This window comes from Melitaea cinxia, chromosome 24, assembly GCF_905220565.1.
Source record: "Melitaea cinxia chromosome 24, ilMelCinx1.1, whole genome shotgun sequence".
NCBI lineage: Eukaryota > Metazoa > Arthropoda > Insecta > Lepidoptera > Nymphalidae > Melitaea > Melitaea cinxia.
In genome coordinates, this window is record NC_059417.1 from 6,504,862 (window position 1) to 6,576,950 (window position 72,089).

Sequence of the window (72,089 nt, forward strand, 5' to 3'; positions counted from 1 at the left end):
ACAGTAACTGTTCTACGTATACGAATAATGTGGCGAACATCAGTTTTTTTTGCAGTCTTTTGTTTTAAGTGCAGAGCTTCTTACCGATTCTTCTCTGCAGAATCTACATTCTGAATTGGTTGTAGTTTAAGATTAACTATTGTATAATTAGACATCTATATGCTTTTTTTTGAATATCATATCAAAAATTGACCGCTCCAGCGGGATTCGAACCCGCGTCTCCGACTGACCGTGTCGGCGCTCTAGCCAATTAAGCTATGGAACGATGTACCCGCTAGAGCGAAATTCTTGATATGATGATTTTATTTTCGGTTTAAGCGAACCGTGGCGCCGTCTATAGTGAGTTCTTTACAGAGACCCGTAACTATTCAAAGTTTCATATTACAATGAAAATCTTTGACAGGAGACGACACCATGCTATTTTTAATATGTACGATTTTATTTTTGTGTACCCACACATTAGAAATTCTAAACATTTTTGAATATCATATCAAAAATTGACCGCTCCTGCGGGATTCGAACCCGCGTCTCCGACTGACCGTGTCGGCGCTCTAGCCAATTAAGCTATGGAACGATGTACCCGCTAGAGCGAAATTCTTGATATGATGATTTTATTTTCGGTTTAAGCGAACCGTGGCGCCGTCTATAGTGAGTTCTTTACAGAGACCCGTAACTATTCAAAGTTTCATATTACAATGAAAATCTTTGACAGGAGACGACACCATGCTATTTTTAATATGTACGATTTTATTTTTGTGTACCCACACATTAGAAATTCTAAACATTTTTGAATATCATATCAAAAATTGACCGCTCCTGCGGGATTCGAACCCGCGTCTCCGACTGACCGTGTCGGCGCTCTAGCCAATTAAGCTATGGAACGATGTACCCGCTAGAGCGAAATTCTTGATATGATGATTTTATTTTCGGTTTAAGCGAACCGTGGCGCCGTCTATAGTGAGTTCTTTACAGAGACCCGTAACTATTTAAAGTTTCATATTACAATGAAAATCTTTGACAGGAGACGACACCATGCTATTTTTAATATGTACGATTTTATTTTTGTGTACCCACACATTAGAAATTCTAAACATTTTTGAATATCATATCAAAAATTGACCGCTCCGCTTAAACCGAAAATAAAATCATCATATCAAGAATTTTGCTCTAGCGGGTACATCGTTCCATAGCTTAATTGGCTAGAGCGCCGACACGGTCAGTCGGAGACGCGGGTTCGAATCCCGCTGGAGCGGTCAATTTTTGATATGATATTCAAAAATGTTTAGAAATTCTAATGTGTGGATACACAAAAATAAAATCGTACATATTAAAAATAGCATGGTGTCGTCTCCTGTCAAAGATTTTCATTGTAATATGAAACTTTGAATAGTTACGGGTCTCTGTAAAGAACTCACTATAGACGGCGCCACGGTTCGCTTAAACCGAAAATAAAATCATCATATCAAGAATTTCGCTCGAGCGGGTACATCGTTCCATAGCTTAATTGGCTAGAGCGCCGACACGGTCAGTCGGAGACGCGGGTTCGAATCCCGCTGGAGCGGTCAATTTTTGATATGATATTCAAAAATGTTTAGAATTTCTAATGTGTGGGTACACAAAAATAAAATCGTACATATCTATACGCTTACTTATTTTACAATTCCTTTTCAGTGGTACTTCCTGTCTTTTCCTATGGCATGGCCATAGGTTGGCTATCGCCAATGGGCCCTCGGCTCATGTCCGCAGTGGACACTCCTGCAGCTGAACCTGTGCAACGTGAAGTCATATCCTGGATGGCATCCGTTGCTTACCTCGTTGGAACACCAGCAGTTTTTCTCTTCGGTTATATTGTAGACAATTATGGTAGGAAGAAAGCGCTTATGCTGACATCACTCTCAATGGCGGTGAGTAATATTTTCTTAACATGATAAACTAATTTTATTTGTTTGACTGTCGATCTACTATTTAATCTATGGCACTTAGTTAAACGATCTGCGGCACTCTCGTTGTGAAATCACAAAAAAAAAAATATACATAAAAAATAAAGCTTAGTCCTTTTTCCTGAGATGTTGTATACAAGTTTATGTAATTAATATAATGTTAACACGATACGTAAGGACTGCTTCCGTCATTCATCATCTCATTTCCTTCTCCTACATTATTTACATATATTTCATATCACGAGTTTGCAACACATTTAAAAATATAGGTTGTACTTGTATCAAAATTTTATACTTCTGCTTCGTTCGAACTATATTGGAATACGCTTGTAGTATATGGGCCCCTGTATACAATGTACACATCGACAGGATTGAATCACTCCAGAAAAAATTTATAAAACTTTTAAATTTCAAAAGTTACAGAACCTGTCCCACCTATGTTGATTCATGTAAACACTACCAAATTGAATCCCTATCCCAACGTCGTAAGCAGTACGATATTATCTTATTGCATGATATCGTGAGTGGGAAAATAGATTGCAGTGAGCTTTTATCCCAGATTGAATTCCGAATACCATCAAGACGCTCTAGACATATTAAATCATTGTTCAATACACCTCGAGTAAGAACTAATTACGCACGTAACTCGGTCCTCTGCCGTATTGTCAATACGTATAATACGCAGTATCCAAACTTAGACCTGTTTTACCTAAGAACGAAGACGGCACTTAAAAAAGAAATCAAAATGATGCATTTTTCGTAGTATCATCAAAAATATTCCTTATATACCTTCGTCTTACATGCACACACCTACACGAACACGCATTCACCTTTTCATGTCTTACACTCACCTCTAACTGCAGTGGAGGGGACGGAACATAGCCGTTTACTTTTTATTACGTTCTGTTATTTTTTAAATATAGTGTCTAGTTATGTATTTTATAAAGAATAATATTTTTATATATCAGTGTGATCCTATTTTGGCCATATTTGTACATTATATTGTAACATACTATTGTAACATAACGCTGTCGGATTGCCTATAAAATAAATAAATACATGGGGAAAAGGCCCAGCAGTGGATATCACAGACTGAAGCGAAGAAGAAGAACTGGTTTTTTTTTCAATTACACTAATCAAATGTATAATTTTTGAAATAAGAGAGAGAAAAAATTCAGCATTTTAATAATAATTAAGGAAGTTAAAGGGGATAAATGCAAAGAGAATTTACATACAAATACAATTACAATGAATGCACTTTAACTTCTAGTTCTGTAAGATCATCTGCATGTTTAATGATTTTTATTAGTAAAGGAAAAAAAATGTCTTATAGGTACTTCGATTAGATTTTTAAATGCTTACACTGCGGGGCCTCTATTCAAATATCATTTAAATATTGCAAAAAATTTACTCGTCTTATTTAATTTTGAACTCATTGGTAATAATTTATTACACATTATCATCGATACATTTACATATTTGTCTAGATACAGACTTTAGACTGTGACGATCTTCATGTAGTTATAAACTAGTTTTACAACATTCAACAACATTTGCTTGATATATATAACAATTATTCTACCTGCAACTATCTATGTGCGGAGAGTTATAAAAACGTAGTAAAAATTTATGAAAATATAGTAAAATACACCCCACGTTTTTTACTCCGAATTGAATTATTCTCTCAATAACTTAAATTTTATTATAATTTTATTTTGAAGTAATTAATTATAATTGATTGTTCGATCTTCTACGACTATAAACTCTTTGTAAGTCTGTTGTTTGTAGTTCGATTAGCTATAAAAGCGTGGTTTTTTAGTTTTTTTTTAACTATAATTTATTTGAAATTTATTCGCAATCCGCCATTTTGACCTTTTGTAGCAGAGACAGTTTCAATTTACATTATAATATAACATAACTAGCTGTGCCCGCGGCTTCGCCCACGTTGAAATCAGTGTGTCACAAAGTTTTCCCGGCAAACTTCCAGTGAAACTCTCATCAAAATCGCCTTAGCCGCTCCGTAAACCTTCCCTTGAATCCCTCTCGCCATTGGTGAAACCGCATGAAAATCCGTTCAGTAGATTTTGTGGGAATCGATCACATACACTTTTGGGGACTTTGTTTTATAATACACTAACTGTTGCCCTCAACTACGTCCGCGTGGTTATAAAGATATGCATTAATTACTATTAAGATGTTTAACGCAAATCATTTTTTTATTTCAGTCACTTGAAATGCGTATAATATATGCGACTCTAAGTAACTTTTTAAAAGGCACAATTTAGTATAATTTAATAGTTATTTTATAAAACCTCTCTATACACCACATTTGCAGTATAAATAACCTATCAGGCGAACTTATAGCTGCTGTATATGTTTAATACAAACTATCAACCCCAATAATTAAACCCCCTTAGCGGTGGAATATTGCAAAATCCGTTCTTAGCGGATGTCTACTTACAATAATCTACCTCCCTGCCAAATTTCATCTTTTTCCATCCTGGATGAATGGACCATCCAGCGGTTTTTGAGTTCTCGTGGTGAGAGAGTCAGTGACTTTTCTCTTATATATATATTACGATGCATTATTTTGACACTTCCTCACCATCGTTAGAGCATACATTTTAAATTTCAAGTCTCTTACTTCAAAAACATAGGACTTTCATACAAACTTCCAACCCCCGTTTTTTCCCCTTAGGGGTCGAATTTCGTAAAATCCGTTCTTAGCGGATGTCTACGCCTTATAAAAAACTTACCTGTCAAATTTCAAGTTTGTAGCTGTTATAGTTTCGGAGATTTCGTAATGAGTGAGTCAACCTACCATCCCCCGTTTTAACCCCAAAAGGGAGTTGATTTCTAAAGACACATTATTTGGACACCTTCCCACCATCTATAGAGCATACATTTTAAATTTCAAGTCTCTTACTTCAAAAATATAGGACTTTCATACAAACTTCCAACCCCCGTTTTCGTAAAATCTGTTCTTAGCGGATGTCTAGGTCCTATAAGAAGCCTACCTGCCAAATTTCAAGTTTGTAGGTGTTATAGTTTCGAAGATTTCGTGATGAGTGACCTTTCGCTTTTATATAATGTATAGATAGATAGATAGATAGATTTTTTTTTTCTAAATTAGTTGAACCATTTCTATGTTAATGTATTATTAACAGTTTATTTATTATATATAAAATTCGTTTGCATATTAATACAATTGAAATACTTATAATATAATTTTATTACACTTTTAAAGTATTCAATCCTAATGAAAAAAAAAATGTAGGTATAATAATAAGTATGAGCCGTATATTTTAATTTCGTTTGATTCACAAAGAACAACGTTTTTTCTTACTAAATACAAGAATTTACAATTAAAAAAAAACTGATTTTATTTATTAATATACAATATGTATTGTATTTGATATGAATATTTATAATTTTTCTAGAACATCATATAAAAATGCAACAAACGTATTTGCAAATATTTTTTTTTACCTCTACCTATTTATTTATCTACAAATAGTGGCTATATAATTATATAAGGTTAAGTAAGTATTTGTGAGATTCATTTTTCAGATACTATAAACAATATATATATATATATACAAACACACACGTACAAACACACACACACACACATGTTAATAGAATCAAGATGTCAGGTTTCTTTGTAGTTTGATGGAACAGAACTTTTTCGATTACACTGACTAACTTTTTGTTACGTGGGGAAATCCTCATGGACACGCGCCGGTGCGGGGGCACTGGAGGTTGTGACAGACCCTTACTGCCTAAAACCATCCACGTGTGAGCAAACCACCCCATTTAAGGGACGCTCAACCGGACCAGTCTACCATCTGCAGAATGGGGACACATGTCCAGGAACGTCCCCCCTCCAAGCCAGGCAGGTCTGACCTCCAACGCCCGGGTACACAGCATTGGGGGTCAGGCCTGCCCGAGCTCCAACGCCAGATCACACCGGGCAACCGAGCAAAGCTCCAGGGAGTCCAGCACGACCCAGCAACTACCCTACAGGTCCGCCGGACTGCACCAACAACCAACCAAAGCTCCAGGGAGCTAGCACAGCTCGGCCCTCACGCATCAGGTCTGCCGGATTGCACCAGCAGCCGTGCAAAGCTCCAGGGAGCCAGTACAAGCCAGCCGGCACACCGTGCTTTAGCTCTACAGGGTGGGCGACCAAACTATCCGCCCCGTCCCTCTGCTGGTTTTTGGCCCACGGGTTTCCGAATCTAGGACCCCTACCACTCGCAAGCAGGGCAAGCAAGTGGCATGCCCCTATCCGCCACCCGGGGGATGCCCCCATTAGGAGATCCAGCAACTTCCCCTGAGTTCACTTACTAATCATCATCAATCACCTGGTATATCTGGTAGAGCCAGCTGGCGTCCTCCAAAGAATCAACTTATATTTCTTTCTATTCCTATATTTCTTTTCAGGCGTGCTGGGGATTAAAGTTATATTCGACAGAAACTTGGGCTTTGATAACAGCCCGTGCTATTATTGGCCTTGGAGTCAGTGGCTCCTATGTAGTAACACCCCTTTATATCAAGGAAATAAGCGAAGACAGCATCCGAGGAATGTTGGGCAGTCTTGTAGTTCTATCACAGAATCTCGGCAACCTCTTGGTGTATATTTTGGGAGAGTATATGTGTTATCATGCCACTTTGTGGGTTTGTTTATCAGTGCCATTGGTACATTTGCTACTCTTCCCGACCATGCCAGAGACACCTTCATATTTACTGAAAAGCGGTAAAGTTGAGGTAAGCTTAGAATATTTATATATATAAATCTTTCTTTGGGAAATTGTGTATTATAAAATATTTGAAATACTGGTCCACTCAGTTTACTACTAAACGAATTAATTGATCTTCAAATGAGTGAATTTGAATCTAAAATTTTCTGTAATAAATAAATTCGCAACTTAGTTGTCTTAAAAATGTGCAATTCAAGTTGTAAATTTACTTACGATTTTTAAATTATTTTAGGAAGCCAGATCAGCACTGGCCTGGTTGCGCTGCCGGCAGCCTGCCGATGCGGTAGTGGATAGCGAACTACAGACATTACTCCTAGAATTGGAACAGACTAGTTCTTGTAAATTCTTCACAACGCTTAAAACATTAGGTAGGTATTTAAAATTGATTTTTGCAGAGTTATTTGTATATTTAGAATTTTAAATTTTTAAATCAAATAGAAGTGTTTTAATAATTAATAATTTACATAAAAATGTTATACTCACTGACTTTTATTAGATTCTCATATTCATATTACTTTTGCTATATGTAATAGCACTACGCAGTACTCCGTTTGTATTTATCATCTTGGAGCTTTTTTTATTTTGTACTAGCTTAGGTGATGTAATTTGGAATAAGGTATTATTAGTTTTCTTTCTTTGCGTATAAGAAGAAAAGTATCTTAACGCAAAAAATATACCGTACCACACAGACAATTCGTTCAAAATTATATTGATGATGATGAATGAATCATTGAAGTAGGGCTCAAAAGTAGGGTAATGCTAAATCCTGCTTAAATATGGAGTAGCCTATCTGAGGATGTAACATACAGAAGATCACAGCTGAATAACACTGTTCTCTAGTAGTGTTGGGTTTTTGTGGCGAGTAAGTGGGCCAGAGCTTCTGGGGGGACTTGGGGGTAGGGTTGGCAACAAGCTCGCGATGCTTCTGGTGTTGCAGACATCTGCTACAGTAACCACTTACCATCATGTGTGTACGCTTAGTTGCCAGCTTAGTTATATAAAAAAGTTAATATTTGTGTTGGTATCTTAGTAGAAGACTTGATGAGTTTTTTTTAAATAATTATTCAAGTTTTAAGTGTGTAATATTGTTCAATATACTGACTAGTGAGTAGAACATAGCGTGCTTAAATGAGAGCTAGCACTAACAAACTATTTGCAACTTATTTGTTTATTAAAACAAAGCAAACTTACCCCGTACCCCTTTTTACGAAAATTACGCGAACGGAGGAGTATAAAATTTCGCACACTTATATTTTATATAGAGAAGGAGTGCAGAATGCTAATATTTTTTTTATTATGTATAAAAAATAGATTAAATTAATTAAAAAAAAAAAAAAAAACATTACAGACACTAACTGCCATGTATTTGACACACACGCATATTAACTTTTTTGTTTATTGTTCAAACTTTCGACCACTGGCCGACCACTAATTCACCTTCATTTCATAGAAAAACCTGAATTTCTCGAAAGGTATAGTGAGACATACAGGAATAAAACACTTGATTTAGTGGTATAAAATATATTATTGAAGTATGCTTTGCGATTTATTCTCACACTAAATATAAACAAAAAATTATAATAATTGTGTTTGCTGGTAAACGAAAAAAACCGACTTCAATTTCATCGATAAGTAATACAACATAGACGACCAAAATTAACAAACGCACTAGTCACCCCTACGATTTTCGAGTTCCCATCGATTTCTCTGGGATGCCATCATCAGATCCTAGTTTTCTTATCATGGTACCACCGTTGGTATATCTCCTTTTCAACAAACAAAGAATCATCAAAATCGGTTCACAAACGATGAATTTATCCGCGAACACACATAAAAAAATAAGAAACCCTTTTTGAAGTCGGCAAAATACGGTTGTTTAAGGATTCCTTAAGATATTTTATTAAGTTCCTTTTACTCAACAGAAACCATTTACATACAATACCTATTAAAACATAGTTGTTAGTCATCTTCAAAATTTGAAAAAAAAAGTATTAAAAACATGAATATATAAGTCATTATAATAAATTAAGACACCATGTTATCATTAAGATAATATAAGGCTTCGTAGACGACGTTTACTCTTGTCTGGCTTATTAACGGTACCGTATTTTGTTAAAAAAATGAGAACTCCAACCTCAGACTGATCAGCATTTATAAAAAAAATGTAAAAAAAATTATAAATTGAAAAATAACATTACTTTTCATTGCCAATTTTTCATCAACTCTATTTTTATTTAACTGTAAGCGCTATAATTAATTGAAAAATGTAATATTACCATAGTAAACCAAAAAAATTGATAGCGCACCTTGTTTACGATCTTAATTTTATTATTCTTGCTTACCATAAGTTAAAGTAGATTTCTCTATATTACCATAAATTAAATACAGTTTTGAATATATAAACAATAAAAAATACATTTTAATAATAATTATTTCGTCCAAGTTGTACATATGAATTTCGCGGGGAGCCTTAACGATAGTAAAAACAGCTGTGAGACTAGTAAGAGAACAAGCTTTACCATTTACATATTATACAATACCTACATTCGTTTCAAAAAAGTTTCTTATTAATCTCCACTTTAAAAGTAATCTTCTTTTGAAGAATTACTTTGAGTGGTTCGAAGATGGTTTAAGGGTGTCCATCTTACCATCTTAAGCTAGGGATTGCAATCCTAGAAAGCGGTATCTTGTAATCTCGCGGGATCATGCACCACTTATTGACCTGCATGAAAACCCAGATACTTCGTCAAAAAAAGTATATGTAATGGTAAGAATCACTGTAGTCTGAGACAACTAGGAGTATGATAGCGTCGTTTTCGAACTACAGCTAGCGGAACATCTGGAACTGACACAGGTACTGATTTCCTGTTAAAGGAAGAATTAGAAAAAGAGAACAATGAGACAATTTTGAAAAATGAAATTGTGTGCTTTATGTCCGATGGAGTTCAAGGAATAAACGCTTACTATGACGTTCCAACTTAAGCGTAGAAGCCGAGAGACTAAAACATAATACAATGTATCGATAAAATAGTCAATTAAATACGCATTATTACTGATAGCTCAAGAACTGCTTGTTAGATCTTAATGAAATTTAAATGTTAACACAAGATATACTTTTATACCAAAAGCAGGTATCAAAATTAGTCTTATTCTAGACAAATTAGGTTTAACCATATTTTAGTTAGTCGTAAGCATTTCCGATTGACAGGTCATTTACCCGATTGGCCTGAAAATTCCAACTACGTGTACTTGATTATGATTTATTAAATTATTATTTGGTTAGGAAACAAATTATGGTTGTTACATTACATATGATACGTTAAATAAAAGTTTATTACATAAAATATGATATGTTACACAAACATCGATGGTTTCAGTTAGATTTTATAATATTATTTTGAGAGTGCGAGATCCCGCGAGATTTATTAAAAAGCAACGCATAACATAACATATACTTACACCTAATTGGTTGATTGTTGCTATTTTTTATTATTTCTATTGGAGGTTATAATTTAATTTTGCCTCTCTCAGAATCGGCAAAAAAAGCAGTAAAAAACTATTGTAAAAGATTATAATGAAACAACTTTTTCGGATTTTATCGCCGTTTATTAAGTTTATGCTCGACGTTTCGGATACTTTACATCACGAAGTGGTAGCTAGCAGTTACTCACCGCGATAAAAACAGAAAAAGTTTTTTTTTATTGTAATTAGTGAAATTCGCCTAAATATTAGTAAACAATATTATACAAGACGACCGCGTAGACGCCGCGTTGGCTCAACGGTCACAGCCATGGATTGTACCTGTTGCGCTGGCGGTTGCGGGTTCGATCCCCGCACATGACAAACATTTGTATTGGCCATACAGGTGTTTCCTGTGGTCTGGGCGTTTGTGCAGTCCTTGTGGGTCTCCCCACCGTGCCTCGGAGAGCACGTTAAGCCGTCGGTCCCGGTTGTTATCATGTACACCTGATAGCGATCGTTACTCATTGTAGGGAATATATCCGCCAACCCGCATTGGAGCAGCGTGGTGGATTAAGCTCTGATCCTTCTCCTACATGAGGAAAGAGGCCTATGACCAGTAGTGGGATATTACAGGCTGAAGCGAAGCGTATTATACAAGATTGTAAACTCCTTAAATAAAGAAAAAAAATCAAACACTTGTCGTCATACGCTTTAAAATTATAACGATGGCAGTTCAAATATTAAACAATAATACACACACTTAAAACTTAAATAATTATTTAAATAATTGTGTTTGCTCGCAAACAAAAAAAATTGACTTCAATTACATCGACGAGTAACTGTCAATACAGCGTAGATCGACGAAAAAATTGTCAAGTAACTACGCGTTATCAAAGATTACTCAAAAATTAGTTATCAGATCTCGATAAAATTTAAATGTGACCACATGATAAGCACCAGCATTCGATAAAATTAAAATTTATCAAAATCAATACACCTAGTACTAAGTTATTGCGGATTTTCGAAAGTTTTCCTCGATTTCTCTGGAATCCTATCATCACATTCTGGTTTCCTTATCATGGTACCAAACTAGGGATATCTCCTTTCCGTCAAAAAAAGAATAATCAAAATCGGTACATCCAGTAGAAAGTTATGCGGTATAATACAACGTAGGTCGACGAAAAAAGCGTCAAGTAAAAACGCATTATTAGATATAATTCGAAAAGTAATTGTTAGATCTCAAATAAATTTAAATGGGACCAATTGACACACACCACCATTCGATTAAGAAAAAATTGTCGAATTCGGTCCACCCGGTCAAAAGTTCTGATATAACATACATAAAAGAAATAAAAAAAATACAGTCGAATTGAGAACCTCCTCCTTTTTTGGAAGTCGGTTAAAAAAAGTGATCTTTTATACCTACATTATTTAATCTAATGACCAAGTCGTTAAGTTTGCATGAATATTTAAAATTAGAATAAATAGATGACAATAAAATAAAATAATGTTGAGTCATTACTTTAACATATTAACAATTTGAACACCCAAAACAATTGCTTGGAAGATGATAAATACGGTCTGCGTATGCTTTTCACGGGGTCTCAATTTAGTTCAGTACCATTGCAGTGCAATTTTTATTTGCGTTACAGAAATTCGGTGGTTTGGCCGCCGCTACGTCGCTACATACAGTCCAAATTGTCAAGTACCTATCTCAAATAGACCACAATCGCAATTTTTTTTTTCGTTTAATACTTCTCCAACGCTACATAGTAACAATGTGTAACTAAAACTTCAACAACAAGCCATAACAAGATGTCTTATACAATACTCGTAATCCACAAAACAGGTGTAAACAAACGTATTTACAATTCGTTAAATAACCCGTACGTAACTTTTCCACCATTACAATAATATGTTTCCTGTGTCAAGATTGTTAGCGGCCGAAGCAACAAAGTAAGCAGTAACGGGATTCGAAGTGGTAGCTAAACAATACTCACGGGCTCCAAGTAACGAATTGACTTAACGTTGACATTCAGTTTATGAACCTAAGTGGTTCGGAAGTCTGCCGGTAAACATAACTGTGGAACTAGTCGCGCCGGTTCGTCCTATTTTGGTAACGGTTCAATAATTCGATATATTTGTTAATGGGTCTCTTAATGGGTACATGGCGAAATTACGTGATCATCGTCTTTTCGAATTTAAATAAATTCTAGATTTAAATGTACTTTAGTGTTTTAAAAAAAATGCTTGAGAAAATGAAGCGTGACCTCAGAGGTAATAATAAAACACGCCTATGATGACTATGATCGATTAGAGAAGTGGTTTCGAATTTAATTTGTTAAAACTTTAATAATAATTTAAAGTTTCAAATGGTTAAATAAACTAATTGTAATAGTGTATTATATCTTCTAAAACTTTTCTTTTATACTTCAACTTTATTTTCATACTTTTTTTTTAAAATTAATAGTTAAAAACTATTTCAATATTTATTATTCTAAATCTTATTTTATTACTGCTTATATTTTGTGTCATACCTTTTACTTTTAACTACTACGTTTGTATGTCGACATGTTGTTAAAGAAATGGAAACAAAATATGGTAATTTTTTCGTATATTTTAAGACATTAAAGGTACAATTAATTGGGTTGTTCTTTCGTTTCACCAGCTAGGAATGTTGTTTCTACGATTTAATATAGAACGATACACAGTTATATCAAATAAGAATTTTGAATGCTTTTAACTTACTTTCCTAAATTCATTTTCTATAAAGTGTCAATTTAGTTGACTAATCTTTTGTAAGATTTCTTATTAATTAAACTTCAGTTACTAAACTTACTCCATGTTAACTTACTCTCTCTTATTTAACTCTTAAATATTTTTTTTTATGAATTAAATTTATGTAAATAAATTTTTTACAAAGACTACACAATATAGCTCAGTCTGTGTCCAAATAAATTGATTTTAATCAAAATATCTATTTAACATACATAAATATTGTATGTGGAGTCTCGCCCGAATACTTCATACCATTCCTAAGGGTTTTATTGCACTTTACTATTGTAAATGTCTGTATTGAACTTCATAAATGGAATTTTAGTCTTTTACAAGACTACGGTATATACCTACCTTTTTAGATATACAAAATCACTAGGTCTTTAACGTAATATTAGTTTTCGACTCATTTATAATAAAATTTTGCAGTAATTATTAAGTGAAATCATTTTTACATACAGACAATATTTTGAACTAAGTCAGCAAAAAGTAACTATAGCTTCATAATATCCTAACAGCTTTTTAGTTCTAGTAACGTTTGAAATCAGTGGTGGGGAGACAAACGGGTAAGACCAAAGAGTAAAGTAAGAGTAATAATAAAATACGGGATAAGATTGTGAGGCTCTTCATCGATCACGAAACCTTAGAAACTGGTACGAGCTTAGGTAAAAAATAAATAAGCGTTCAAATGTGTGCAATTAGTTATCAAAAATTCACAAACATATTGACGATTTAAAGACATTATACTATTTGCACTTACCATGTACGAAAAATACTGTATTTTGATAAATGTTGACGTCGTTTTCCTTCCGTTTTAAAATATTATAAAAAATTTAGCTTAATTCGTTAGGCTTTTGTAAAGTTCAAATAAAACTTAATAATTTTTTTTATTTGCAAACATTTTATTACAGAATTATGTTGCAAAATAACAACATTTCTTCGAATTTATTAAATATTTTTTTGCAGTATCTGACCGATGCATTTTCCGCGCCTTCCGAATAACTTTGACGATAACGCTGGCGAGGGAGCTGTGTGGCTGTCTAGCTGTGCTGCACTTTGCATCGTCGATATTTAGCGCAGCCGGCGATAGTTTACTACTGACTCCTAACCAGCAGGCCGCCATACTGGGAATTGTTCAGCTTGTGGGCTCTTGCACAGCCTCAAGTTTAGTGGAAAGAACGGGACGGAAGGTATGTTATAAGTAATAAATCTTTTAATACGCACACGGTCGTGTGTTCCTAAGATGAATAGTCAGCTGATATAGCCATTTTAATAATTTTTTTGGATGAATATACATATTTGAATATAATATAATTAATTAGTTTATTACACTCAAACCCAGGGCCGCAATGGAACCGGGCTCATCGAAACGCGCTGGTCAATCACATGAAAAATCTTCTTATTCTGTATAATTTTTAGGCTCTCTATTAAGTATATCAGCCACTACCACTATAGTATTGATAGGTAAATATCAGAAATGGATTTAGCATGAGCGTATACATATCTAGTTTTTTTTGCACCCGTCATTATATAACAAAAATTCCAGCGAGTATTTTTCTTTGACATGTGCTGGGATTTGCGATTGCGATTATAGGGTTTAGATCTTCGCCTATGTATCTATCATCTGGATATTTTCGCTCCATAAATCAGCGACGTCGACAATGTAATGATTATTATTATTTATTCGAGAAACAAGCATATAAAATTATGTCATAAAGTATAACTAAATTATAATTATTACACAATATTATCATTAAACGTTACATAATTAACATTCAATAGTTGTTTACGTTTACAACTTGTGTAAATGTAAAATTTAATAGCAGCAACACAACACTGCTTGAAAGCATTATTATTTAGCTGTGATCGTCTGTAAGGTCGAGATACTACCCCAGTTCAGCTGCTCCATATTTTGAGCAGAAAATTTCCTGCTGTGCCCTACCTTAGCCAAAAGTTGTACTTGGGTGTTACTTAAATAATCTCTTCCCCACTTGACAACTTTAACAGATACTATTATAAAGCGTTGTTTGTTTCCCCAGCCACTGTTAGCCACCACGTGCTTAGTGTCAGGAATAGCGATGGCGGCGCTGGGTACATGGTTCGCTCTCGGGACACAAGCGCACGCGTGGCTGCCCGTGTTGGCTCTCTGCCTCTGTATCTATTGCGACGCGGCTGGCCTGCAACCAGTGCCTTTTGTGGTTATGACTGAGATGTTCTCTTTCCAGGTAAGTTATTCTCGAAATATCTTTATAAGCTAGGGAGTACGCACAATACCTACTACTAGTTAGAGGAAAGTTGGGCAAAGGGTCTATATACATGCAGTGTATCTGAAGTTTTACTTTTTTATGGATTCTTTGGTCAAATTTTTAAGCTTAGTGCAATATATAGACTTTAGTTCTTTAATATATTCTAAAATAAATTAACACCGTCACTTGGTTAAATTTTCACTTTAATTATTCCATTCGGTCTGCAAAATTTACTTATTATTTTTGTCATTCATAAGATAGTTTATATAAATAGTCAAATCTAGTTGTTATTCATAGAAAATTTATACGAATACTTACTTAACCAATAACCTATTATCTACAAATTTTCTGTTTTTTCCAGTATCGCGGTACAGTCACATCGATTGTGATAGCCTTCGCGTGTGCTCTAGTCTCAGTACAGTTACGAGTCTTCCAACCCTTGGCCACGCACGTTGGACTTTACTTCGTATTCTGGTTATTTGCTACTGTATGTATCATCAGCACGGCGTACATCGTCTTCTACGTTCCCGAAACCAAGAGAAGATCTATTGAGGAGATTTACTCAGAATTTGGTGTAAAAAAAGAAAAGGATCCAGAAGCAAATGTTACGAGACTTTAATTTTACTAACTTAGATGATTTCCTTTCTAATATCACTTGAAAAGATTTTCGTTTGGCTCGATAGCATGGGCGTACCCACAGGGGGGCAAGGTGGTGTGCTTGCCCCACCCTGACTAGAAGTCACTAATAACATTTTGTAGATTTATAATACGAGAAAAAAATGAAATGTCATTACATAGTATGAAACAAAGGCTTCCCGCTATCTATATGCTTAGATTTTTAAAACTACGCAACGGATTTTGATGTGGTTTTCATAAATAAATAAACAGAGTGATTCCAGAGGAAGGTTTATTTATATAACACATGCATAATATAGTAGAGGAACACTGATAGTTTTTGCAACTGTGCGAAGCCGGGGCAAGCCGCTAGCTACTTTATAAAAATGAAAATAAAATAACCTATATTTCAGATATAAACTTGATTGAATAATAAACATTATTTGTCTAATATTAGAAAATAATAAAGTCCATTTTTTTGCTTATTTCGGGTTTGGGGTGATGTGGACATTTAATGACTTTTGCAGCTTTGACTATCAGATTTCGAGATTTATTTTTAAGTTTTTGTTTCAAGTTCCTGTGTTAACACATGATTGTGGGTTAAATCATCTCCCCTCTTTAATTGTAAATATTGTACGCATCGTCCTTGGTTTTGGGCAACGAAAACGCGATATGTTAAATTTTTTATACTAGAACAGTTTGTATTGACATGATGATTGACCAACAATGTCATTTACAAGGTCATAAAATCATTATTAAATTCCGAAACTCAATCAATTGACGTTACAGCAAAATCATACCCCAATATATAGTTTTTTCTACTTATGTATTATTATGCATTTGTGTATCTTTTATTTATTGACCAAAACACTATTTGTGAGTGAATGGTTGCCTTATTACATGTTAATATAGTTTAGCTAACAATACTCCCTTGTATTATATATCTTTCTTGGCTTTAATGTGAATCGGTAATATTAATTAATGACTTAAATGTTATAATTATGTTAAGTAATGATATCTTGTAAACATTAACATAAATGACAGTAGTACGTAGGTACCTACTTATTATATTATACTAAAGTGAAAAATAATGACTTATTATTGAAAATTGTAAGCTGTACGCATTTTATGAGGAGTACGAAATATTTTAATTTTAAAATAAGTATTGTAGTCACCACATGCGAGCTATTGAAACGCAAATTTCGTAGATGTTTTGGTGTATATTCTATAATCATAATATTTAATTGGAATGTCAAATTATTATATTATTGTATTTAACGATATTATATTTTAGACAATTTAGTAGAGAAACATTTGCAACTTTTCTCAAGAGGACTTATCGAGGTTGTCCCTTGACCTTTGACTGAGTCTACAACGTTACCGAAATATTAGAAACCTCAAAACAATAACTCTACACTTGTTTAAATAAAGTGTTAATAGTGGCCGTGAAATCTTAAAACTTATATTGAAAAACAGTTGCCACATATTTCTTTTTAATTTGATTTAACCTTTAATAACCCACTGCTGGGGTTTATCCGTGTAGGAGAGAATCATAAATACGAAATAAGATTTATCAAATATTAAAAGTAAAAGTAAAGTAAAAGAAATAATATAATCGGTAGGTAATTATTTTAAAACATTAGGTATAATATAGATTAACAAGTATTTAAATGTTAATTAACAAAAAATTAATTTGTAAGGCAAAAAAATTAAATGTGTAAACATGGGCGTACTCAGAATATAGTAAGAGTTAAAAAAAATATGATAAGTAGTAGAAAATTAAATTCATTTTATTTGCTGCAAATTTTAAATGAAATGTTTCAGAAAAGTACTTTACCAAAAATTTCCTTATCTTCTAATATATAAAATTCTCGTGTCGCGGTGTTTGTAGTTAAACTCCTCCGAAACGGCTTGACCGATTCTCATGAAATTTTGTGTGCATATTGGGTAGGTCTGAGAATCGAACAGCATCTATTTTTCATACCCCTAAGTTGTAGGGGAGGGGGGGATTAAGGTTAATAACATATATGGCAAACAACGTTTGCGGGGTCAGCTATCACTTATTAGTTTCGAGTCAGGGTTGGGACCAATGCCCCACCGTGTGTACGACCATGTGTATAGATGTATTTAAAATAATGTAGATATAGGGCTGTACTTTTATTGCTAAGATGTAGATTGTCGAATTATTTGTAGATGTACATGTGGTAGAGTGCTTGTAAAATTTGTATGTCAGTATCCGATACTATGAAGACTGGTGTTAATAAATATTTATGATAAACTTTATTATTTTCTTCTACATAATATGATTTGCATTAAAATATTAATCAAAAATACCTACTAACATTGAAAGTAATTTAAGTCTGTAAATTGTAGGAAGAAGGATCAGAGCTCAATCCACCACGCTGCTCCCAATGCGGGTTGGCGGTTATATTCCTTACTATGAATAACGATCGCTATGTACATGATAACAACCGGGACCAACGGCTTAACGTGCTTTCTGAGGCACAGTAGTGAGACCCACAAGGACTACAGAAACATCTGTATGGCCAATACAAATGTTTGTCATGTGCGGGGATCGAACCCACAACTACCAGCGCAACAATCACAAACCAGTGCTGCGACTGTTGCGCCAACGCGTCTGTAAATTTAATTACGAAATTTTGCTATTACAAAAAAATTATTACCGTTTGTTTTTGTTTTTAATTGTAATTGTTGAATTGAAGAACTGTATATATATATATATATATATATATATATATATATATATATATATATATTTCAAGATATAATATTTTATCTGACAAACATAACATAACACACATATTTAATGAAATAGTTATTAATAACTGTGTAGTATTGCTTTTAAGCAGTGTTGTTCCTGTAGGTGTGTAAGGTGACCGGCGATCCAGGGGGAATTGGGGATGGAGTGCTTGCGATGTTTCTGGTTTTGCAGACGTCTATAAGCTTCGGTAATTGTTCACCATTAGGTGAGCCGTACGCTTGTTTGCCGACCGATATAAGTATATATTAAAAAAATATTATCTAAATTTTTTGTCAGACTTACTTGGCAGCTAAAAATGGTATCAAATATGAATATCAAAGCGGGTTCGGAAATTCCGGTACAGATAAGACTTATTTATAAATAAATAGGGTTCAGAAATAAAACACAAGATCACAAGCAATGGAATGTTTACAATTGCAACGACAGTCCTTACGATATCATAGATGTTGATTACAAGCCTCGTCTAGAAAGACAGTCTCACTTTGCTCCGGGTGTCAATTAAAATATTTCATCTATAATAAATAATACATCTGGTATCTACTCAACCCTTTCGTTGATATCACAACCTTACAACGCTCTCAAGCTAGGAATGAAACGTTACACCTTGGCCGAATGGAGTCAAATTAAAAACAAAACAGGCCTGACCGGTGTCACCACTGACACTGACAGCTGTCATTAAAAAGCACAAAGCAAGACCACCTTTCCTCAGCGTCAATCCAAAGCGGTTTTTGTTTGCACAAATACAAAAAACACTGCATAAAATAGTCGGTTAATACATAATGACGTGACCTAATATACAACACATAAAAAAATCGTATTTTTATATAAACGACACAGTACAGAAACGGAGTGTTCACTTTGTGCTTCCTACTTAATTACATAGTTACACAAGATATACAACTACTCTACGTTTTTATACGAAATCTATTATGGTATAAAATACTATGCACTTATAGTATTACATATAGTATGGATTTTAAAATATAGGTAAAATAGTTAAATATATTATCTGTGGATGGGGGGAAAGAGGGATTTTTATAAAATCTAATGTTTAAATTTTAATCTTGAAATATTGTAATAAGTACAGAACTTACGAACTAATACGAGTTTTATTTATATGACATGTACAGTAATGTCTCGGATTTATTGGCGTCTTTATATCAGAGAGTAAAATAGATAGCTATATTTTTTTTATTCAAAACAATTTTAATCGAATACATCTTCACGACTATGACGACCTAAATCACAAATTTTATTTCAAAGCAACTGACCTAACGAACTTTGTATTGCCATATTTTTTTCGTTAATTATAAATTTTTATTCTTAACATACAAACTTTGCCCTGACAATAATAAACAAAAAAAAGAACTATCCATTGTAATGCCTTCGTTCGGAAGTAATGCGCGTCATACATTTCGGCTGTTTATTTTTATTTATATATATTATAATAATACATAGGTAACAAGGCTTTATAGCGTTTATACTCAGATAGTTTTATTTAGTTATACATATCATATAAATGAAAACTGCAGTATACACTTTGGATTATTCTGCAGTATACACTTTGGATTATTCTAATGACATCTTGTAATTCCTAGCTATAAAATAAATAAACCTATGGTAGAATCCATCACATACCGGCAAGATATTCTTCACGCCTTACATTATCTAAAAACAACTTATATTATCTAAAAACAAATGATATGCCAAAACCTAGCCTACGTGTTTCATATTTACGTTTTGATACATTATGTACAAAGTACCGTATCTATTAGATAATTGAAAAATATATTAAATACAGAATTTTTTAAAATATAATTTTTATTTGAATGTATTTAAAGAAATCGTGCGAAGTCAACAGAGATGACGATATATCTCACGATCGTAGTAATTATCAGAAAAATTAACTGTAATATTATTTTTGATGATTTTTGGCTTCGTTTAGATGTTTATTTATAAAGAAGTATTTTGTACATAATATATTTAAACTGAATTAGTGATTAACGTAATTTTTATTAAAATACTAAGACTGATCAATATTAGTTATTATAAAAAAAAACATACATTTGCCTTCGTTATACAGTTTTATATTCTTTCGAAAATTGTATGAAAGACGGGCATGGAAAATTTTATTTTATGGTATTCTTTAGTCAATCACTAAGAACATTACAAGGTTTATATCATAAAAAACGAAAACATACTTATATATGTAATTTCATATTTTAAGTACATTACCAAAACATAACAAAAAAGAAAATTAATAACATTGATGCATTAAAAAACTTAATTACAAAAAAAAAAAAAAAAAAAAAATAACAAAAAAGACTTAAAACTAAAGCCCTTATTATATTTAACTACTATGTCGTAGTAAGTAGGTAGAAAATTTATTAAATTTTGGACGTTTATTACTTATTAGAATAAGATAGGGTTGCCACTGAGTCTAAAACAAATGTGTGTAAAACGGCGCCATCTCACATTTAATGATTTTTAAAGTGTTGTATGGTTAGTAGTTGTAATTTATTTATTTGAGTCAGTTTTTATTAAGGAACTTCTTATGGAAACAATTATCTTAACTAGCGTCAGAAGACACATTTACCCAATGACGATTAATTAATTTTATAAAGAAATGTATATTTTAAGCTTGATTACTTAAATATTAAGATTTTGCTGCGGCAATACAATAAAAAAAAAAAATAGCAACCCCAATTATCGCAGATAATATTCAAAGCCAAGCAAAAGTTTAGCTGAAATAGATTGAAATATATGATTTTGGTTTGAAAAATTTTGGCATTCGCGATGGTACACCAATGTTCAGTCTTTGATATTTAGTTAAAATTTTTGGAACGGTGCAGATAAATTATTGCAATGAAAAATTTTCAAATTATTATGTACATAAAAATATTGCTGTTATAAAGTAAATAATTACTTTCAATAACTGTTTAAAAAAAGTCGAATATCGGTACAGACTTTACAATCAAAGTAATCAAGTCTTGCCATATAACTAAGTATCTCTATAGACAATCATGGATATTATTTCTTCTGAAATTATCGAAAGCAAATTTTAAAATGTCCATTAATTATGAAATTTAAATTTAAAAGCAGAGTCAATTAAAACGTAGACTTCGTTAAATTTAAGCCGAATAAAACATTAATTAAAAATAATTACTAAGAAACGTTTAAAATGTTTTTGGGGATTCTAAAATGGATTTCAATTTAAAATAGGCAAAGGTTTAAGGAAGTAGAAATTGACATTTTTGTACATTTGGAAGGAATTGACAAATGGAAGACAGAAGAGAAGGGGGTCAGAAGGTACAGGAGATGTGTCCTATTTGAAAAATAAATCACTCCGAGCTTAAAAATATAAAGCTATAGACTAGACTCATACAACCAAAGGTACATTAGGATCTTTAAAACCATATAAACTAACTTTTGTTAAGTTCATTGACATACTATTTGCTTACTTTTATTACAAAATTTAAAAAGTTTGAAACCATAAATACTTTTCTAATTTGTGTTTATATGTAACCTTTATCTTAAAATATAAAATGCTTTTGCCTGACATTGGAAAATGATCTGGCTATTAAATTATTTTTGTTTAAAATTCCTTCTTCAGTTAATATCTTGCCAAAACATTCTCGAAATAGTCTATTCTCGTTAAGAAACTATCAACGCCCCTCGACCAATTAAATCGTAGTACATCAGAACGCCTGTGATCAACTGGTCAAAATGAATATGGCATTCTAATTTAATTCTATACTGATAACACGAAGATACTATTGATTTACCGGTTTTTTTTTATAAAAAAATAATCGGTATTTGTGATAAATGTAGTGATGTGTATATCAATCATTAATATATAATCAGTCTGTTTACTTCCGACTAAATATTTTAACACTCGATTAGAAGTACGTTTAGTAAAACAAATATTTTCGAAAAATTTTACGTAATTTTGACGATAATCCTACTTTGACATACATACTTAATATATGAATATTCTTATAGTATTACAGTAATAATTATTTCTTAGAACGATTAATTCCTGATACATTTCTTGTTATTATAAAATTTGAAATACGAATTGTTTGAAAATCGATATAATTATTTTTCTTACACTTAATGTTACCAGGTTACTAAGTTATATAAGTACTTGAAATATTAGTTATTTTAAAAATAATTTAACATTTTTTTTTTTTTTGTAGAAATCGGAAATAATGCGACATAGTTTTATTACAGCCTGACAGTTAACATATGGATTGGTATAAAAGTGGCCATTTTGTTTGAAGATTCATTTTTGATTGATAAGGATACAGCATATGCGTAGGTTATACCAGATATTATCAACTTTGACAAAATTATCACCCTTGATTATTAATAAAGAACAAAAAAAAAAACTGACAACTTGGAGATTTTTCATAATTTTCAGTTGTCAAATTTGACAATATAAAGTATGGTAAGACGTAAATGTTTTTATGTAAAATTGTATATATTAGAGCTATGTGCGTGGGTAGTAGTGTCCCGTGCGGGCAGGAAGTGGAGGCGGTATGTCCTGTAAAGAAAATATGTTAGCCATTATTTAGGTACTACATTTACACATATACTGTTAATATACAACATATATGTACTTAAATGTATAATTTTTTTAATTCGTTATTACTATATAAATATACAAAAGAGGTTCTCAATTCGATTGTATTTTCTTTATATATTTTTTTACTACGTGTATTGATTTTAATTATTCTTTTTTAATCGAAAGCTGGTGCTTGTGACGTGGACCCGTTTAAATAAAACCAAGAGCTGACAAGTACTATTTGAATTATCTCTAATATTGCGTATTAAATTGATTATTCTTTTCAACTACCTTATGTTGTATATTACTTATCGATGTCCATTGACTGATTTTTATTCGCATTGATTTGAGATGTCTGTTAGATTTTTTTTTAAACGGTTTTATTTAGCTCAACCCGTTTGTTTTATTTTTTATTTATTCTTGGGTCAAATTTAGTAATTCAAATTTCACCCTCTTCCTGTCAACCGATTAATCTGAAATTTTGTATACACTTTGGATTTTGGTGACAATACAATTATGTTTATTCATTATCATTATAAATTCAAGATGGCCGCCGCTACAAAATGGCGGATAATTTATGTTTTATTAATCCCATCAATATGGGTATCAAATGAAAGGGCTCAACAAGCAGAATACAATATACTATAAAAAATTGAAATCCAAGATGGCGGCCGCTACAAAATGGCGGATAACGTAGGTTTTATCAATCCCATCAATATGGGTATCAAATGAAAGGGCTCAACAAGCAGAATACAATATACTATAAAAAATTGAAATACAAGATGGCGGCCGCTACAAAATGGCGGATAACGTAGGTTTTATCGATCCCATCAATATGGGTATCAAATGAAAGTGCTCAACCAGTATAATCAATGTAATATATAAAATTAAAATCCAAGATGGCGGCCTCTACAAAATGGCGGATAACTTAGGTTTTATCAATCCCATCAACATGGGTATCAAATGAAAGGTCTCAACAAGTAGAATACAATTTACTATGCAAAATTGAAATCTAAGCTGGCCGCCGCTACCAAATGTCTGATAACAATTTTTTATCAATCCCACCAATATGGGTATCAAATAAAAGGGCTTGACAAGAAGAATACAGCGCACTATACAACCTCAATATTTAAGATGGGCCTTGCAATAATGAAGCACTAAATGAATTAAACAGAATGCGAAATAAAAACTAAAAACTAGAAAATAAAAATAGGTAAAAAAACTTTTTAAGTTAAACGGTTTTATGTTAAACATACATTGCAATGTTTAAGATAAATGTACTAAAAACCAAAAAATAATAAAATAGATACAGTCGTGGGAATTATAAACATATGCATAGACAAGACTAAAATAAAACCGTGGGGCACGTCAATTGTCTACAAATTATCGACTTAATGTGCGATAGATAATTTTAACTGAGGTAGGGCACAGCAGGAATTTCCTGCTCAAAATATGGAGCAGCCCGACTGGGGTAGTACCTCGACCTTACAGAAGATCACAGCAAAATAATACTGTTTTCAAGCAGTATTGTGTTCCTGTTGGTGAGTAAGGTGACCAGAGCTCCTGGGGGGATTGGGGATTGGGTCGGCAACGCGCTTGCGATGCTTCTGGTGTTGCAGGTGTCTATAAGCTACGGTAATCGCTTACCATCAGGTGAGCCGTACGCTTGTTTGCCGACCTAGTGACATAAAAAAAAAAAAAAAAAAAGAAGAATCGTTTAATTCGTCGTTAAAATAGGCAGTTGGCCCGCAGACGGTGAGAAAATTACTTACTATTTTCTTGCTCATGGAAATTCCAATAGTTATACACTCCATGTAAATAAAAGAGATGTTTCAACTAGTTTATCGTTGGACATTCACACTGCTGGCTGGCGAGGAATCGTTTCACTGCTCGTAGTTTGTCTTTAATCGACAAAACATATGATAAAAGTACTACTCGCTCACCACTATGAAACCCTAAAACTCGCTTATAATCGAGCTTGCTAGCTTGTTTCCACATTCTAGCCCTACTTATCACACGTCCATCTTTGTCGGTTGAACAACTGCCTAATTATAGTGTAACATTACAAAACAAACATTTTAATCAACGATTGTAGACAATTGACGTGCCCCACGGTTTTATTTTAGTCTTGTCTATGCATATGTTTATAATTCCCACGACTGTATCTATTTTATTATTTTTTGGTTTTTAGTACATTTATCTTAAACATTGCAATGTATGTTTAACATAAAACCGTTTAACTTAAAAAGTTTTTTTACCTATTTTTATTAATTAAATACCAACATCCACGGGCTCTAATCTGCTCGTGCGCTTTATTCAAATTTCATGCAATATTATTTGACACACGATTAATTACATAAATAAATAGTAAAGCTACAACGTGGTACAACAAGACGGTCGCTACCTGTTACGATATCTAATATGTTCTCTTCTTTATTGGATTGTTTGAATTTTATAGATACGTCTGCTTCGTATACTTGACGTAGAAGGAACTCTTATTTAACTTTCTTCGCACACTAGCTTTGTCAGCCAATATGCTATATTTGAGTATTTCAGTCTATTCAAAATATATTTAATCAATAAGTCTAAAAATTACTATATTCAATATCAATATTTATTTATTTAATAAGAACCACCAACAGAATTACTTTAAAAAAGTTACAATCAGTTATAATAAGCCTAGGTAATAAAATATAGTGTAATAAGTATAATGTCTAGGTAATTAAATATACATATAATTTCTTTTAAAGGTGCGTGCGCTTTAGACAATTAAGTAAATTATTAAACACAAACATTAAAAAAATATAGAATTAAATAACTATCACTAATATAAGTAGGGTAATACGATTATTAAATACTAGCTGACCCCGCAAACGTTGTTTTGCCATATATGTTGTCTAACCTAACCCCCCCCCCCCCCTTGATCCCCTCCCCTCTTATAGCTTAGCTGTATGAAAAACAGATATTGGCCGATTCTCAGACCTACCCGATATGCACACAAAATTTCATAAAAATCATTCCAGCCGTTTCCGAGGAGTATTGTAACTAACATTGTGACACGAGAATTTTTTATGTAAGATTTTTCACTGAATCATTTGTTCAATCACAATAAAATATAGTCTATGTCACTCCTGAATAGTCTAGCTGTCTGTTAGTGAAAGAACTTTCGTGATCGGATCAGTATTTGCGAAGATTACCCCCTACAAACAAACAAAGTCAGAAACTTTACCTTTTTTTTTATGTCACTAGGTCGGCAAACAAGCGTACGGCTCACCTGATAGTAAGCGATTACCGTAGCTTATAGACGCCTGCAACACCAGAAGCATCGCAAGCGCGTTGCCAACCCAATCCCCAATCCCCCCAGGAGCTCTGGTCACCTTACTCACCAACAGGAACACAATACTGGTTGGAAACAGTATTATTTAGCTGTGATCTTCTGTAAGGTCGAGGTACTACCCCAGTCGGGCTGCTCCATATTTTGAGCAGGAAATTCCTGCTGTGCCCTACCTCAGTTAAAACCTCTTTACAATATTAGTATAAATTGCTGAGATTGCTGAGATGCAGTGTGGTTACGGCATTCACGTCGGTGTCGTAAGAGGCGACTAAGGGATAACACAGTTCCACTACCACTTTGGAACTTAAAAAGCCGACCGATGGCGGGATAACCATTCAACTGTTGGCTTTGAAATACACATGCTGAAGACGGCCAGCAGCGTCTTCGGTGCCACATAGCCAGCCCTGCGGTCACCAACCCGCCTGCCCAGCGTAGTGACCATTGGCAAAACACATGAGTTCACGCCATTTTTGGCGTGAACTTGTCTATGTCCTGTAGTGGACTGCGAAAGGCTGATGTGATGATAGATTATAGTAGGTCACTAAACCAAAAATACTATCAAGTTGACTTCAGTTTCATTTTTGAACTACATTAAACAAAAATCACTAAATACTATCAATAGTGAAGCATTTCAGTTCAAGTTCATCAAATTGAAATAAACATATTAGAAGTAAAAGTATAAACTAAGCATAACATAAAAAAAAAAACAAAAAAAAAAAGAAAAAACAACAAACCTCAAACACTACTTATGACGTAATAACACTAGGTGCCATGCTCTGAAATAAAAATTGTGTCATTCTTGTAAACAAAAAATTAGCAAAAAAAAAAATAAGCATATTTTTTTCGAAAAAAGATGTAAATCGGAGTAACCTATAAAACTATATAATTGAATGAAACTTCGTGAAACTAAAAATCAACAAACACTTCTCAACATAAATATTGGACAGTGATATTTTACTATATAATTTAAACTACTAGGAATTACAAATAGCATACTGTGTCATTAATATGGAATAATGATATCAAAATAGCAAAGACATAAAATATAATGCAAAATTATGCATTTTGTGTAAAACTATAGGAACACACGTCTCTAAGATATTACTACAAGTGATAAGGATATTTATCAATATTTTACTGTATTATTTCTGTACATGTATAATTATATAAATAAATAATCTCTATTACAATCATCTCTCTTGAGTTGTCTATGAGATATCTTAAAATGTGAATTTTTCTATTTTTTGTTGAATTTTTTTAAAATAATTTTTTAAATATATATTTATATATAAAGATTTCTATAAACGTATAAATGTATAATTTTAAAAATACAAATTATACACAAGTCTTTTTTGTTGTCTGAAAGATCACTACCAGTTAAATTTCTATATTTTATTGTACGATTTCTGTACATGTATAATTGTATTTTTTTAAATATACACAGATTAGCTACATTAATATAGTATAAAGTTACCTGTACATTGTTATCGTGTATGTAGTGACGAGGCAGCTGCGGTCGAGGCATGGGCTCGTCGCTGTCATCGTCCTCTTCGAAATCTGTAATTTGTTACATTTATATTTGTAACATTTACAAAATTTTTGTAGCGTTTACGTAAGCAAACGACTAACCGTTACAATTTCGGTTTACTTGTTAAGAAACGGTATATGGCCAGCGTGGTATAAAAATTAAAAAACGAGTGTGCTTTAGATCACACGACTGAAGTAAAACTTCTTTAGTTGACCCTACAGTAATATACGAAACGTAACTCACTCTCTTTCTATCTTCAATAACTTACATCTCCCTCTCAACTTCCGTTCGCCTAGCCCAATCACACTTTTCGTAACGCTTTCGTCACGCATTCAAAAGCTTACTCTCTAATTCAAGCGTGCGTAAAGAAGTTTTACTTCAAAATTGCGAAGTGATATCGTCTGAAACAGTGACGCGGCCTACACTGAGTGACGTTTGTATACCGCGAAACGTCTCTTGCAAGAAAGAGATAACTATACTTTTTTAAATCTCACGGTAATCATTATTAAGATGTCAAATCCAGTCGCATATCCAGTTGACACAAACTTTTGTATTTATTTTATTTAAGTTTATAAATCTGCTTGAACATTAAAATATGCTTGTAGTGTCAAATGTTTTCAATTTTGATAACGAACTTTGAAAATTATTTCGCAACTTATTAATCACTTCTGGTAGATCTCAGAATCAATCCGAACTGTCATCACTCATCATCATCACTTCAGCTTATCGCAGTCAACTGCTGGACATAGGCCTCCCCAAGTTCGCGCCAAAAATGGTGTAAGCTCATGTTTTTTGCCCATAGTCACCACGCTGGGCCGAACTGTGGATGTTACTTACTTTTGCTTCATTAAATATACACTATTATGTTTTTCTGTTAATATTAAAATTTATAACAACGTGAGAAGCTGTTATGTATATATTCATGCGTATTTGTCATGCATACTTAGGTAGTAAATAGTAATATGACATTAAAATTTAAAATAGTACGTGGATTCAAACAAGTTGATATTTTAAAAGTGGCCAGTTATTTTATAAACTCCATACTCATGAACTTAGTCTTAGTACCCGAAACGATTCTGACTGAATATTTTTCTTACTGTTAGAATGTTTTCGTTTAAAATTTGCGTGTTATATTAAGAAAAATAAATGTAAACATTGAACATTACAGTTAGAATCATACACATATTTAAAGTCAAAATATCACAAACACAATGAACTACCTACATGCTAATAGTAGTGCAAATGAATCTACGTGTACTATCCCCCAAAATCTATGAAACAATTTGATACAAATTAACAAATACAACTAACTCACCGCGTCTTTTTCTCGCCTCCATCCCTCCTTTCACCGTATCCTCAGTATCGGAACCCTCTGAAAAACATTTAGCAACGTAAAACAACTAAACACTCAAATAATGAATGATTTTTTAAAATGATAACTTGTCACTAGATGGCGCTATTACTATTTTGTGCTATAGATAAAAAATAAATTTGATTTGTTTAATTAAAAAGATTTTAGTTGAATAAAATAAGTCTATACTTCAATTCCAAATTAATTTGGAATATTTCTTTTATTTGGTGTTTATATTTGTTGTCTAAAAAAAACTATGATGAAAGAAAACTGAATATAAGATCACCTACACACGGGGGTCGCAAATGTTCTAAGTGTGTTTTAAAATCATGCAATAAAAATTGACAAATACGTGCCATTTCGCCGTCATCACAAAAAATAAAAACTCGTAAACCATGCAAAACTCCTAGACTATTTCAAAAATTTTCGACATTTATGAAAAGTTGAGTTTTTTACATACTCACCAGAATTAAGCTCTCGTACTAGTGTCGACATCGCGTTTGTTACTGAATCCGCGGCATAGAGTAAGTCGCTTCGTAGACTTCTGTTGTCTATGCCCACTGTAAATATATAGTCTTTAATAATTGTTTATACCGCTACGGTTGCCTTTGGACACCTGTAAGCATTGCAAGCACGTCACCGATCCTAACCCAATCCTCCCAGTAACTCTGGCTACTTTACCTAAAAGTTGTATTATTTGGCTGTGAACTTCTGTAAACTTGAGGTAATTACCAGTTGGACTAATGTATTAATGCAATATACTTTTGCTGATTCAGACAATATATAAAAACGTTTTGCTAATTTTATTTTCTTCTTAGTTAAGTTCTAGTGGAAATCAATAGCATGTCTAGTACTATCTAAAAAATATTAAGCTCTTAAGTCACAGTTTTATTGAGAGGGATATTTTTCCAAGAGGAAAAAATGATACCAATCCTGTATTAGGGGTCAGTAAATAAACAACACACAAACACAAACGCCCAGTCCACAAAAAATATCTGTACGGTTTATAAAAATATTTATCATTTGCGGGAATAGAAACCGCATTCTTGTACTTACTGGTAGTAGGTCGTTGATTCTGGTGAAAGCCTCGAGCATCGCCTCCCATTGATTCCATCGCACCTGTAGTAAAAGAGTGAAGTTCAAGAACAATTAAAACATTATTATGTTTCGTCTGTAAATAAAAATAGATTTTTTTTTTATCTATAAAAGTCCAATTATTAAAAATAATTAGCAACAAGTTTGGTTAAAAATTTTTAGTAACTTATTTGTCTATATATTTGCATGCTTTATTTTTTTATTTTATTTTAATAAGATATCGACAAAAACATTTGTTTTACGCGACGAATTCAGTATAGATGTTTAATAAACTTAAATTTTTATATTACAACTAGCTGACCCGGCGAACTTCGTATCGCCTAACACAAACTTTATCGTATGGTAGTAAAGTTCAAATTGACTTTTAAGTATTATCACAAATCTTTTGTATGGGAGTATAGAAAAGTGTTGTTTTTAGACTTTTTCAGGAAATTTTAAAATTTTTTTTTAGAATTTTTCTCTCCGTAAGAACCATCCTCGTACTTCAAGGAATATTTAAAAAAAAGAATTAGCGAAATCGGTCCAACCGTTCTCGAGTTTTGCGCTTAGCAACACATTCAGTGACTCATTTTTATATTATATATAGTGGCAAACAAGCGTACAGCCTGACTGACAATAATGGGAAACTGTAGGTGTTTGCAATGTCAAGAGTAAGCGCGTTGCCGACTCTACCTCTAACCCTCCCCAGGAGCTCTGGCTATCTTAATCACCATAAGGACATAACGCTATTCGAGAGCAGTATTATTTATCGGTGATCTTCTGTAAGGTTACGGTATTTCTCCAGTCGGGTTGCTCGAAATTTTGAGCAGTATACTTCCTACTGTGTCCTACCTAAATAGAATACGTTATCTAATGATAACCTGCAATATCCGATTGAACCTTTATTCTTCTCATTATTCATGTGTCTAGGATGCTAATGCACTGTCTACACTTACCGAGACTGTGGGTCATGTCAATGCGTTCCCGTTCTCCAAGTGAAGGCGTTTGCGGAGCGCTGCGGACCGTCCCCCGTGGCATTGCCTCCCTGGATATATATATTAATTATTGATGTAAACTATTGTAAATATTATATTCTTGATCTCCGTAATACTACATACAGCGCCATCTATTGACTTTTTAATGTAAGATTCTGGCTATCTAACAAAATGTTGAACTGTTATAAAGCATTTTACAAACTTTACTACCTTTTCTCGATCCAATAATTATGTATCAAAACTAAATTTTTCCAAGAGTTAAAATTTAAGAAATATTAGATTAAAAATTGAAAATTATTAGGAATGATAGAGACTCTAAACGTTATCCTCTCTTCTTTCGACTTACTCTTAATTCAACAATTCAAATAGATAATTTCCAAGTATGGGTTAAATTGTATCCTACTGCTTGTACTATAGAAAAATTGGCAAAACAGTGTAACTCCGTTTGAGAATACTCGAATCTAAGTAAATGTAAAAAATATATAAGATTAAGAGATGAAAAAAACCTTTACTTTATTTATTATATAAAATTGCACAAAATTTTTACCTTCGACTTTTTTATTAATTTTATTAGAAAAGTTGAAGTTTATATATATAAATGAATCGACAATTCTCTTGGTCACGCCTTTACTTAAGAACGACGTTACTGAATTTCTTCATATCTTTTTGAAAAGTTTTTTAATACTTTGTAGCAGGTTCTTTCTTACGAAATGAAAACTTAAGAAAATTGCGAATAAAAATAGAAAATTACAAGAAAAGTTAACGATTTAAATTTACGAGTTCGAATTGAATATTCATAGTTAAGACAGGGCAATGTTTGTTGGGTCAGCTACTTTTATATATAAATAAATTCAAGATCTTTGTACTAGCCTTTCCGGAGCAGTAGGTTGAGGCTGGGAACCGGGCAGCGGAGGGCTCTTTGTTGACCGCGGAGATGAATTAGGTGTTGATCTGGGACTAGATTGTTGTGTCTGAGAACAATCAGTATAAATATATTAGCAGATGTTAGAAACATAAGCGAAACAACTAATAACCATTTCTTTCTTCAAACATTCAACTTTATAATTTATTAAAATACTCCTTTAAATCCCTTTAAATCCTTTTTTATGGTCGCTTGCAAACTGCTTGACTGCTATCTATGAAAAAAAGGGAGGACGAGGAAAATATCGGAGAGTTGGCACTTAACCAAAATGTAATGACGAAAAATGTAGATGAGATGAAGTTACAAGTACTTTAGTCTACAAAATTTTTGAGGGTATCGAAATCGTAATGATAAAAAACATGTATGCCAAACATTTTCCACATTTAAGTAATTCTTACTAAGAATATTTATCTAGTGGTACATCACATACAAAAGAATTCAAGAAAATTTTATTTTAAAAACAATCTATGTCTATAAACGGCACAGACAATAGCTTTTTTATACCACTACAGTGGCTAACAAGTGTACAGTCTACTTAATGGTTCATAGTTACCGTATCCTACAAACACCTGCAACACCAAAAGTTTTGAAATGATGTTATAGTTCGCGTCATGTAAAAAGAACGCTGGCCTTGAAGCTGCGCAGAAGCGATTTATCGGTCTATTTGGTGGTATGGGGTAGCGGGCGGGCGTGTTTATCACGTGTCGCATGCTTGCCGGTGTGCTATTGGTTGGACAGTTCGACGTCGACTTAAAATATTATCGCGCACAATAGTTTTAAATTACAAAATTCTCCATTTACTAATTATTTTACTAAAAAACAAATATTAATTTATCATTTTAAACACATAAAAACTATTAAGATACGAATATCGAGAGTACAGATAATTAATATTTTTGAATATGACATTTCAATAACTAAAAAATTTGTTATTGCTTTTGTTTAAAAAAAAAATTGTGATTTTGTAAAGTGATAATATAAGTATAATACTTATTTAGTCCGAATTATTCGCACTTGTATTTCTAGTATTTTTTAATGTACCTACCAATAACCGTTATACGAAGCCGCGAGTGAAAGCCTAATTAAAAAATAAAACAGTAGTACTTGTACGCGAGTATACCCGTGCGCAAACGCACCCCCTCCAGTTTCTTTCAGCGTTCTTTTTATTTAGTATTTAGTATTAATGTTATGTAATTTGTCTTATTTTGTTTTAGTGTTGTTACTAACATAGTTTTATAAGATCATTGTTACTGACACTTTTTTATGGACAATCTTTATCTGAAATAAATTATTATTATTATTATTATTTTACATGACGCGAACTATACGTAACATAAATATGGTCTCCACGTTCGTTTAACGATGATCTCAGCCACGACGCTGGAATGCCCTACAGCCCTGACACACCTTGAGCATCCTCATGAGCCCCTCGAGCTGGAGCATGAGGTGGCGGCGCGAGTCCTGCAGCGCGCACAGGTGGCCCTCCAGCTCGTCCTTGCGCTGGCGCAGCGCGCGCAGCTCCGACACCAGCGGCGGCGCGGAGCCCGGCGCGCCGCCCGCCGCCTCGGCCTCCTGCTGCCGCCTGCGGGGGCGCTGTGGCTTACTATGGGATTCTGGAGGGATTGATATGGGCTCCTGGGAGGATTGGGGATTGGGTCGGCAACGCGCTTGCAGCAGGAATTTCCTACTCAAAATATGGAGCGGCCCGACTGGAGTAGCACCTCGACCTTACAGAAGATCACAGCTAAATAATACTGTTTTCGAGCAGTATTGTGTTCCTGTTGGTGAGTAAGGTGACCAGAGCTCCTGGGGGGATTGGGGATTGGGTCGGCAACGCGCTTGCGATGCTTCTGCTGTTGCAGGCGTCTATAAGCTACGGTAATCGCTTACCATCAGGTGAGCCGTACGCTTGTTTGCCGACCTAGTGACATAAAAAAAAAAAACAGATTCTGGAGGGATTGATATGGGCTCCTGGGGGGATTGGGTCAGCAACGCGTTTGCGATGCTTCTGCTGTTGCAGGCGTCTATAAGCTACGGTAATCGCTTGCCATCAGGTGAGCCGTACGCTTGTTTGCCGACCTAGTGATATAAAAAAAAAAAACTATTTTGTTATAAACACTAGAAGTCCTGCAATCAATCGACTAGCCCGTTGTCGCAGTTTGTAGTGACCCTGCTTTCTGTTCCGAGGGTTGTGGGTTCGATTCCCACCCCGAGTCTGGGTGTAATATAGATATTTATTTATATATGTATTATTTATAAGTATGTTTAACGAAAAAAAAAATATGTAGCTATATACCAGTCGGCTGTTACCTATAACACAAGCATTAAGTTGCTTACTTTAGGAACAGACGACCGTGTGTGCTGTGTAGATATTTATTTATTATTTATTTATTTATCTAGACTAATATTATGAAGCAGAAGATTTTGTTTAAACAAAGCGAATATCAGTAACTACTGGTTCGGATTGACCATTTATTTGTGTGTTGGATAATTCATTTACCGACGACGGCTAATGGCTATATCATATTTTAGTACTTGTTCTTTAAATTAACGCGTGTGAAACCATGGAGCAAAGCTGTTTAAAAATATATAACAACTTTTTTTTGATACTAGTAACAATACAATAACTTTTGTATGACCAATACCAATAGGATAGTCAGTAGTATATCATTTTCAGTAGTGAAAAATAAATTATATGATAAAAATTAAGATTTATGTAGAAATACACTTAAATATTCTGATTTAGAATAATACAAGCACATTATTGTTTTATTAAATTGAAATTAAAAGTCATATATTTTAATCGGTATATCACGTGACCTAAAACATGACCTGCCATGGTATGACATCATACGGGCAAATACAAAGTTCTGTCAGTGCTGTAAACAGCTCGGTACATATATATCAACGTTAACTTCAAGGAGTAATAGTTGTGCTCTTTCGTTAGTGCATTTCTTTGTACCTATTTATTTATTAAAATGCAAAAAGGTTTTGTAAAAGCAGATAGTACGAATCTGCCAAAACTTGATTCAATGATGGTTGCAAAGTTTTTTGCATGTAAACCAGACTCCTGTTCTGTCAAATTTCGGAATGTTAAAACATCTTTGTAAGTATTACTTGTTATATTATACTGGTTGGCAGGCTGGGTGCCAGGTATACCTTATTTGAAAAATAATGTTAGTTAGTGTTAGGTTTTGTTTTATTCCTTATGTTACTGCCAAATTAAGACTTTATAGTTTTTTTTTTCAATGCTAGTATTTGTACCGCTAGACACTACACACCAACGATAGCTATTGTATAAAATTACCTTAAGCGAGCGATCTCCCTCATAATCTCTCTGTTCTTAGCCTCGAGTTGTGATATCAGCTCGCGTTGCTGCCTGGCTGCATCCACTTCTGAACCTTCTGATGATGATCGACCCTGTGAAGGAACATATTATTAGAAAAAGATAAAAAGTGTATAGTTCCGCTTAGGGGTCAACCATAAATTACGTCACACGAATTTCACTATTTTTTTACCCCTACCCCATCCTTATCACGATTGGTCACATTTGTGAACCCACCCTACACAGTGTGATGTTACAAATTTTTCCCAATGTTAAAACCCCACAAACTATTAAATGAATATATCAGTTTTGAAATTATTATTATTTTCATTGAAATAATTTTTCAAGAACGTCAACAACAAATTGCCAACAAAAAAAAAAAAAAAAAAAAATAACTTTAATATATTAATGTAATCGTTAATAGGTATATGTATTTCTTATATAATGTTAAAATACTAACAAAATACTAACAATTAAATTTTGGACCCCTACCCCCCTTAACTTGTGACGTCATTTATGGATGGCCCCTTATTGATTAATAGATCATAGACACACATGCACGCATGGACAAAAGCGCACGCACACACGCACATACACTCGCACGTACACACTCAAACAAACGAAATTCTTAACTTTTAAATTAATATGTATAATATAATAATTATTTATGATGTAAATATTTATAATGTAAAATAGGTTAAGAATAGATACTAACAAAAAATACGCCGGTTTAAAACTTAATATTAGATTCATGAATTTAGCAAAAAATTCTATTTCTTCTTCAATCCGAATTCAAATAAAATAACAAAAATAAAGACTTATTGACGATACATCATTATAAATTTATTAGCGACATGTATTTTATGACAATCATTTTCAAACAAACTTTAGAAGACAAACAACAAACATGTTCGAGCACGTATTTCATCGCGATAGGCTTTAAACTTACCAACTCCGGTGTAAGAGAGGCCGACCTACCGGCTCTTGGCTGCATTAAAGTAAAAAAAAGAGACATTTTTTCATTCATTCATTAATATTAAAGGCTTTCCAATGGTGGCAACACAGGACGGATTATTTCGCCAATATTATGTAGAATGGAAAAGACACGAAACAGATTAATCAGTGCAGCCGAGAGAGACACACCAACTTTTGGTATTTTTTAGCGCTATACCCCCCCCCCCCCCCCCCTAGTGTGGCAAAAAAGCTATCAGTCCACGAGATGGTAAACAGTTACCTTAACCTCATTGGACATCTGTAACACCAGGAGTATCGTAAGCGTTTTGCCAACCCTACCTCTGCTGTCAACTGATCACATTCACAGTTCTGGCTACCTTACCACAGTAACACAACCCTACATGAAAAAAGTTTACTATAAATTAGGCTTTAGATGGTACAGAAATTAGACATTTTTCCTAGTCACCTACGAGGAGTATGTAGTCCACCACCACAGTGCTTTGCTGTGACATTTAGGAGTTGAGGTATAGTAAACATAGTCACCATGGTCCGGTTCTCGTGCGCCAGGCGAGCCGCGTACCGCGCTATGAGGCGGTGCTCGTCATCTACTCCACGGGTGAGGTGCTCCGCTATACCTATACATAATAGGCTATATTAAGTAAATAGTACTTATGTTGAGTTATATTTGTTGAAGGCTTTTTCAATAAAGATTTAATCTAGAATTTTACGCTATTAAAAGTAACGCTAGGATGAAGGTATTTTCAACAAAAATTCATATTACATGAAATTTTTAAGCCGACAAACCGTACTAGAAAAATGGGCGGCAATATACTCATTATCCTAATATAGGTATTTTAATTTTAATAGGCTGTATGTACTGACAAGTTAATATATAAAAAAGCAGAGAAAGATGGTAGATTCTCGACTTTGACCCAAAATCTCAGCCCTATATCAATCTTACAACGACATCTCAATATCTCATCTATATCCCAATATCTCAAACACGTACTGCGGTGTGTGGAGCGCGAAGAGCGGCTATCTAGCGAGCCCGTGTTCACGTAGCCGCCGTACTCCGGGAACCCGTTGTGTACCGGAACCGGTGATGGAGGCCTGGGAACAGTGATATGTTTTATTAAACGGTTTTATTTAGCTCACCCCGTTTGTTTTATTTTTTTTTATTTTATACAACAAGGCCTGTAAACAAGCTTACGGCTCACTTGATGGTAAGCGATTACCATAGCTTATAGATGACTGCGATGCTAACCTCAATCCTATCTCCAGGAGCTCAATATAAGTATATAGATTATTATTTGTATTTTTATTCATTTAGTCATTTATTCCATAATCTTAAAATATGTAAACCAAAAATACAATATCAGTCGGAGACGCGGGTTGGAACCCCGCATATTCAAAAATGTTTAGAATTCCTAATGTGTGGGTAACACAAAAATAAAATCGTACATATTAAAAAAAAAAAAAAATAACATGGTGTCGTCTCCTGTCAAAGATTTTCATTGTAATATGAAACTTTGAATAGTTACGGGTTTCTGTAAAGAACTCACTATAGACGGCGCCACGGTTCGCTTAAACCGAAAATAAAAATCATCATATCAAAAATTTCGCTCTAGCGGGTACATCGTTCCATAGCTTAATTGGCTAGAGCGCCGACACGGTCAGTCGGAGACGCGGGTTCGAACCCCGCTGGAGCGGTCAATTTTTGATATGATATTCAAAAATGTTTACAATATACAAACTTAAATATTTATCACTGATAGTGATTTCTTGAAATTAGGTTTAGTTGCATGAACGGTGTATAAGACCGTGTTTGAAAGTATGTAACATGTCACCAGGCAGCAGACTAGACCAGTGTATAGAGGAACGTGCGCTCACACGATGTGCGAGAGGTTGAGGGTCCGCTCGGGCTGGTCGGGGTAGCGCGGTAGTTGCGGACGCGCTCGCTCCGGCACGCAGCGGAATGATTTGCGGAGCGTTGCGCCGATCTGCTTTGACGGCGATTTCTAGAATTAAAAAATAAACTTTAACCTTTTTTATCCGGATTTTAAGTAACTAAACATTTAATTGAGGCAGGGTAAAATATATCTTGATCAAAGTTTGGAGCAGTCCGAGTGAGAAATTATCCCAACCTTACTTACAGAAGATCAAAGATGAATAATTTAATTGATGTGTCAAAATACCTGCTGTTACGTTCTCTAAAAAAAAAAAAAAAAAAACTAAATATATTAGCCTATTTTTATGAAAAATCCGCTTGTCTAGACTACAATTTAATATAATTCCACTAAAATTTTCAAAAATCTACAAAAATCAACAACGATACTAACATATGTTAACGATACTATCATATCCATATGATTATGATAACATATCCATTATGATCCACCAAATATCCATTATGATCCACTCACATAAGTCGCGTACTCCTTGACCTCGTGGTCGTTGGTATGGGGCGGGGTGACATGTCCGCGCCAGAAGCAGTCTTGACACAGTGTATAGCCCGCACATCTCGTACACCGATAGCGGAAACCAGTCAGTGAGCCTCGACGACACACGCTACACGCTAGGGGATGAACCACTGTGAACCAAGTGTTTTATTGTGAACCAAGTGTTTCATTGTGAACCAAGTGTTTCATTGTGAACCAAGTTTTTTTATTGTGAACAAAAAGGTTGTTTATTGTGAACCAAAAGTGTTTTATTGTGAAACAAGTTTTTTAGTGTGAAACAAGTGTTTTATTGTGAACTAAGTGTTTTAGTGTGAATCAAGTGTTTTATTATGAACCAAGCGTTTTATTGTAAAACAAAAGTGTTTTATTGTGAAACATGAACTACTCATCAACCTCACTAAAATTTAAACGAGACAACACAACAAAACCAGCTTTCCATTAAAAAAAAAATAACATTCAAATCACTACAACCAGTATGAGATAATACTACATATTAATATGTAAAAATAAATTTAAAAAATACGATCGATGCGAGAACCTCCTCTTTTTTTATAGTCGGTTAAACATCACAGTCTTAAAAATATTTAAAAATTATAAAAAAAATATACTATAATGACTTTGTTTCTATTTGTGGAAGCTTTTTTGTGAATTGAGTAATATTTCCACAAATTTTTGATAACTTTATTGGTTTACTGTATTCAGCAAACATGATAATTTGTTAACATTTGAAAACATACTCAAGTTTATTAGAGCTATGACTCAGTATGACACACAGTATGTTAATGAATGAATCATTGGGTTATTTCGATTTCCTTCAAAAGTTGAGAACTAAAGAATGTTTTGTAGATTTTATTCTCAACATTGTATAAAAATTAAATTTTATGTTTCCAAAATGTCTAAATTTTTAATGTATGAATGGATATTTTCATTAATTTACTAAAACTTTTCTTTTATTGATTTACAATAAAATTATTATTATCATACCATTTTCAACGCTAGCAAGACGGTGCAATAAAGGTAGCCACACAAGGCATGGAGGTCCAGGGTCTGACATCAGTGTATCTAAGAAATCATTAACTGTTATCTTAACATTCTGTAACAGAAAAAAAAACACTATTTAATATTTAAAATATTAACTTTATACTTATCTATTGGTTAGCTTTAATATTGTTTAATAACTAAAGGCCTCTTTCATCAGTTGTTGATTAAGTTTATTCCATTCATAATTTACTGATAGACTTTATCAGTAGAACCTAAAACAGGTTCTTAGGCTTTGTTCTGTTTAAAATAAATAAAATGACAATTTTGGATTCAGTTTGGTAACAATAATATCCGATAGGTCTTTTTCTAAGCCTAATAATGAACAAGAAAAACAGACTATTAACTGTTCTAGTTTTTGTATTATATTATATTTAGTTTTACTTTTCTTGATACCATCATTTGTCCCGATAGCTTTGTTTATAACTGGTATAACACTTCATAGACGGAAATCTCAGACCACATAATTATATACAGATAATAAAAATAGATTGAAGGTATACAATTATATTATTAATATCATTACCTGGTTAAAAATAGATATAGCCAAGTTATCATTATAACTAAACGATGGAGATTCATACACTGCAGCTGGCAATGCTAAAACTTCACGTAAATAATCCGAAAGTCTTTTCATCAACAGGTGCCCATTACCGTCGGACAGTTGAGAAAATATATCTAAAAGTATTATTATAATATATTAAGATATATAATAATAGGCGTTATGTAAATATGAATTAAAATATACTTGTTTTTAATTTTTTATTTCAAATATAAGGTTAGTGTCTTTTCTTACCATCAGTAGTTCCATTAGCTTATTGCTATCTACCATAAGGTATAAAAATCTAATAATTCTATATATTTAATAATCTAAGAAGTGTAATTACAAAATTGTTAAGATAATATTATATACGAATAAATTGTGCCTTATTTATTTCATTACTTACATCTTAGTTTATCCATAAGTTTACCGGCACACATAGTGGCCAATGCAACTTTAATTGAAAATACTCTGATTTTCCCCACATTTTCCCTACAAAAGAAATATAAACATTATAACATATTTCAGAATACACATTTCTCAATATGTGATTTAAGATATATTGGTAATTGGTATTTATATGCAAAAAAAAAAAAAAAATTAAAAAAAAAAAAACAAAAATACATTTCTCAACAGTAACAATCAATTAGCTCACAATTTTTTTTATTTTTTTATTAAATCTATAGTTAGAATTTACATTTAATCATTAATTACTAGTAAAAACTATAACTTTTTTAACAATCCGGGTCACTAACACTAATTAAAATATAAAACAAGGGCACAAAAGATCATGTAGCTTAGAATAGTACCTATATATGTACTTCAAAATTACCAGCAAACAAAAACATGGTAAATATACTGTTTTACATATAAGGGGCCATCCATAAAATATATCATGCAGAATTTAACCATTTTGGACCCCTCCCTCTTTCGCCACGGTATGTCACACTTTAAGTGACTCCCTAACAGATACTACGTCACAAAAGCTAGGCCACAAATTACCATGTGATAAAAATTAGTATACAGAACAACAATTTGATTTTTCTTTATTTTGACGATGTATAAAAATCCTCTACTCTTTATTTGTGAACACATTTTATGGACAACCTTAAATGATAATAAAAACTAGTTATAAAAACCATAATTACCCCGTACTGTAAGCTGATAACAGCCAATTTAACAACAAAGCCGAACATGCCTCGACAGACACTTGATTAGCTGGCGGCAATCTCTTATTCAAGTTATGATAGAGAGACGACACAAGTGTCTCGAGCCTAGTGACATTAACACAGGCAGTCGGTTCTAGAGTGTTGAGTGCATTCTCTCGAAATGCTTCAATTACATTCCATATATCTATCGCATGTACTAAAAAAGTAAAGAAAGACATTATGTTAAGTAATGATTGTTATTGTATTTGTTATTGTACATGTAATTCTACAAATAAATATGATAACAGATTTTGTTTTTTACTACATGAGGTAATCTAATCAAAAATTATTTTGTATTTGTCTACATGAAAAAAATCTATTAATTATCAGTAATATAATTCAAATTTAATATTATATAACTTTTGGTAAAAAAAAAAAATGAGTATTGTGTATATAGATATACACAATACTCAATTTTTTTTTAAATATTGAAGAGTTTGTATATCAAATGAAGTATGTCAGACTATCTAGCTTTACTAGCCAGTAACAGGACTGTCAATTTGTAGTCTAATCAGATAAAATCACCTGTAGATTAAACATAATCTATATAATTATATTTTTAATAAATGAACAGGCAATTATAAGATTGTTGATGTCTTTTACTTACAAAAAAATAGTATTAAAGAAATGTATATATAATAATTTAGGTAATATTTTGTTTGAATTAATATACACACTCACAGTTGCACTTCTTTTGTACAAAGCGAAGTTTGCACGCTGTTCTGTATGATGCGAATCTTATAAGATCAAAGTTTTGATCCCTCATCTCTTGGAGTAGCTGTGACCGAGGATCCAGAGGTCCACTGCCAACCGGAATAGGGGGCATCACGCCCATGCTCTCACGTTCTAGCGACATTGTTACCTAAAAGTTTATTGAAAAACTATCATAAAACAAATTGAAATTTATTTACACTAATACTATAATTACCTACAAAAGTTTAGTTGTTTTTTCTTGACTTTAAGTTAAGTTCTGAAACACATCACCCACACACCATATTTATAGCAAATAAATAATAGAATAAAAGTGATCACAATCATAAGTCAGTATCAAAAGTACCAAATTATATTTTTTAAATGAAACACACTTGTACCTGCTGTATTAGAGATACTTACTTGTTTTATATTACAAAACACATAATAATAACACTATTTAAAGTGAAAATAGACTTTGTTATACAAACAAGTATTTACATAAAACTATACGCAGAAAACATTACCTAGCATAAATAGCTGTTGTTGTTTTGCATGTATAATGTATCTAAATGGGAAATATAGGAAATATACTTCAAAGGAGGATACTTTAATGAATAAATAAATATTCATTAGCTAAAATGCAGCTAATTGCTGGGTAATAAAACAGTTATTCACTTCTTAAGACTTGCAATAAAACATGTTTTTAACCATATTACTCATACATTTAGTTTTCTTCACTTAAAATAACACACAGCAATAAATGTATTACGAAATACATTTACTCATTTTTTATAAGATAATAAAGGAATATTTAAAAAATATATTATACTGTATGAACTTTTCGCGTAATTATCTTTTTATTATGTTTTATTTATTTTTTCGAAATATCTAGTATTTTAAAAAACATACAAAATAACACTTACTTCTTACTATCTCATCACTATGTCACCAAAATAATCGCAAATCGAAGGAAAATACAGAAGTTATTTACTTATATCGATTATGTAGAAATGAGTAAGAATTGTAGTTTTGTGAGGCGTATTTTAATTTTTCAATAGAGTAAAGCTATATACAATAAACAGTCTACTTAAAGATCACACAAGCCCGATAAAATTTAACAAAAAAGGCAATGTTTAGTTTAATTCTGAATTAAAAGTCTAAGATGATTCTATAAAATGACAAGTCTGCCATTGAACTAACGTTTCTATTACGGGCATTAGATTGTATGCAAGTAATAATAAATTATTTAATGTTATCAAGATGTCAAAAATTAATGAATTATAATTCCTTGACTACTTTATGTATTAAAATTCATTTTCGTATTTACGAACAATTGTACGCAATGAATACGGCTGAAACGGCGTGAACGTTTGTAGAAATGAATGCATGCGTATGACGGAACGTAAAATTTTTATAAAGGAAGTAGATGCAAATGTTTTGGCGGTCTTTATTATGTAAATGTAAAGTTAATACCTTATTACCTAATTAATTGATACACTTAAATGTTTTTAACGTATAAACTAAGAAGGTATATATATATATATATTTAAATCCTTAGTCACCTAGCTTTAACGTATACCCAAGGCTTAAATGTTAAGTCCTTACGATCAAATTCGTTAATTTCTTTTTTAAAAACTTGTTGGTAGACCTTTTCAAAATTTCACTGGTAATTTTAATATTAGTTTGCTACTGAATACTTCGCAACAACAACAGCTAATGAATTTATTATTGTTAAGAATTTATTTCCATAATATTATAATAAGCTTTTATTAAAATGGTGCTAAAAAATGCGTTCACCTCAAGTAGATGTCCTTTTTGTTTTAAAATAGTTATTACAGTTAGTACTAGCCTTATTCTGCTTTGGTTCTACTATTTATTTTTGAAATACATTTATATTAATCTATCATTGAATAGACGTGACATTGATTTAAGCTTCAAAATGATCCTATACTTCTCTACGTCACTTTGGCGGAATCAACTGTGCCCCACTGGCACAACTAAAAGCCATTAAATCAATCAATCGATCCTATACTTTTAGCAAGAATTTATACTATCCTACGTACGTTTAATCCTCCTTTTAAGTTTACTAGATTTGTAAGTTATTGTATATAGGGAAAAAAATTTGACAGTGAAAAACGACGGTAGAATGGCAATAACAATGATTGCTGCAACAGATACTGGCGCAAAGATTTAGCCCATTTACAGCTCAATTAGCTACTGTTTTTCGATATAAGATTTATATTTGGACTGAAAATAACTGATAATAGCGTTTTATTACAGACTAGCTGTGCCCGCAACTTTGTCCGCGAAGAATTTAACAAAAAAGTTATTGTTAAGTTCGCAGAGTCATAAAATAAATAAATTTCTAAAATAAAAGTAGCCTAAGTTACTCCTTATTACATCAGCTATCTGCCAGTAGAGGTCCCGTCAAAATCGGCCCGGCCGTTTCAGACATTAGTCGGAACAGACAGACAGACAGACAGACAAAAATTGTAAAAAATGTTATTTTGGTATATGTACCGTGTATACAACTATATGCATTTAGTAAAAAGTGGTTATTTTAATATTACGAACAGACACTCCAATTTTATTTATTTGTATAGATGAAACATGTATGATTACCGGTAGAACCATACTGTCGGCATTTCATAAAAGCTGAAATTTTCTCAGCACATGCTCTCTCAACACCGGCAGAAGCAATGGCCAAACATGAAGTTTAACTCATAGTGGCTTTGGCAGATACTAAGTATAGACCGTATCAAAGGCGAACAAATTTGCTTCGCGCTCGCATCAACGGCCGGTCTGGCCGGGAGCTGACACTGACTAAATATTCTCTATTAGCTATCCAAGTGGCATAATATATATGAAATTTACTTATATACTATGAAGTAAGTTGTCTCATGTATATACTAAGCCACTAATGTTACTTTATATTTCCTCCCTTTTTTTCTTCTTTATCTGAATTTTTCTAATACTCGATTTTGCACACCTACAAACGCCTGCACGTCTACGCGTCTTGTACGTCTTAAGGTTAGCTGGTAGAGAATGGTTTTAGCATTAAGCCCGCCTTTTATACAATTCTTTAATGTATTGTGCAATAAAGTATTAATAAATAAATAAATAAATAAATAAATAAGTTAAGTTACTATTTGCTTTTGCTGTTTTATGAAATGATGAAAGTTAGTTGAAGAACCTTGTAGACGATTCATTTTAATAATAATCAACCTACCTCTGATTTTATATTCTATAAGATAAGCAAAGTTAAATGGTTGATTTTCATAGGATAGGTACCTACTGAAATCGGTCATTATATCTTAACTTATTTTAGTCATCAGAAATAATACAATTCCTATACAAAAACAGTATGGTAAAGAAATAATATCCATACAGTATCTAACACGTTTATTTATTAATAAATGAACACAGTTCACATTGATGTCTAAACATTTCACATTCAACTTTCGATTTTAAATACATAAACTAATATAGCGATTTATTTACAACAATCACTAACGTAGCGGCTACACTTTATTATATACACGATTATTTTAACTCACCTGGAGCGTTTTAAGTTTATAATATAAATTAACAGCTCAATATTTTAAAATAATAAGCCAGGTCAAATATTGTGGCAACAAATTAAATATATATGAAATGATTTCTCGGATTAAGCTTCAATTTTAAAGCAACTCTTTAAAGTAGACATTAAATAGTTTAGTCCAATTATAATTGGTTCTTTGACATAAATAATCGAGGTTGTACCAATATATAAATATTATATACCTAACTTTTAGTTTGGTACGATTGATAAAAAACTTTTTACAGTCCTGGTTTTTAATAGAAAAAAATAACACTTTAACACTACAGTACACTACTTTAAATATACACACTACAATAGTACTTGTAATAATAATTGTTAATTTTCATTTCTAAAATAATTGTAGCTATTCAATTTTACTTTTTTAAACAAAAGCTTATTTTATTATATAAGAGACACACATTCGAAACACATAAGTGACTAGTAAGTGTATATGACCGCGAACTAACAATTATTTTAAATACTAATTAAAGAATATATGTTATATTTTGTATATATTGTGTACGTTATTCAGGTTATTAAAAACAAGAATATTTTGTTATATTATTTACAATATTATTGTTTTTGTCACAGTTTTGGTTACGAGTTTGGCCCGTGAATGACACTCATTTTTATATATTGTCTTTATGATTATTTAAAAGTATTTTACAATAATTATACAATACACTTGAAAGCAAACTACCAAATCCATATTCTACATTTTGTGTTTGGTTTTGTAAATACCGCGAATTCTCTGGCACCCGCCCTAATCTCGTAATATATGTATATTACGACCTAATCGATTAAAATATGTATGTATAATGAATAATTCTTATATAAATAATTTTAGCGTACAAATTTTTTGTTTAACTATGGCGTACCTAAATATATATATTTTTTTATTGACAAATATATATAAAAGGTAACAATTTAGTTTATAGGCAGTCAACTTAAGAAATTATCTATTTGAAATTCATTGAACAAGTTGTAAAGAAAAGTATTATTTTTAAATGAAAATTTGAATTTTAAAAACAATTATACTTATAAACATACATACATATATAAATTTATTTAAAATATAGGTTACGGTTATACATATAGTGCAACGAATATTTAAAAAAATATATTAACATTAAAATACGTTAAAATTTGATTCCATATAAATATACTAGAACTAGATTGATGAGAATAAGTACGTACTAAGACTCAATGTAATACAAATTTTATATAAACATAGAATAAAAACGTTTGTTGTTATATATTTTACCACCATCTTTTTCCCACGATAGGATAAAGGATCAAATACTACACATGCACATAAATGCACTTAATAAGACACTTTATAACAAAATTTTGTACCTAACAAAAAATCTTTGTCAGCAGGTATGCTAATAATAATATAAAAGTATTACTAAAATATGCCTTTAATATATGTATATGCCTATAATTTATTTAAGTTTTGATATAAATTTATCTTTTAAAGTTCTACAAGCCTAGTAATTTACTTTAATAGTAAGTATCTTTTACCGGCATGACACTTAAATTGTGTCAAGCAATTTCGTTTGATTCATTTTATAACAATGAAACTAAGGTCAAAATTATTCATAATACAGAATATAACGGTCACCATCCTGCCTGCCCAGCGTGGTGACTAGGGGCAAAACCCATGAGTTCGATCCATAAAGTCTGGCGCGAACTTCTGAAGGCCTATGTCCAGCAGTGGACTGCAATAGGCTGTATTGATGATGATGATGATGATGTTGACAGAATATTAGACCAGAACAATTAGACCTTTAGTTAAGATAAAGCCATATTAAAAAACTTATTTTAAAGTTAATTTTTATTGAAAGAACATGGATGACCACGCAGCTAATCCAATGCTCAAGTCACTTTTTTCCTTTAAATTTGACTACATCTTGAATCATTAACAATTATAATCGTTAGTATAACTTCTACGCCCGTTATATATACCACGTTGTATATTAGGCCGGATGTTCCAAAATGCATCCAATTATAATCTCAGGTCTCTAACATGTGTACATTTGAGGGTATCAAGAAATGTTTAAACATAAAGCCAGTGTTGCCAAGTGAAGCGAGTGACAGGCGCTCCGCCGCGTATAGCTTCGTGTTCTGACTCTGGCGATATACAGCACGCTATGCGCTGGAATATGAACAATTACAAAAAATTAAATAAATTGAAAAAATATATCAGCAAACTGAGGTAGGGCACAGCAGGAAATTTCCTGCTCTAAATATGGAGCAGCCCGAGTGGGTACCTCGACCTTACAGAAGATCACAGCAAAAAAAATATTGTTTTCAAGCAGTGTTGTGTTCCTGTTGGTGAGTAAAGTGACCAGAGCTCCTGGGGAGAATTGGGAATAGGGTCGGCAACGAGCTTGCAATGCTAAAGCTATGCTAAGCTAAAGTAATCGCTTACCATCAGGCGAGCCGTACGCTTATTTGTCGACCTAGTTGTATAAAAAAATAATAATAAGGAAATCATCTCGCTCACAGGCTCCCCGTAGAATTAAATCCAGTTCCGGGGATTTGCCATTAATGGGGACAGAAAATAGGCAGGTATAAACTTGCCTGTTTTAATTATTAACTAATTGAATTTGCAGTATACCCTCGACTTTCGACAAAAAATAGGAAAGGTATTACAATTATTATTTTTTTGATTGTAGGTATACTGTTAAGACTTGTACCTACAACGTATATACCTCAAAGTTAAAGTTTAAAAATAATACCCTACCTGCCTGCAAGTACCAGGGGTGGTGACAAATTTGTATATAGCGACTACAGGGATCATCAGAATGGAAGAACAGGCCAATCCCCAGCCAAGAACAACTGCCCATTGAGGATATGTGTAGTGTTGGTACTGAAGAGGCTGCTGGTAGAGAAGCCCAAAGACGACAACACCCTGGAGACCATGAGAAAATTAAACAAGAACTACGTCTTTCTTACAATTTTTTTATACAAACTCTTAATGTTTACTTGTTATTGGCAAATTATTTTAATCTACATTATTAAGTTCTGAATTGTGATAAATGTAAAGTAAGAATGAGCATTTCTTACTATTATAAATACTGGACTGACAAATTTCCAACATATCCTCCAATATAGACCAGGTCTGAATCCAAGCATTTCTTCTACGTCATCAGAAAACCTTTTTAGCCCTGAAACAAGATTTTTTACAAAATACTCAAATACAAATTAGGTAATAATTTGTATTAAAAATTTGCGTATTTAGTTTCAAAATTTCCTTATGAAATCATATCCATCACAAAAAAAATCGAGACACGCTTACCATAGAACCACGAAACAGCCACGGCTTCAAAAAGTGCGGAACAGAGTAAGGATATTCCAGCGGCATATGTATCCAATAGATGGAACATATAGATTCCTCCCTGTAAATTAAAAAGAGCAGTATTTGGTACCATAAAGATTTATCATATTTATTACTAAGTGAAATATTAATAGTAACTGCCGCATACAACTAAAGAACCGCATATGGAAACGAAATGAAATGCGCTCATGAAAGGTATTATGCGGAATGTACATATGTGTTTATGTATGTATATTTATGCATTTAAGTGTAATGTAATATGTGTACTATATTTTAAAGCTATATTTTATATTTTTTCAATTAATTGGTTTTTGTTATTATTAGGCACTGTTTTTTTTTACTTCTGTGTTAAACTAACTCCACACTTTTTTTCTGTTTTTCTACATCTTATGGTTAACTGGTAGATAAGGCTGTATGACTTAAAGTCCGCCTTTTGCACACCATGTTATTTTAAATTGTATAATAAAGTTTTAAAATAAACAGAATATTTTGAAAATTTCAATACACTTTGTACCAAAAAAAATATACGTGATTTTTTACTTGTCTAAAACCTTACCACATATCACCAAGGTGGGTTAGGGGGTTAGAAACATGCTAGAAAATATCACGTAAATAATAATAAATAAATATCTTATTACGTACAAACACGATCGCCTGTTACTAAGGTAAGCAACTTATAGCTTGTGTTATAGGTAACAGCCGACTGATATAACTTTTTTTTTTTGATAAATTTACATAGAAATAATAGATATATAAATACAAATATTAGACGACCTTATATAAACGGGAAAATTATGAAAATAGGAAAAAGCTACATACTATAAAATCAAAAACGTAAAAAACCCGTTTGTCTGTAAAGTTGGTTTACGGACGATAGTTTGACGTGACAAAATCATAACAAAGGACATCTCCTCGGACGTATAGGCCAATCGAGTGGAAGATAGATAAATGCATAACGCTACAGTGAGCATAACGCTACAACGAGTCCTCATTTTTCGTGCATGCCGCCGACGTTCATTGATTTATTTGACGTTGTCACGTCAAAAAAAACTTAAAGAAAAAAAATAAAAGATGTAACCATGTGTCAAAAAAAAAACAAAGAAAAAAAACAAAAGATATAATCATGTACGAGTTAACAAATTAAAATTCGTTGTAAGTAGTGTGTTGGCAGCGGACCGGCGTGACGTTGATACAGGCGACGCAGAACGACACGCAGACGACGAACAGCGTGAAGTGCTCGCGCCGCAGCCAGCCCGCGCCGCACGCGCGCGCCTCGTCCAGCAGGCCCGTGATCACGCACTCCAGGCCGCCCATCTGGTACACAGATTACTAACTACTACTACTTTACTTTTAACTTCTGACGCTAAAAGAGCGCTTATTAGCTAGATATTGTAACTCTCGAACGGAATGGACTAATTTAAAAGCAGTTTTTTTTTTATGTGAGAGCGAGTTTCTCATCTAAATGTTTAGTAAAAATCGATCCATCAGATTGAAGAATAACAACCCTTTTCCTATAATATATAAGGTGTTTTCGTAGTAGAATGGATTATTACATAAGGGGTTTTTAGTTCTTAATTTCATAGTTATTAATTTATTCTCAGGTGCCAAACGAGGATAGGTTAAATACGCAGCGTGGGATGTCCTCCGGCCCGTTAAATTGACGATCTACGTAAGATTGCCGGTGTCGGCTGGATGAGGATTGCGGAAAACCGAGATGTCTGGTGCGTACTTGTGGAAGGCCTATGTCCAGCAGTGGACAGTAATAGGCTGAACTGACTGTCTGACTGACTGTAGTTATATATAAGGTTTATGCTGTATTACCTTACATTATTAACTTTTTAAGGATATTCGCAGATTATCACAAATGTTAGTTTGGGTGTTAGTAGTGTGTTTAATTATGGATTCCTCTGAATACGAGATATGTCTGAACATCAACATGCCAACAAATTACACGATTAAACAGATGATATGGATAAACTAACAAGACCTGCGTATTTATTACTATGAGCAGTTGTTATTTATACTGAGTGAGTGAGAGTGACGAAGATAGCCAAGATATATAATTATGATAGTTATAGTTAAACATATATATGAAACAATAATTAGGTGATATTAAGAAAGGAAACTATGAAAGAAGAAGAAATATTTGATAAAATCATCTCTTACTCCTGAATCTAATCCCAACATGATCAGCATGAAGAAGAACAGCATTGCCCACAAACTTGCACCAGGTAAAGTTGCAACTGCTTCAGGGTATACTTGAAACACTAAGCCTGGACCTAGAAATAAATACAAATGTAAAAAAAATAGTTGTTGAAACAATAAACAAAGATGAAATTGTTTTCTAATGTTTTTGCGAATTTCACTCATTATAATGATACAACTTTGAACGTGTCTTTCCGTGACCATGGTTGCTGTAAAGTATCCGAAATGTCGGGCATCTAAAAATTAAATAAACCGCGATAAAACTCGAAAATAGAGTTATTTCGTTATAAGGAGATGAAATTGTCAGTCTGCGGAGTTTTCTACTGAGTCTTTGATAGTTTCACTTTAACTATAATTCATTCACTTAAACAAATATAACTTTGATTTATTAAATGGCAATTAAAAAGTGCCTTTGAAGCCCAATTGAATAAAATATTTTATTTTTTATCAACTGACTTCCAAAAAAGGAGGAGGTTCTTAATTCGACTGTATTTTTTTTTAATGTATGTTCCTTCAGAATTTTTGACTGGGTGGACCGATTTCGACAATTTTTTTTTAATCGAAAGGTGGTGTGTCATTTGGTCCCATTTTAATTTATTTGAGATCTTCTACTTTTCGAGTTATATCTAATAATGCGTTTTTACTTGACGCTTTTTTCGTCGACCTACGTTGTATTATATCGCATAACTTTTTACTGGATGTACCGATTTTGATAATTCTTTTTTTTTTTTGGAAAGGAGACATCCCTAGTTTGGTACCATGATAAGGAAACCAGGATCTGATGATGGGATTCAAGAGAAATCGAGGGAAACTCTCGAAAATCCGCATAACTTTTTACTGGGTGTGCCGATTTTGATAATTTTTAATTTAATCGAAAGCTGATGTTTATCATGTGGTCACATTTAAATTTTATCGAGATCTGATAACTACTTTTTGAGTAATCTTTGATAACGCGCAGTTACTTGACTATTTTTTCGTCGATCTACGTTGTATTACTCGTCGATGTAATTGAAGTCGGTTTTTTTTCGTTTGCGAGCAAATACAATTATTTCGAATAAAGGATCTATCTACATTGAACTATTATTACTAACAGATAACTCAATGTCTATCTATTCCTTATTATCTCACCTTCAGTAGCAACAGATGATATTGGCACACCTTGCTTATGCGACATGAACCCGAGATAGGTGAAAATCACGAAACCAGAGAAGAATGATGTGAAGCAATTCACCAGAGTTGTGACGAGGCAGTCCCTGAAAAATATTAAGATCAAAATTAAAATTTTAGTTGAGTTTGGACGTAAAATTAGTTTTACCATTGGTATAACAACTATACTTTGATAGTGGTACGTATAACAGACGCTCTGTGTTTAATGCCAATCACCCCATTTCTACGCATCAAAGCGTGATTAAGATTTTATAATCTGTATGTAACCTTCCGAGATTATGACATTAGAATATTTCCTATTTTTGATGAAAAAAAAACATACATAGGTATAATACCTGTAACAATTATTGTGAAACGTGTTGTAACTCGCGTAAGACAAGTGGACACCAAATCCAGCGCCGACCGAGTAGAAAATTTGAACAGCAGCGTCCACCCAAACCTTGAATTAAACAAAATCAACTCGTTCATTTCTTAGCTGGTGAAGTAGACTTTGCGTAATGTTTATTATCCTTACTGGTATTACCGACTTGTAAGAACATTTTATTAATTACAGTCTGCTCGGACTGACTTCGTTCTGTCAAAAACTAATAGTAAAAATATTTATTTTTATTTTTGTTTTAGTATTAAAACCTTCCGTGGGCCTTAAGGAACATATAAAAAATAAATTAGCTGAATTGGTCGAGCCATCATCGAGTTATTCGCTTAGCATCATTCACTTTTATTTATATAGATATTTTTTTAAAGCTTTGTTTGTATGTATGGGGTAATCTTCGCAAATACTGATCCGATCATGAAAATTCTTTCACTAACAGAAAGCTACACTATTCAGGGGTGACATAGGCTATATTTTATTGTAATTGAACATTAAAGTATGTTATTTGGTTCTGTAATTTAAAATAACAAATACACAGGAGCAACATATTATTTATTTAAGTGCTATACAATTTGTTCTTTAAAGTATGTTATTTGATTAATATATCTAATAATAAATAATGACCAACGAAGTGGGCACGGGTCGGCTAGTATTTTAATAAACCACAATATTTTAATATACGGGATTTGTTTTGTCTCAGAGTGATGATATATATATATATATATATATATAAATAACGTGGGTAAAAACGAATAAGTAAGTCAGTCAGTGAGATATCGTAACAGATGCTTGTAGCAATTCGGTACGTAATTTTTGTGTAAATTGGTGATAATATAAAGTGATTCGATTGAAATAAACTTATTGCCCGCAAATTCAAACACATTATTGTAATTTTGCAACTTCACTTTTAAATTCAACTTTATTTTCTTTATAAACTATTTTATTCATTTAAAATATTTCCTTTACCTGAGTATCTTTCAATCTAGTCAATTCTGGGTTTAAGTAGTAAGCGATTCCTCGAGTCGCTCCCGGTAGAAGAAGGCCTCTCGCCAGTAGAATTGATAATACGACGTATGGCATCGTCGCCGTCATCCATACAACTTTACCTGGAAATATATATATATATATATATATATATATATATATATATATATATATATATATTCAAAGTGCAGTAATGTAGACATCATACAGATTCTTGAAAATAAAAACCTAATTAAATAATATTCATAACATCATGCAATATACATATACATACTATATATAATATACTATCATACACACCACTACTTATATAAGAATATACACATAAATATTACATATATATCTATATAAAATACATACATTTTATACAAATAAATGACATACATATTATAAAAATAATAAATATTTATCGAATAACAATTTTTATGTGTTTATTCGTGATATATATAACTTCAAAGGAAGACTCTGAACGAGAAAAAAAGTATTGTTCGAGATTTACCTGAACTTTTAACGCCTTTGAATAAGGACAAATAAAGCGTAATATAAACGAGGCCCAAGCAGATAGTCAGTTGCCACTTTGGTAATCCTAAATCATTGAGTCCTTCTGAATTTTGCATTTCGAGCACCGCCCGACTGAAAATAAATGAAAAATTTGCTAACGACAAATTATTTAAATACGTCAAATTATTTAAATACATGAATAAATATATCCAAAATTAAATACAATTGAAAATATAAGAAAAGAAAGTGCGGTAAATTACGATCGCACCACTTTTGCAGAATGATTATTATGCACTTTGTATAATCTATTGTAATTTGCTTTCATATGATTTTAAAGTATGCAATTAATTACACATACCCGCAAAAAAGTGCCTGAAGCGTACCTTTGAAAGGACCCACCTAGGGTTATGTATTACAATGCGCTGAAAGCGAATCTCAAGTCCATTTGTTCCCTACACTCCCCAATTTTGAGTAAATTCCAAAAAACTGCCAAAAATGGCAAATAATGAATTTATACAAATGATTTTTTTTTTCGAACTAGCTCAAGTACCTAGGTATATGTCTTATGTATTTCAGTGCGCTGAACTCAAATCCGAAATTGGTTTGGCTCGTTAGCTCTCTGAAATTAGAGTAAATTGCAAAAAACCTCTAAAAAACGCATAAAATCGTCAAAATGAAATGCACACAAAAAAAATCGCGAACTAAGTCAAATATATTTCTTATATGTATTTCGATGCGCTGAATCTCAAGTTGATTTAGCCGGTTGACCCTCCAAATTCAGAGTACATTGCGAAAAATTATGCTAACGAAAAAAATAAAATCTTAAACTAAAAACATTTTTGGCATTTATTCAAAATTAGAGAGTTTAGGGACTAAACGGACCTCAAATTTATATTGAGCGCATCGAAATACATCATCAATAATCCTAAATGGGTCTGGTCAAAGGTACAGAGCACTCTTTTTTGTGGGCCTAGGTAATTAAATAAACCTAAGTATCTTTAGACACAACCAAAAATCTAATACGTTCTATTTCTATACAATTATATAAAATATTAAGCTACCAAAAAAAAAAAAGTTTTCATCGACAAAAAAGAAAAAGCTTTGTAAATAAATATCGTTAGTAAAATTACTCATTCGGACACCTTTTTTCAATAGAACCTTTCAAGATTTTTAGAAAAGGGATAATAGTCCTAAACAATTTCCGATTATTTAAGCGATTGATACACGTGACTTCAAACAAATATGTACAGTATATCACTATACCATAAGGTTTATATCATTTGAACATTCTTTTTAAATGTTAAATTTTAAAATACCCTTGCATTAATTCATTATTTTATTTCTTTACTAGATAGAATCCATTTATCCTGGCGAGGAAAAAAACAGCTTTGTTTGTCGCACTACACTGGAATAACTTCAGAAAAACTTGCATATATCATATACATTTTACATATACATAACAAAATTACAGGCCACCATAAATAAACGATTCTCGAATATTAAATTACTTGGAACTAATCGCGTTTTCACGGTTACCAGCTAAAAATAAAGCTATGATTATTAATCCATTAGTAATAAAATAAAGTGACTAACTGGAAAAATTCAGACGCCGGAGTGAAATGAGAAAGAGGTCCTTGGTACAGTACGTCGGTTTTGTTTGTACCGTTCGACTTAGCTGCGTCCCAGCACTGTTCCGTGTTCCACGAGTTGTCGCAATGTAACCAGGGTAGTTCAGATCTAGCTGATGATACAAGGAAGTAGAATGCCCAGCCTGAAGATAAAAAATAAGATAAAATCTGTGGTGTGAAGGCAGAAGAGGCGATTTTAACGAAAAAAAGTCTGCTGGTTCCATTGCAGCTTAGGTGGACACATTACTTCAAATATAATATAATATCTTGAGTGTTAAACTGTGATCTTCCCACGCTGCATCCGTGAAAATTATAAGCTCCTTATAAATTGACGTCTTTGTAGAAGTCCACATGATTAATTGTATAATAATTTAATTGATACCTCAGTGGTTAAAGCTTTTTAGCGCAAAAATATTTTTAAAATCTTACAAATACCTACCTAAAGACCTAAGACTTAGCGATTTAAACGTTTATAAACCCAAAAATTTTCATATTTAAAACAATAAACACTTAGAACGTTTGTAACATACATACATGTACACAATTACACACACAATGATACATTCTAAAGCAACTTCAAAATATATTCCTCTATAGCAATGTTCCAACATATCATATCAAAGTTTACTTAATTTGCAAATCAACTGTATCCCAGCTCAACTTTCATAATTATGTTTATAATATGAGGTTATTGATGATAGACGAGATAGTTTCGTTAATTTGATTAAAACACACTTGATAAAGTATGCAGTACTAGTGTACTGTTAATTGTATTGCTCGTGTGCGATATATCATTAGCTTTGTATACGAAAACATGTTTCAGATAATATACTAGATTATACTATATATGTATCGTAATTAGTATATACATAGAGCTATAATTATATATATTGCGAGAGCCATTGAGTCAAATACCCTTCACATTATATGTGACCTGGGTATGTGCAAAAAGTTGGTCGAAAAGACGCAGTAGTTAAGGCACAAGATAAGTTTACAATTGACCTTAAGTACTGCTCCTATTTGAGTTTTTTTTTTTTTTTTTTGTAAACAGCTTATGTTTATTATGATGTGAAATTTAATGCCTCTCGGTTTATAGTTATTTATATCTTGTATCCAATCTGTGAATCTATTTTTATAATGTATAAGTAGTTAAGGACCAAAAACTTTCTAATGAAATCAAGTATGAACTTGGGTATTATTATGTAGATGTGATGGGCAAACCTTGAAATACCTAGGTATCTATATTATTATGTACTAAGTGTATAGCTATCGTTGAAATTGCATTAAACATTAAACTAAACATGCATTATTTTACGATTTCGGACTCAAAAATTACTTTATATTAAATAATAAATTGACGATCGCTCGACGTGTGCCGTGTCGCTCGACGGTCGCGAGTTCGATTCCTGCCCGGAGTAAATATTTGTGTGTGAGCATTTATACTAATATTTATTCCTGTTTGGTTGTTTGTCCCTGTGAGTCTCCTTACCATGTCTTTGAGAGCACATTAAGCTGTCGATCCCGGTTGTTATCATATACACCTGATAGTGATCATTACTCATAGTAGGAAATATATCTGACAACCCGTAGTGGAGCAGCGTGGTGGATTAAGCTCCAAATCTTTCTTCGCCTATGCCCAGCAGTGGAGTGCCAGAGTGGAACATACTAGAACTAACCCTACCTAGTATTAACCCCAACAACTCCGCCGAATTTTCTTCGATTGACACTAATTACTATTACATTGGTAAGTTACCTGCTGTTGCAGTTAAAAACATTCTAATTATAATATCAGTGATAATAATTTGTAATAAAATACACACTTACCAATAATAACGTTGTAGTAAAATGAGACGTAAAAAGCCACCATTACTGCACAGAAACCCACGCCTGGAAAAATACATTTTATTAAAACTTTTCTTTTATTCAACTAGGTCGGCAAACAAGCAAAGGGCTCACCTGATGGGAAACGTTTACCGTAGCTTATAGAAGCTTGTAAAACTAAAAGCATTGTAAGCCTGTTGCAGACCCTACCCCTAATTGCCCCCAGTAGCTCTGGTCACCTTACCCACCAAAAGAACACATCACTGCTTGAAAGCAATATTATTTAGGTGTGATCTTCTGTATGGTCGAGGTACTTCCCCAGTCGGGATGCTCCAGATTTTGAGCAGTATATTTTCTTTTGTACCTTACCTCACTTTTAACAATTTATTAATTTAAAAAGTCAGTTGAAAAAATCTGGGGACAAAATTTTGCAATATTTATCTACGTATGTTTAATTATTTATTTTTGTTATATGTACGTATTATATAATTATTAATTTTTATATTATAGGTATATGTAAAATTTTATATAAGATTTTAAATGAACACGGTTATTTTTATTGCTAAAATTCACGAGAACAAGACATTCGCAGTTAATGTCGAAATATCAAGTTCCGCAAAATGAAGAACATGTTAAATATTCCATTGTTGAATAATTTTAGCAAATATTTGAATTTAATTTACTTTATTTACAAGTACTGTATATAATATATAGTTTAAATAATTAATTTTCGTACTTTATGTTTTTTTTTAAATTTCTTTATGGAGGTTGTCTGTAAGAGATTACTGTTACTGATAAAAGGCTGCCTATGCACCTTTTTAAGTTATAATATTGTATTTCCTTATGTAATAACAAATGTGCAATAATGTGTTAAGTAAAGAATAACAATAATTTCAGAAAGAATGTGTCTTTAATCCTTTATTATTTTTCTGGAAAGGTTGTAAAAAATATTAAAAACATTTGATTTTGTGCTTTTTATTATTTTTATCTCCACATACCTACTTACAAACAAAGGATATAAAGACTCAACCTTATTTAAGGCCTATAGCGCTTTCGACATCGAACACAGATTTAGTTGAAATATTTATTAATACTATATTCGAAGTTACCCTTGAATAGAGGACATATCTTCCACAGCGTGATAGGTCCTTGCCGATTGTACTGCCCGAGGATCAGCTCCATATAAAACAGCGGTACAGCTCCGAAGATCAACATCAACGTGTATGGTATCAAGAATGCACCTGGCACACAACAAAACCAACATAATGTAGTTAGAACATACGCAATTCCTTTTTTTCCGAAGTTCGCACTGAATCTAAATCTATAGATACTAATATTATAAATCGAAGCAGTTTGTTTTTGTCTGAACGCGCTAATCTCAGGAACTATCGATTTGTACTGTTTCAGTACATTTTTTGCCTCATATTAACGCGGGTGAAACCGCAGGGCACAGCTAGTATATTATTTATTTTGTCGATGCGTTGGCGCAGCGGTCATAGCACTGGCTGTTACGCTGGCCGTTGCGGGTTCGATCCCCGTTCATGACAGACATTTGTTGTGGCCATATAGATGTTAGTCGTGGTCTGGGCGTTGTGTTTGTGTATTGTGTGTGTTTCCGGACCCCCAACACAGGAGAAAATCCTACTGGGGGATCCGTTGAGTGTGAAGCGTTTATTATTATTATACGTATAAGTCGATATTTAAAATAATAGATCTCATGAATCGTTTAATACGTAATTATTGAACGAAATATATTTGCTATTTATAATTTAGTTAACTACGTACAAAATGAAGTGTGTGTGTAACTGTGTACTTATGTACGCACATAAGAAGTTATACTTCATTGGCAAGCTAACTTCATGTTGCTAACTTCTTCTTCATTGACTAGCTAACTTCAGATGTCGTTTTTTTGTGATGGTGGGCGCTCGCATCGTAAAGATTTTTTTTTATATCACTAAGTCGGCAAACAAGTTTACGGCTCACCTGATGGTAAGCGATTACCGTAGCTTAGGTATAGACGCCTGCAACACCAGAAGCATCGCAAGCGCGTTGTCGACCCAATCCCCAATCCCACCCAGGAGCTCTGGTCACCTTACTCACCAACAGGAACACAATACTGTTTTAAAACAGTATTATTAGAAGAGAAGAATTAGAAGATTTACTCGTATCATTTTTCCCTACGCGCCAAAAGACGTATACCTTCAAAAACGAGTGTTCTTTAGATCACACGACTGAAGTAAAACTTTTTTTGTTGCCCCTCTCTCTCTTTCTATCTTCATTATCTTACATCTCCCTCTCAACTTTGGTTCGCCGCGCCCGATCACACTTTTCTTAACGCTCTCGTCACGCATTCACCAGCTTACACCCCAAGTAAAGCTTGCGTAAAGAAGTTTTACTTCAAAAATATTTCGAAATTTTACAATATTATCCATATTTACAATTAACACCCATATTTAAAGACTAGTTACGTAACAAATGTAAAAAGTGTGGACCTATAATTGAAGTCACTACAATCTTAATTAAATCTAAGATCTGTACATATTACAAGAAATTGTACTGAGAACTGAATGAATCCTCTTGGTAGCAAATGAAGTGTTTATTTAATTACTCCTTGTTTTCTACCCGTCCGCGTGGAATTGTCTTCGCAGGATAATTGTCAAAGACACACGCAATCGTTTTTCAATTCGAAGTCGGTGACGATTGTACAATATCTAATATCTTGTTTTATAAGGGAATTTTTTTTTCAAGTCTAAAGTTTTATACTCTCAATGGATAACTATTAAACTTATTTCCTGTCCAGCGTTATAACATATTAAATAATAATCTAATAAAATTAATTTATATTATTTAGAGAATTTTTTACAAAATAAACATTTTTTTCAATTTCGAATAGTTATTTTTTTCATTTATTTTGTTTGTTTTCTATTTCAAACTAAATAATTTTAGTTTAATGCTAATAAATGTAATTCATTTAACAGAGTTTTACTTTTGTTTTATTTATTAAATTTTGAAATTGAGAACTATTAATAAGATTATTGCGTTAATAATTGACTTTTAGAAACGTATTGTACTTACAACGAATGTTAAGAAGTTGTAAACTATTTACTCAAAAAAATATTATTTCATGTTAAAAATGTTTTATTAAATCATGTCTTTTCAATAATACGATGATATAAATAACTTACCTCCGCCATTTCTGTAGCAGAGGTAAGGGAATCTCCAAACGTTAGCGAGATCCACCGCAAATCCGATTATCGAGAGAAGAAAGTCGGCTCCTGTGCCCCATGTCTCACGGCCGTCATTTGCATCTGATAAAAGAAGTTAAGTAAAGAGGACTGATTGTGAAAAAGCATCGAACCTATTTTTTCTTCATTAAATTTGCAAAACGATTTCATTTTTTTCTAACAAAAACCTTTATAAAAAATATTTATTAATGTAAACAAAATAGGCTTAAAATAAAAACATACAAACCTGTCTTAGCAACGCTATTCCCTCTAACTCTTTTAGAAGACTCGCTGTAATAAACTTCTTCCTCGATTTGGGTTTTAGGCTCCTCTGAACACACAAAAAGAATTAATACTTCTATCAAATTGCATAAGAACATCAATTTATACTAATAAATAGAGCCGGTTTAATTGTTCGGTTATACTGCGAAAATTACTAAACCGATTAGAATAATACTTATTAGCCGACCCGTGCCCACTTTGTTGGGCGTTAATTATTATTATATTAACCAAATAACATACTTTATAGAACAAATTTTATAGCACTTAAATAAATAATATGTTGCTCCAACGCCATCTATCAAAAATCATGAATAGTGTAGCTTTCTGTTAGTGAAAGAACTTTCATGATCGGATCAGTATTTGCGAAGATTACCCCCTACATACAAACAAAATTATAAACTTCACCTCTTTATAATATTAGTGCAGATACCATAAGACGCAGCGTGTTTATTTATTATTTATTTATTTTATACTTTATTGTACACCACGAATACATTACAAACAAAGCATAAAGATAGTTACAGACAGTGAAGTACAATGGGCGGACTTATGGCTAATTAGCCATTTCTTCCAGACAACCCATACATAGAAAGGAAACTTATTATCTAAGCGTGTTTCGGTGAATGTTTTAGTATATGACATGTTGGTGATTATTTATCGTGTAAAAAAATATGGATGGACAGAGGTCGCTAGTAACTTATAAATGAATATTAAATAGAACTTAAATAATGGCTACTACTGTGACGTAGTGAAAACTGTTAAATTAATTGTGTTGGTCGCAAGTTCAATCTCAGAGCTTGATTTATTTTTTTGTGATAGTTACTTTTTACTAATATTTGTTAATAAAATTTAATTCTTCTTCTACATAAACAAGACGTTTACCTAGTAGTGAGACTTTTAAGCTATGTTCATTCGAAGTTTGAAGATTTGTCTTATCCTTACAAAGTATTGCAACAAACAATCAACACTGACAATCAACAAAATATATGCGTGTGTGTGTCAAATAAATAGTACTGTGTGTAATGTTTTTTTATTATTGATTTAGTGTAGTTTTTATGCATAATTTAAAGAAAAATTAGCGTTTTGCACTCCTTCTCTATATAAAATATAATTGTGCGCTATTTTCGTAAAAAGTGGTACAAAGTTTTTGCTTCACGTATTAATATATAGATTGTATAGTACTTACTTTTATAACACGACAATGTTACAACTGAGCTTTTTGTTGACTTGTGATCTGTAACAAATTAGAATTTTTTGATATTTTATATATAGATGTCGCCACACAATATAAAAAAATGTTTTATATATAACACAAGCTTACAAATAAATAAATGCATTCACTGAACGGCTCCCACCCTGAAAGGAACTCTACGGACTTCTCAACACTTACCGGAAATACTATACAGTTCATAGAGAAATGCCCAGATCACAACATACCTCATCCTCATACAAATATTTGTTTTTGGGGGGGTTCGAAACCGTTAAAGGTAGGTAGGGTCAACCAGTTACCATATACTACGACCATTTTTAAACGATATAATGCCCGTACTTTAGCCTGTAACACTGCTGGGCATAGACTTTTTTCCCCATGTAGGAGAAGGATCAGAGGTTAATCCATCACGCTGCTCCAATACGAATAGGCGCATATAATAATATAGAAGGCCTGTGGTATGAATTTCATATGGGAGGTCAAATTGTGAGGAACAGTAACATTGACCTGACCTTAGAGTGACAAAAAGATTTATATATCTTTAAATCTCACGGTAAGCTCCAGCGGTGTGTCGGAGGTCACAGATTTCTTTAAGTTTCTATCTTCTCAACAGATCTCTTAGTAAAGATTTTACCAAACGCTAGACTATTATATAAAATATGACACGATATTTAAAAAATGATCTCCAATACTAATAGCTCAATTATCTAAGAGATCGTGTAACCTTCGAACGGTATACCAACGATGGCATACCTGACCGTTGGATCTCGTAAAATACCTTTCATATAATACAAGTCAATAATGCCGGCATTCGAACCTCGTATAATAAGGATGCCGACGCGGAAAAATTCCACCGCCCTAGGTGATTGTGTTGAATGCAGAACGAGAGAACCGATGAAACTTGGATAATTGATTTTCAAACAATTTATATTACGATTATTTAATATCGCACTTATTAATTTTTAATGCGTTTTTTATTGATTATGAATTCTAAATAAAAATATAGCGATGAATGTGAACTATAGAATATACGAACATTTATATGTTTATATCATGCCTTGTTATAATTAAACATTATCTCCATCAACTTTCCATTTACAGAGAAAGAGTCTTATGGCCAGCAGTAAGATGTTACAGGCTGAATCAATTAATATTAATACTCATTTATTAATACTCAAATCTATACAAATAAAGAAGATTGGAGTGTCTGTTTGTAATATTAAAATAACCACTTTTTAATAAATGCATATGAACGTATACATGGTACATATACCAAAATAACATATTTTACAGTTTTTGTCTGTCTTTCTGTCTATCTGTCTGTCTGTCTGTCCATTTGTTCCGGTTAATCTCTGAAACGGCTGGACGAATTGTAACAGGACTTTGACTGGGAGATAGCTGACGTAGTAAGGAGTAATTTAGGTTAATTTTGTTTTGGAAATTAATTAATAGTAACATTTACAATAACTTTTTAGTTAAATTCCACGCGGACGAAGTCGCGGACTCGGCTAGTATTAATAAAGCACAATAACATAATATATTTTGTAATATTTTGGTATCTTAATTTATTTGATTTCCTTTGAGAATTAAATATGTAAAAATATGGATTTATCATGACTTGGAGAAGATAACGACTAATATTTGTAAACATAGATACAATCGAAGTTGCTCGTGGGAATTGGTAAAGCAATTGCCGCAATTGCTGTCACTATGTGAGTACCATCGTTTTAGATATAAAATAACTAGCTTTTACCCGCGGCGTCGCTCGCATTAAATTTTTTAAAATAAAAAGTATCCGATGTTACTTCTGATACATCTGAAAATATGTGTACAAAGTTTTATGATGATCGGTTTAGTAGATTTCGCGTGAACAAACAAACTTCAGTCACATTAGAGTCATATTAGTAGGGACGCTTCACCCTGTAATATTCCTCTGTTGGAAGGCCTCTTTCCCCATGTAAAAGGAGAATCAGAGCTTAATTCACCACGCTGCTCCAATGCGGGTTGATGGATACATTTCCTACTATGAGTAACGATCGCTATTAGGTGTATATGATAACAACCGGGACCGACAACTTAACGTGCTCTCCGAGGTACGGTGGGGAGACCCACAAGGATTGCACTAACACCCAGACCACGGCAAACATCTGTATGGCCAATACAAATGTTTCTCATGTGCGGAGATCGAACCCGCAACTGCCAGCGCAACAGCTACAAACCAGTGCTGTGACCGTTGCGCCAACGCGTCGTCAAAATATTAGTAGGGAATTAGGGATAAAATTTAGCCTTTTGATTTTGTTGCTGATTTGACTTGTGACTCGTAAAACATTACCCTCCTTCTTTCTGCAGTCGTGTAATAAATACTCGCGTGTAACAGAGGGTATTAATTTCTTGCTTGAATGAGATTAAGGACCGTTTAACAGTAAGAAGATTATGTAACTAATAACGAAATATTCTTAAATGCAAAATAATAACGTCGATTAAATTATATAAATAATAAAGTTGCAAATGTACAAACCATAAAGTTAAAATAAAATGTACACAAAAATAAGAAAAACCCTGTAAAATTTAAAATAGTCTTATCTCATTGTTTCATTACCCTGTGTTTATTATTGCAAAAAAAAAAGTTAAGGTAGCCAGAGTTAGGCCCAAAAGTATAATGGAACACATCCTGTGTGTGAAAGAGGATAAATGTCAGAAAGAACAAGTATGCAGAATGCAAGTAGGAGCGGAATAAATGCGAGAACTGGTATGAAAGAGAAACTAGCTGATACTAACTTGGATCACCGCTGTGCGGGGGCAAGAAAAAAAAAACAGTAAGAGCTATGTGGTTAGATAGTCAGTTGTTGTTCAAGTAAACGTCTTTACAAGGATTATTGGGGATTACATTACTATAAAAATAAATGAAAATAGTTTTATTAATACTATACTAGCTTACCTGTAGAATAATTTAAAAAAAAGTCCTCTATATCTTTCTATCTATCCAATACTGCAGGTACAATTACAGTGACGTTAAGAACTGAGCTTATTGCCTCTCGCAGCGTTCTTCGTCTCGTATTTATCTTAGAATTGTTTACTGTTTGTTCACAACGCGTCTATTGACCTTAAAGTCAGTTTCGTTTAGACTTCATGTTTCATTTCAATCTAGACTCATTAATTATTTGTCGAATAAATATTCCCGCTTATATAAATTGACTGAAGAATTTTTATTAAAAGTTGTGTATATTTGTTAATAGTAAAAGACCAGCATGTTATTTTTTTCTTTTTTCCTTAAATTTCTTTTTTAAAATGTAATGGTAGAAGCAGGTTTTGTTTAAAAAAATAATAATTAAATAACAATTCCTAAAGTGGTGGAATTTATAAAATGCGGATCTTTCTACGAACTTTTAGCAAACATTCCGCCATAAAGAAGAGACTTTTCAAAAAACTTTAGACTCATTTATTTATTTGAAAATAAAAAAGTAACAGAGAGGTAAAAAAAAATCATTCCAAATAAAAAGAAATTTTTATAAGTGTTACGTTCCTGTAGTGAGTAAGGTTAGCTGGAGCTCTTGGAGGATCGGAAATAGGGACGCGCAATATGCTTGTAGTGCTTCTGGTGTTACTGGCATCCACAGTATACATTGCTCACTTACCATCAGGTAGACCGTACGCTTGTTTGGCGCCTTAGCAATATTAAAAATAGCGGATTTTTCTACGGTTTTCACCAATAGATAAGGCTGTATAACAAACCTATGGCTCGTGGCGTGCTCCCAGCAGAGCAGTACCCATCGTCCCGCGCGCTCCGTCCACCGGGAGTCCCGCCGGCATGTCTGGCAAGCAGTGCAGGACTAGCCCGCTGCTCCTCGTACGAAGGCGCCGTATGAGTTACTACGTTTGAACCACTTAGGGTTGCCTGTTCAAACATTTCAAACAAGGTAATGACTATTTGAAATTATCTGTTTGGTGATGTTATGATATGTAAACTTTTGTCATGAGCAAGATCAAATCCGAAAACGCTAACGCTACAACAGTTACAGTGGTCACTGTTCCAACTGCCAATAAATGATATTGTAAATTCTTTAACATCTGTCGTAAACATTTTATATTAATAAGTCGAACAATAACAAGAAAACAGTCTGCTGATAAGTTTCCCAATATATTTAAACTCTTGCTACTTTGTCTAGAATATTTATATATATAGATAGTATTATTTTAAAAACCTTATGCTTATGTTAGCTTTATTCTCACCACGGTAGGGACCTCGCGATAATCTCGTTCGTAGCTAGTGGGACGAGGTCGAGATGGTAACGAGTTGGTCAAGTCTGGTCTGTGGCAGTTCACATCCACTTCATGCTCCTGTGGTGTCACCATGTATAAATTAAAAGCATTAATTCCAATAGTAACGCTTATACTAAAGATAAAAGTAAAATTGGGAGTAATAAATAAAAAATTGTTTGTGTGTGAACTTTGAAAAGCGGTGTGTTTACTCCTTAAGACAGATTGCGCTGATCGAGTTCGTCAATCGCTTAATCGTTTTTATCTATTAACTCCTACCATCCTACGTCATGTTGACATTATAGGTCATTATTAATCGTTTCCAAGGCGATAAATTGCAATTAACAATACGACTTGATTGACAATGGCAAAAGTTCCACCGTGTTTTTGTTATTAAAGGCTATTTATGAAAGTTTTAAATCAAGGCGTCAATTGAACACTTACGTGTAATTTCCGACAAATAGTCTATATTCGTAGGGGAAGGATTAAAACAAAGCACAATCGAGGGCGAAACTATTAAGACAGCAATTAAAATTGCAATCGATCGAGCTTTGGTCCGGAAATAAAAAAATTATAACAAAACTTTTAATAACTTTAGATATATGCACCATACAACATTTTCAACATTACTTGCGACTAAATGTAGTAGATGTAGTAGGCTATTTCTCAAAACACTATTGCTCCTGCTTTCTATAATATTTATAAAAAACTATTAAAAATGAATGCACAACCTCTTGTTCAGCACTTGAATGGAATCGTTGTTACGTAAGTGAAATAATTATTAAATGATATACAAAAGAACAAACCAATCCCCTTGGAGGAGAGGAGCCGCGGCGCGAGCCACTACTTGATGATCTGTTGCTGGCATCTATAACACATATTAGACAAAATATTTAAGAGAAATTTGTCAAATATATCTTAGGAACTCTAAAATATATTTCAAATATGTAGGTATATAGTTATATCGTGAAAAGTTATAACGTATAAAAACAAAATGTTTATCATCATAAACTTATACAATAATTACATAATTAAAGAAACATTAACTGAATATTGATTTGACTTCTTATTTATACGTATTTTTTAAAATCCTTAGCAAAATAGATAAATCCATAGTAAAAAGCTAACTCCTTCTAGTCAAAATTTAGCAAAAAAATAAACAAACAAGAAGATGTTTAACGATATTTAGTTCTATCAATAAATAACATTGTTGTGATCTAACAGACTAATAGTCTAGTCTAGTAGTAGTCTAGCGACTCAAGGACACCGTTAAGTTTTCAGAAGGGATCTTAATATAAATGCTATGAACCCCCCCCCCCCTCTTTTTCAACAAAAAACATTAGTAACGAATATTTGTAGTTGTAGATCAGATTGAACAGCACAGAACCGAGCTTTATTATTTATAAAAATAAAACTTTTTTAAAGAGATTTATTCTTGAAAAAATGTTTATAACAATAGCCGAAAATTATAACTGAAAACATTTTTCAAAAAGCGGTTTTAAATACTCTTTTTTAGTATTGCAGTTTATTTGCGAACGATAATCATCTCTTTTCGAAATGTTATTTATATTATATTATTTGAATTCTGTTAATACATAATTCAAATAATAGATCTAATGATCTATTTTTGTTTATTTATATACTCTTTACTACGACGCGTACTTCGTAGCGGTGAAATTAAATGCGTAGAAGTTTTTCAATATATTTTGTCTAATATAAAAGTGACTAATTAATAAAATATCTTCAAAAAAGATAAACTGTCTTTATATTTAGGGTTTTTTATAAATATGATTTAAAAAAGGTTTTATTATTTTATTTTATAATCTTCGTATTTTAAAATAAAATACAAAAAAATCCTTCTTTCAAATATACATATTATATCCATTTTGCAGATTAAGACTCCAATGTACTAAGTTTCCAATGTAAACCCATTAGCGCTTGGTCTCGATAGCTAAATGTGTTGAACATGCTATGTTACTATATGTTGACACTGCTAATGTTCCGCTAACTTTATACATATACTTTTATTATATGCCTTATAGACTTTCAAAGACTTTTTATTTTTAACCTTATATTTAATAATTGTGTTTGCAGGCAAACGAAACAAAACTGACTTCAATTATATCGACAAGTAATACAACGTAAATACACATTAACAAAGATTACTCCAAAAGTTATGATAAGATCTCGATGAAATTTAAATGTGACCACATGATAAACATCGGCTTTCGATTAAATTAAAAATCATCAAAATCGGTACTCCCAGTAAAAAGTTATGCGGATTTTTGAGAGTTTCCCTCGATTTCTCTGGGATCCCATCATCAGATCCTGTTTTTTTTTTTACATGGTACCAAAAAAAGAATTATAAAAATCGGTTCATAAACGACGAAGTTATCCCCAAACATACATTCACTTCAGCCTATCGCAGTCCACTGCTGGACATAGGCCTCCCCAAGTTCGCGCCACACATCCCGGTCTTCCGCAATCCTCATCCAGCCTACACCGGCAATTTTACGTAGATCGTCGGTCCAACGGGCCGGAGGACGTCCCACACTGCGTTTGCCAAGACGCGGTCTCCACTCTAGGACCCGTCTACTCCAACGGCCATCGGTCCTGCGACACAGATGACCAGCCCACTGCCACTTCAACTTGCTAATTCTGTGGGCTATGTCGGTTACTTTCGTTCTCTCGCGGATAGTCTCATTTCTAATCCTGTCTTTGAGAGAGACCCCAAGCATAGCCCGTTCCATTGCACGTTGTGCGACTTTAAACTTGTGGACCAGTCCCTTGGTCAGTGTCCACGTCTCGGCTCCGTATGTTAACACAGGCAGGACGCATTGCTCGAAAACTTTTGTCTTCAAGCATTGCGGAATCTTCGAAGTGAAGACTCGACGGAGTCTGCCAAACGCCGCCCAGCCCAACCGAATCCTCCTATCGGCCTCCTTCTCGAAGTTGTTGCGGCCTAGTTGGATAGTATGGCCTAGGTAAATATAATCCTGAACAACTTCGAGAAGGGTACCATCGACCGATACCGGTATCGGTATGACTTGGTTGTTAAACATAACTTTCGTCTTATCCAAGTTCATACAGAGACCGACACGTCGGGAGGACTCGTTTAGGATGGCCAGCATTTGGCCTAACTCATCCAGCGTCTCCGCAAAGATGACAATATCGTCGGCGAAACGAAGGTGAGAGATGAATTCACCGTTGACGTTGATGCCCCGTTCCCCCCAATCCAAGGTCTTAAAAACATCCTCTAGCGCAGTGGTAAACAGTTTCGGTGATATTACATCCCCCTGTCTTACCCCGCGCCGGAGGGAAATAGGTCTTGTTCTTTGGTCATTGACATGAACGGTCATCGTCGCCGCGTCGTACATAGATTTCAGTACTTCGATATATCGCCAGTCGATATGACATCTCTGCAGAGAGTCCAGGACAGCCCAGGTCTCGACGGAGTCGAAGGCTTTCTCGTAGTCCACAAATGCCATACACAGCGGTTGATTATATTCTTCCGTCTTTTGGATAATCTGCCGAACAGTATGGATGTGGTCCACGGTGCTGTAGCCATTTCGAAACCCAGCCTGCTCTGGTGGTTGGAATTCGTCGAGTCTTCTGGCGAGACGATTCGTAACAACCCTCGAAAACAGCTTATAGACGTGGCTCAGAAGTGAGATCGGTCTGTAATTCTTTAACAGAGACTTATCGCCTCTCTTAAAGAACAGCACCACCACACTCCTGGACCACGCCTCCGGCGTGGTACCTCGGTGGATGACGGCGTTAAATAGTCTTGCCAAGGCTTTCAGGACAGGTCGCCCTGCGGCTTTAAGGAGTTCAGTGGTAACTCCGTCATCCCCCGGGGCCCTTCCGTTTTTAAGCTGCCCGAGCGCTGCACCAATCTCATCCTCTTCGAAGTCCGGGATACACTCCGAATAATGGCGCAACAATGGTGCCCGTGGATCTTCGGTGTCCCAAGTCGCAGGTTTGCGTGCGCTCGACGAGTACAGCTGTCCATAAAAATTCTCAACCTCTTCTCGGACCTGAGGGCGAGAGCAGACGGTTCTGCCATCTGCTGTTTTAAGCTTCGCAAGAAGGCTTCTCCCCAATGGTCTTTGGAAAACTTTGGACCCCCTATTCTGCTCAATCAGAGTAGCAACCTCTCTCGTATTTGAGCAGCGGAGGTCTCGGCGAATAATTTTCCGTACCCTCTTGGAAAGAGCCCTCTGTTCTGGCGAAGCAGCCGGCAACTCGCGCCTCTGCCGCATCAGATCCAAGGCTTCGGGAGAAAGTTTGGACTGCTTCGTTGGCTTTGTTGGTGGAAAGTGCCTGCGACCCAGTGTACACACCGTCTTCACCACGTTGTCGGTTATCTCGTCCACGTCGCTAGTAGTTTCCAGCGAATCGAATCGGTTTTGGAGTTCCAACTGAAACTGCTCGGAGCCACATAGTATTTGGGGCAGCGTAGGTCGGAGAGTAGATTTCATCAAGCGGGTCCGCTCCTTTCGGAGACATATATTCAGAGTGCCCCGTACTAGCCGGTGGTCGCTGCCGGTGTTAAACCTGTTAACCACTGAGACATCTCTGAATATATGCCTTTTATCCGCTATGATGAAATCTATCTCGTTCCTCGTCACAGTATCGGGGCTTTGCCATGTCCACCTCCTTTGGGGCTTCTTCTCAAAAAATGAGTTCATCAAGAAGAGCCCCTCCGATTCGAGGAAGTTGACAAGCGTCTGCCCCCTGTGATTCCTGTGCCCCAATCCGTGTGGTCCGATGCTCGATCCGTCGCGGCCTTGTACTCCCACTTTAGCGTTGAAGTCTCCCATAACAACGCTGTAGAAGGTCGAAGTAGTGCCATGTATGGCCCTTGTAATATCTTCATACAAGGCTTCGACTTCATCGTCAGAGTGTGCCGAGGTCGGCGCATATACCTGTATCACTTTCA

At 33.3% G+C, this 72,089-nt stretch overlaps 3 protein-coding genes across 3 annotated transcripts in view; 1 reads left to right on the plus strand and 2 right to left on the minus strand.

Annotated features, from left to right (window-relative positions):
• Window positions 1–1,640: 1,640 nt before the first annotated feature.
• Window positions 1,641–15,851, plus strand: LOC123665338 (facilitated trehalose transporter Tret1-like; the record flags this gene model as incomplete). Its single annotated transcript, XM_045599651.1, has 6 exons — window positions 1,641–1,904; window positions 6,387–6,710; window positions 6,936–7,071; window positions 13,907–14,130; window positions 14,980–15,165; window positions 15,548–15,851. Coding segments are annotated over 6 exons (1,392 nt in total), but the record flags the coding sequence as incomplete, so codon positions are not given.
• A 6,810-nt stretch (window positions 15,852–22,661) lies between these two features.
• LOC123665546 (dystrobrevin beta) lies at window positions 22,662–43,763 on the minus strand. The gene is made up of 20 exons (XM_045599838.1): window positions 43,496–43,763; window positions 42,561–42,741; window positions 41,820–42,036; window positions 41,078–41,163; window positions 40,657–40,808; window positions 40,077–40,185; window positions 39,057–39,223; window positions 38,524–38,651; window positions 37,643–37,743; window positions 37,177–37,268; window positions 36,629–36,667; window positions 35,662–35,774; window positions 33,762–33,936; window positions 32,303–32,403; window positions 31,394–31,482; window positions 30,420–30,482; window positions 29,828–29,923; window positions 29,328–29,384; window positions 27,959–28,041; window positions 22,662–23,129 (listed from the first exon to the last, which is right to left on the minus strand). The coding sequence occupies exons 2-20, from the start codon at window positions 42,733–42,735 to the stop codon at window positions 23,076–23,078; spliced, it is 2,097 nt and encodes a 698-aa protein (XP_045455794.1). The 5' UTR covers window positions 42,736–42,741; window positions 43,496–43,763; the 3' UTR covers window positions 22,662–23,075.
• Window positions 43,764–47,977: 4,214 nt separating this feature from the next.
• The window catches only part of LOC123665520 (sodium-dependent noradrenaline transporter-like), a 26,226-nt gene continuing 2,114 nt past the window's right edge, over window positions 47,978–72,089 (minus strand). Inside the window, exons 2-20 of the mRNA XM_045599811.1 lie at window positions 67,954–68,015; window positions 67,121–67,228; window positions 66,623–66,785; window positions 62,867–62,914; window positions 61,646–61,729; window positions 61,360–61,482; window positions 59,284–59,415; window positions 58,178–58,240; window positions 56,319–56,496; window positions 54,724–54,857; window positions 54,207–54,346; window positions 53,203–53,306; window positions 52,829–52,953; window positions 51,662–51,774; window positions 50,672–50,809; window positions 49,457–49,556; window positions 49,225–49,325; window positions 48,902–49,069; window positions 47,978–48,310 (exon numbers count right to left, since the gene is read on the minus strand). Coding sequence (XP_045455767.1) covers window positions 48,212–48,310; window positions 48,902–49,069; window positions 49,225–49,325; window positions 49,457–49,556; window positions 50,672–50,809; window positions 51,662–51,774; window positions 52,829–52,953; window positions 53,203–53,306; window positions 54,207–54,346; window positions 54,724–54,857; window positions 56,319–56,496; window positions 58,178–58,240; window positions 59,284–59,415; window positions 61,360–61,482; window positions 61,646–61,729; window positions 62,867–62,914; window positions 66,623–66,785; window positions 67,121–67,228; window positions 67,954–68,015 — 2,183 coding nt within the window. The 3' untranslated portion in view covers window positions 47,978–48,211. The remainder of the gene's footprint in view (window positions 48,311–48,901; window positions 49,070–49,224; window positions 49,326–49,456; window positions 49,557–50,671; window positions 50,810–51,661; window positions 51,775–52,828; window positions 52,954–53,202; window positions 53,307–54,206; window positions 54,347–54,723; window positions 54,858–56,318; window positions 56,497–58,177; window positions 58,241–59,283; window positions 59,416–61,359; window positions 61,483–61,645; window positions 61,730–62,866; window positions 62,915–66,622; window positions 66,786–67,120; window positions 67,229–67,953; window positions 68,016–72,089) is intronic.

Excerpts from the sequence above, each read along its gene's own strand:
- LOC123665546 (XM_045599838.1), bottom strand. The coding sequence starts at position 42,735 with ATGTCGCTAGAACGTGAGAGCATGGGCGTGATGCCCCCTATTCCGGTT. Across the intron at positions 42,037-42,560 it reads TGTACAAAAGAAGTGCAACT|TACATGCGATAGATATATGG; the intron begins GTGAGTGTGTAT and ends TTACTTTTTTAG. Across the intron at positions 38,652-39,056 it reads TCAAGGAGTACGCGACTTAT|AAATCGCCGTCAAAGCAGAT; the intron begins GTGAGTGGATCA and ends TTTTAATTCTAG.